Source organism: Manacus vitellinus, unplaced genomic scaffold (assembly GCF_001715985.3).
Source record: "Manacus vitellinus isolate BGI_N305 unplaced genomic scaffold, ASM171598v3 scaffold_29_pilon, whole genome shotgun sequence".
NCBI lineage: Eukaryota > Metazoa > Chordata > Aves > Passeriformes > Pipridae > Manacus > Manacus vitellinus.
The window spans coordinates 5212948-5285036 of record NW_021940207.1 but is presented as its reverse complement, the minus strand read 5'-3'; the positions used below and the strand labels follow the sequence as shown (position 1 = coordinate 5285036).

General features: G+C 44.6%; 1 protein-coding gene across 2 annotated transcripts; it reads right to left on the bottom strand.

Moving 5' to 3' along the window:
* Positions 1-32964: 32964 nt before the first annotated feature.
* CCDC50 (coiled-coil domain containing 50) lies at positions 32965-66419 on the bottom strand. Of its 2 annotated transcripts, none has more exons than XM_018074906.2 (11): positions 66401-66419; positions 57493-57555; positions 56057-56180; positions 51593-51683; positions 48870-48969; positions 43344-43450; positions 42727-42771; positions 42092-42196; positions 41139-41218; positions 40060-40157; positions 32965-38993 (listed from the first exon to the last, which is right to left on the bottom strand). In XM_018074906.2, exons 3-11 carry the CDS (start codon positions 56119-56121, stop codon positions 38974-38976), a joined length of 711 nt encoding a protein of 236 aa, XP_017930395.1. In that variant the 5' UTR covers positions 56122-56180; positions 57493-57555; positions 66401-66419; the 3' UTR covers positions 32965-38973. The 2 variants fall into 2 exon arrangements, with proteins under 2 accessions (XP_017930395.1, XP_017930394.1); XM_018074905.2 differs by lacking the exon at positions 66401-66419 and adding an exon at positions 58382-58421.
* Between the last annotated feature and the right edge of the window lie 5670 nt (positions 66420-72089).

Here is a 72089-nt window from a genome sequence, read left to right as displayed (position 1 = left end):
AGGCACCACAAGGCCTTTTAAATGATGTTGCTGGTTTGAAAATGGATTTAGAGCCTTTCAGTGCTCAATTTTAGTCTAAGAATGCTGCTCTCGCCCTCTCTGAAATAATGCATATACAAACACAAATATCTCCAGGCTGGAACCAACTCCATTCATCCCCATCCTGGAGCCCCCTATGAGCTCCAATATCCTGGCATGCAGCCTAAAGACCTTTCAAGTGATGCATTTGGGAACGATCAGTTTTTATACTATAAGAAAAATAATTCCCTGGGCTGAGGGAAACAACTCAGCAATGAAGACTGATATAATCCACCTTTGTCTGTACTTCAACTTCAGGATGTTTCCTAAATGACACACTTGCAGAGCACAGAGATGGTGAGTACTCCTGACCACTGCCTGATCTGGAGAGCACATTGTCCTCGTCAAGGCCAGCTAGACAGTCCTGTTGAGGCTCTTACTCCTCATATAAAAGCCCTTAAATCACTAGTTTCTTTCCTAAGTGTTTTGTGCTGTTAGGATGCAAATTACCTGTGTCTCACCTCAAACTTGAGAGCCAAATCCATCTTCCACTGCAACCCTTGCAATGTCACTGATTGCCCCCGGTACTGGAGGCATTCTAAGTCTCAATACGTAGGACCAGCCAAATATCAACCCTGTGACTCTCAGAGCATTCCCTGCCATTTAAAATATAAAAAAATAAAATAAAAAAGAAAGTGCTGTCCTCAGTGTAAATAGTTAACTCCTTCAGCTCTGGAAAGTATTTTAATTTAAGGCAACTGATTCAAATCAACCTTACACACTTTTGCATTTATCAGTTTAAGGCAAGATGTGGGAGGATACAGAGGTAAGGAAATTAGCATGGATCCCCTCCTAAATTCTTTTGCAAGCTGTTCCAAGCACAATTGATTCTTTCCCTTCCCAAGAGAGGTCAAGCCTTTCCCTCCAAGACCCCAGATCAACACACATCACAGTATCTGAAATCTGCATCCCAGTCAACTAACCTAGCCAGCCTGGTAACAGTAGCTCATACTCATGATTCACACCAGGGAAGTTAACAGGATGCTTTCTACAGGGAGTACTTAAAGGAAGTGAGAAAAGTGAGCAAGTCTGAGCCTGGAGATGCATTTACAACACTATGATCTCACAGTATGAAACACCAGAGACTAAGAATTTTCTTGAAGCCTCCTGCCACATCACAGTGATCACAGAGCAGCCCAGAGCTGAACCCTGATATCTCAGCTGGCCCCATTTGCAGGGAGAATGATGCAGGTCTGTGCTTAGTGCACTCAGCTCCCTGTAGACACATTTCAGGGAGCACCTGCAGAGTCAATCTTAGGTAGGATGGATCTGGTGACCCACTACTGTGATCTGCCCCACTCCAGTGAGAGACTACACGCGCACAGTTTCATTACCAGAAGACATAATGTTCTGCAGAGTTCAAAGCCAACTGCTAATGGCAAGGACTGTTCTGGTCTGCAATAGAGTTGAGTACTCCATGTGCACATCCTTTCAGCACATGTCCTACTTCCTGTGTCTTTGTCCTCATTCCTGCAAAAATCTTCTAACAGGCACAGAATATCAATATCTAAAACAGGAGAAGGTCCATAGCTGCTCAAAAATGCTTGCTCTTCTTTCCCTTCTCACATCGCCCAGTCATTTACTCCCACTTTTGCTTTGCAATAAAGAGAATAAGGACAACGTTAAGGAAATGAGATGTGACGAGTGACCTTCCCTATAAACTCCCTAGGCAGAAAATGAGACTGAGTAGTAGATTAGAAACTACCTGTCAGAGCTGCCCTCCCAGGTCACCTGGAACCACAAGGGAGGAATTGCAACTATCACCATGGCAATTCTGCAGACTCTATTTTATATTGGCCTTAAGGTACTACTGAGTGTATAGTGCTAGAAGTGAAAATGGGTATGGATGAAGTAGAACCATATGTGCTGTCACTGATTACCCTTCCTAAAGAGACTCCGAGATTCAATGTGGAAAAAAACCAAATCCTCCTTTTTTTTTAGTGGAAGTGAACTCTGAGGACAGGAGTTCTGAGTTCCTGGATCCTTCCAGTAGCTCTTATTCTCACTAAAAAGACAGAGGTTTTTGGTGTAACCTTGCAAGTAAAATCTTCTACAATACATCCATCACCAGCCAGTTTTAGCTGCCAAATTACAATATGTGCCTTGCATTTCCATGCACAGCAACTATTTTCATAAGGTAATTAGAAAACATGAACTGAAGTTTCAATACTGTTTGACTTCTGGAGGGCTTTTTTAATTTTCTACTCCTCACAAAGATCTTTAAACTTGCAAGTTGAAGTAATTTATCTTCATGATGCCACCTGCTGACCACAGGGAAAAGGTCACTGCTATTACCAATGACAGCATCCCAGCAGAACATCCTCTCTTAGCATTTTTCCTCCTTCCTTTCCTCCTTCAAGAAAAGGTCAAGCATCACCTCTCCTCTAGGGAGGAGTGACTACTAACATTTCCTCTTTGCATTAGGAGCAGTTAATGGAAATGGCAATAAATCACCCTTCGTGTTCTCATACAGTTACAGAGAGCAAAGACCCTCTGCCTGTCTGGGCTCCCATGAGGAGCCATACAATATGGGAAAGAAATCACCTTCTTCATAGAAACATCAATTTTTAATCCACAACATTACTAAAACTCCCAGTCCAAGCCTTTTTCTTTCCTATGTTGGAGGAGATGCTGTTGGAATCTTTTGTGTGGTGTTGTTAGCTATGAAACTGCATACCAGCATGTAACTGTTCTGGACAAAGTCTTTGCACTACACGCTCTCGCAGACCCTAACAGGAACGTAAAGGACTTACAATCTCAGTGTAAATGAACAAAGTGTGAGTGGGAAAACCCAAGTCAAACGGTTGACTGAGATCACAAGGTAAGGTCATGCCACAGCTGGACACAGTTGTACCACCCCACTGGCTGCATTGCTGGCTAACCCAGGACACACTGTCACCTCCCGGACCACAAAGCTCATCAACATTTCTGCACTTACACCTCTGAGAGGATGGAGGTGGGACAGAACAGTCCCTGCCTCTGCAAGAAGGTGCTGAATAGGATTGTCCTGTTGGTCTACACAAAGCTCTACAGGAGCTCAGGGCAAGAAACTGGGAAGTGATAAAAGATGAGCTATATCCGGTCCCTGCTTCCTTTTTCAGATACATTCTGAACTCAGTACATAATACAGATTACAAATTCAGGCACCTGGTGAAATGAAGGGAAGGTACAAATGTTTTAAAGTCTCTGATGAAGAGCAGTGATGGTGGTGCAGCACAGGTCCCAGCTGTGGAGCAGTGTTAACGAATTTCTTTTCCTTCAGACATTAATGGATGCCCACAAACTGGCAGTACAACGTATTTGAAATCCCATATGATTGTTCATTGTATTTTTTAAGCAAAGCCGATTGCTCTTGTATTTTATCACCTCATTTTTGTTATATAAGGCATTTCATTTACAAGCTATTTGGTGTGAAACAAGATGCACATAGACTTAGGTGAAGGCTATTTAAATAGAGTATGTTTAAACAGCATTTAAGCAGGTGACAGGTTGTACTTAACATGTTTAAATAGGCTATTTACTTTTTTTCAAGTTTAATACTTAATCAGATCGTTTGCTTGGCAGGTATAGAACGAGCGTCCCCAAGGCAATAGGAGTCAGACAGAATGTAGAAAGATTGCCTTTTCTAGTGCTTCTGTGGTGCTAAAATGACACACAGATTTTTCACACGCACTTTGGCCGTTTGAGAAAATCAGGAACCTCATCTGTCCTAACCTGAATTATTTATTTATTTATTTATTTCTATGTGGCAAACCATTTGGAAAATCTAGGCAAGGGCATCCATCCATTGGCCACTAGAGCCATCCTCCTCATGTCCCAGGCACAATGCAGCCTTTCAGAGGGTTACCTGTCACCTCAGCTTCATCACTGCTCTGTTACATCTAGGGATGCAGAGCAAAAAGTTTGTATTGCTTCTGCATTTCTAATTTACACATTTTTCTCATGCAAACCAACTTCATTCATAAAGTGAAGACTCAAATATTGAAAAGCAACAAGGCTATTAGAATCTGTATATCCCCCATCAAACAAGTTCCCCTCTCCAAATTTCGGCTCATCAGGAACTGCATCATCATGCATTAATGCAACCTACCCTTTCTTTGCCAGAAGTGTTTACAGACTTACCAGGTACCTTTATGTTTGTCTGCCAGTACACTGAAAAATGTGGGATTTTAGAAAACTGGTTTCTAAGCAACAGCAAAATCCACCTTTAAAGAGATGGTTCATTTGTAGGGTGACAACAGAAGTGATCACTGATCAGCAAAATGATACACATTTCTTTCCTTTTCCTGACCCTTCCCAAAATTCTTTGAGACTGAACTGGCATGTCCAAAATGTAAATCAGGGTGGGGGAAGACTAATATATATCTGCCTTTCAGAAATACTGGAATGAAAGATTATTGGACATCAGTTCTTGCTCAGGTTTCTGAGCTCTTTATTAGATATTTCATTACCTTTACTTGTCTAAGGTTAGATGACCTTGAGAAATTACAACTCCTCATTCTGTTTTTTTCTAATATTCTCTTTCCTTAAATAAGAGGAAGGGTGCTATGGGAAAATTTCAGTACATACCATGAAAATAAAAAGTATTGGTTCACTGATACAGCAGTTTGGTAATTCCTCCTCTTTTTCCTCTTTCTTTCTAGACTCCCTCTGTCATACTGAGAAAAGACTGTCACCTTCCTATCAGTTCCCAATCCTTTCTTTCCCTGACATCTCATGTTCAATGACACAGCTGTGACCTCTACACTAAGGAAGAGATAGGAAGCAGGATATTTTGACTTATTAACCAGAGAGGCAAATCTTCTGGGAACAACCTAATTTGTTTTCCTTTATGTCTATACGAAAAGAATTAGTAATCTGCCATATTTGCTTTCATCAAGCTTTGAGAGTTGATGTAGGTTTCCTCTTGCTTTCCTTGAGATTGCTTTGAGGGCTCATTCCGAAATAATGAGGCATTTTAAAAAACTTTCAACCTACCTGATCTCATCCATTCCAGACACTCAGCTAACTGTGCCCCTTTGATCCCCTCTCACTGGGAGGGGAGGTGGATTTGAAAGACAATATAACTTAAAAAAAAAAAAAAAGTTATTTTCTGGGGTCAACTCACTTTATGTTCCACTTTCTGGAGAAATAGCCTCTAAAATGGCAGATAAAAGCCTGAGCTTTCTGCCTCACTCAGGGAATTCTGGTTTTACAGTTGGGTTATAAATACTTTTTCTTATTTTAAAATATGTGAAAGACATCAAAGACACACAGCCAGTCCCACTCCTTGTGACAGAAATACAGTTAGTAAAATGAATCTTTCCATGGACTAAAAGAAGAGCTCCACAGTATCTTGGTCACTCAAGGTACTAGTAGGGAATCAAACTCTCTCTTGGCATTGCCATGACATGATGAGCCATTCCCTTCTTTGTACCTTGTCTTTGTCTGCTTAATCCAGATTACTGTATTTCTCCATTTCAATGAGATACCTATAAAATAAATATATAGAAAAGGCTGCCATTAACCTCTGATACCTTCAGAAATACCTTTCATAAACATTCTTCTCCACAGAGTCTGTAGCTTTTTTTTGCCTTTGGGAATCTGATCCCTGCTCTTGCTTGTAGGCTTTGCTACCATCATCTTTCCTCCTCTCCAGGCTTTACCTTCCCCCTCCCTCTCACACAGAAAGGGCTTAGAAAAAGAGACAGCAACACTCACAGAAGCCACAATTCTGCCTGAAGATCTCTCTGAAGCAAGAGACTGACTGAGAGCTGCTGAGGAACCCCCGGTCTCCCCCCTGCTCAGGACCACCACACAAGAGGGCTGTCAGAGGCCATCATCTTCCCCTTGCTCCCATCTCCAGCCCTCATTGCCTGTTACATGACCCCTGCAAGCGGTGACACACCTTCCTCCTGGGCATGGAGGCAGGTGATGCTGTGCCACAAGACTGGAGCAGTGCACTGCTTGCTTTGCTTTATTGCTCAGAGCCTACAGCAATTTGGAAGCACAGTTTGTAGAGTTGCCCTTGGAAGGTGAATCAGGCAGAGCTGCTGTTTGCCAGTACCTGTTGTGAAGCATCTCCTTTAGTCTAAATTGTTAGGCAGTTTAAGATCTATTGGACACGGGGCCAGGTTTTGGCAGGATCTCTGCTGCTCAGGCCATAATCTCTCCGCCTCTCATTTGTTTTCATTTGCTCCAGCCAGCAGCTCTCATGACAATTGTGGCAGCACATCCTTCAAAGACCAGGAGCCAGATAAACAAACTGGACTACCAAATATTTCAGCAGCAAGTCTCAGTCAAGGAAAGAAAGCCCTTGAGTCCTTATGAGGCAGCAAGGGAATGTAAAACTGCCTCCCTTCCTGCAAAGCTTTTACTCTTGAAGGCAATTCCTACCTTAAAAAGGAGTCGAGATGTTTGGGACTGCCTCGAGAGAAAGGAGTGGAGCAAGGTAAGCAAGGGTAAGCACCAGAAAAATGGAGACATTGCAGGAAAATGGAAAAAAAAAGACAGAGTTAAGTAGCAGAGGAAATTCCCTTTTCCAGCCCAGCTTTTAGGTCAGCACAAGGCAAGGAGAGAAGAAGCAGGACCACCGGAGAGTTAAGTGACAAGTACTGTGCTCCAAGCTCATCCAAATGCACCTCAGGATTCATTCTTTCTGCAAGTTCTGCAATTAAAGTGTGAGCTTCCCCATTTAAAGCTGCCACCCTCATGTGCTGTGATTTAAATTACAGAATCCTCTTCAAGTGGGTGTGATCAGTGATCGAGGAAAGTCTGTCTTTGCACAGTTATCTCACTGCACTCACACTTGCTGCTGCAGGATTCCTCTCTTCCCTGGGCTTCTCAATAATATAGTGCAAAAATGAGATGTTATGTTTTGCAATATAACCTGTGCCTGATCACAAAGCAAATTTGGTTTTGTATTAAGGTAAACAAAGGGGTATAAATTCCTTGGTAAAGCACAAGTCCTTTTAACTGAAAAGCACGGGTGCTCAAAGATATTTGTCCCAGTTTAATTAGATTTCAGAAGTGGGATTAAATGAGCTTTAAGCCTCCAAACTGCTGGGGAAGCCCAATATTTTACCTCTGTGTAATGTGACAATAAATAACCTTAATGCCTATTCTTCCACACAGTTCCCACCTCCTCAGGGCCAAGCGAGCAGTGTATTTATGTTATTGATTGAAACAACAGTTTAATTCGCCACTTGGTTTTAAAGGATCCACCTAAGAGCAATCAATCCTGTTCAGGTCCATCTCCCAGCCAGAACGTGACTGCCACCATCACTGACAGCTACACCACCCTCCAGGGAGAGGCAAGACCTTTAGGATGGCAATGCAGATTTAGGCACTTGTCCAGACCAGTCTTTTACTCTCTCCAGACCACAAGGAAGCTCTGCATGATCCTCATGATACTCCAGGGGAAAATGATGATAAAGGAGAAGCAAAGGAGTTGCTGCTGCCTTCAGAAACACCTTCAAGCAGGCAGAGAGTAGCTTAGAGGTATCTCCCAGTGGTGGGGGGGAGAGCTGCAGAGTTGCACTCTTGTATTCCCCAGCATGTCTCAGCAGTGGGATTTTGGTGGGATGGGGGATACTTCTTACCAAGCCCATTATTCTCCCCATTTCATTACCTAATGGCCCCTGGCTGTGTAGCAACAGTGTAAAGAGTTTGTGGCTGATTTAATTTGCCAGAGATTTCATCTGTGTAGCTGCAAGAACAGGGTTGTGATTTCTATTACATGACATAGCAGCAGCTGCTCAGCCCCAGCTCTGAGATGGTTCTAGCCCAAAAGAAATAGAGGTTCATTTACATCAGTTGCATTTTCACTTTGGAAAGAAAATAAATTCAGCTAACAAGCAGGACAAATCCCTCTGACATATGCACAGGAAGAGCTGCCTAGGAAAAAAGGTCAACTGTATAGTGTTGTGAAGGAATAGGAAAGATTTCCATGGATTGGTAAGGTTAGTCTGCCATCCTTTAAGAGCAAGCAAAATTAGGTCATTCTGGTATAAACCCCTTATATTCTAGGTAACCAAAGCACTTAGGCTGTATGTCACTGTTCTGACCTACAAGAGGACTCACACAGTTGCATGTGTGAACAGTGGTGCACATCCCACCCCCTTTTTGGGACTAATTCTGACCAAGTTACACCTGCTGATTTGTGCAACAAACAGTCAAAGATGAACCAGTTAATTCCTTCTCTCAAACCCAAGAGGCAGCTACCTGCCAGTCCCCGAGAGACATCTCTGAGCACAAGTATCACCCCAACAGTCTGAACTGGGCCATTCAGGTAAATTATCCTTGGTCCTCAGTCTGTAACATCCACTGAGGGCAGGGGTGCTAAATCCCTGTTTGTCCTCACCCCCAGCTTTCAAAATTCTCTACAGAAGCCTTCAGGATCATGCATCTCACTTGAAAAGAGAGAGAAACTGAGGCACAGACATGATGTAACACACCCAAGGATATGCAACAGTGAGGAGCACAGATCACAGTTAACAGCTTTCAGTGCACTAAACAACACCAGCCCATAAAGAAGAGCTCAGTGCACCAGGTGCTAATTTCACCCTGAAAAAGCTGACTTTTCTTATTTTTCTGCCCTCCCTGAATCCCTCAGCCAAGTCCTTATCACTCCTGCCCGAGCTCCCCCTGAGCCTGGAGCAGGTCAGAAGGAAAAAAATTTATTCCTTTTTTGTGCAAGGTGACAGGGAGATGGGACAGGGGGTGGCAGAAATACAAGAGGAAAAAAGAGGTCTTAGTGAGTTTGGAACGGTTCAGCCTTTCCTTATTTATTTTATGGTTTTTTCATCTGTTTCCAGTTTCTGTAAAAGTCACCCCTCATGAAAATACCCTCAAATGAATCAGCAGAGGATGAGGGGTCTTTTAAGACAAGTTGGAACTGTGGTGTCAGAAACCAGCCAGCTTTCACCAGACCACTGAAAAATTAGAGAGCGATAAGAGATGGGCAACTCTAGACTAATTTGTCAAAACTAAATCACTTAAAAGCATCTTAATTTCTTTTCAAAGGATTAACAGTGTCTTGTGGGTAAAGAAGCACAAATATCAATGAACCTGACTTTCCACAATCCCGTTGGTGTTGCCACAGCCAAGCTATGGAAACAAGAATTTGTGAAGCTGTGATGAGGCAGAAGGAGCCAGAGAAAAACAGACTCCAGGAGTCATTTTCAATGGCTTGCTGACAGACCAAAAGGCAGTATCTGCTGATGGCAGCTTTGGTCTGCTACCACTGGAGACTTCCAGTACTGAAGGGAACAAAGAAGGGACAAGCATGCCAAGGAAGCTGCAGATGCTGCTAAGCTGGGAAGAGCCAGGAGCATGTTGTGGGATAGAAACAATTCAAGACAATTGTGACAAACCATGGAAAGATTGAAACAGTGTAATAAAGGACAAACAAGCAGTGTCTGAATTTCATTTGGAATAAATCACTGACATCAAGGCAAACTGGAGAGCCACAGGCTGAGGCAGGTAGGATCACGAGATAGGGAGGGCAGACATCTGCTGTAAAGCCAAAAGAGAGAAACTTTCCAGGGCCACAAAACCCCTGTGCTTTCCCAGAAGACACTGTTAGAAAGTTTTATTCTTTAGCCAGCTCTGCCAGAGTTGTGTCCAGTCCTGGAATCATAGCTCAGGAACATATGAAGGAAAATTCAGTGAGCTAGAAGAGGGTGAAACAGGAACTATTTGGCTTAGAAAAAGGGGAGGGGAAGCACTCAATGCTCTACAAATAAAAGGTTACTACAGAAAAGAAGTTATCAGTTTTTCTGTGGTGGTCTGGGCAAGAAGGAATGGGCTTGGACTGCAGCAGGGGAAATTCCAAAAATATTCTTATTATTTAGCCCCCCAGAAATGGACAAGGACTGGAAATACTTGTGCATGAGAGATCTGGATTCTCCAGTCATAAAAATCTTCCATGAACAGTTTAGAAGAGCATCTTTCAGAGGCACAGCAAGGTGAGTCAATCCTGCCTTTAAACAAGAAGAAAGACACAGACTTATGGCCTTTCCAACCCAATTTTCTCTAACTCCTGTGACTTCTATTGTTAGCACTTGCCTTGCTAAAATGGAACAGTTTCTCATCTTCCTCGAATATACTTTACCAAAGACAGAGCAAAGAAAAAAGGCATTTTAATTGGAATCTTCTCCATTCACCTCCCATACATCTCCCACAAAACAGAAAAACAGTAAAGTCATTCCTTCTTAACCATATTTTCCCATGAGGTTTTTTGCAGAGGGGAAGAAATGCAGATCTGTTAAAAAAAGCAATATTGCTTTTTTTTTTTAATTGAAATGAAAAGAACTAAAAAAGTTCTTTTTTCCACTGCAAGATAAAGAGGTGAATGGAGAAGTAGCAGACAGGTTTCATGGAGGCATTTATCTCTGAACTCATCAAGATACCAATGATGCTAACATTGGAGAAGGACATAGTTCTGTGTGCTTAACAACCCAGAGCAACACTGCAAATTCGAGAAGGCTTTGAAGTATAGCAGACTCCTGTAACCAGTGGAAACTCTGGTGTGAATGTGGGGGTGGATTTAGGTAAGCAGAAAGTAATTTCCTTCTCAGGTAAATTCAGCTCAGGTATTTCTGCAGGTTATAAAATTGGCTTCAGAAAAATCTCATGAATAGCAGCTTTACATGGATTATTCAAACATTTTACATTTATACTACAGTTTGCAATAAACAAGGAGTTTTAATACTGTATGTCTTTTTTCCCAGAAGAAAGTTGCCAAATTCATATTAGAGACCAGATTTTCTTAAAGGTAGCCAAGAGATGAGGTTTCTCTGTGGGAATTAATTCTGAAATCTAATCATGTAAACTCTTTGCAGACATTGACTTCATGTCTCCTTTCTGCAGCTGGACAAGAAGAATGATCTTAAACTTTTACATATACACAAACCATTGAGCATTTGTTTCTAGCTGTTTCCACAAAAATCCCTTTTGCAAATATTGATTTGAGAATTCTGGCAAGAACCAAAAGCACTAAATGAGGCAAGCTGAACTATAATAGGGAAAAAAAATAGGAGTGGGACTAGAGAACCAAAACCACATGGAAGTTTGGCTGTCTTTTGTCTTTTAAACTGCTCCTAACAAAGTTCATGAGTCTGGAGGATACTGAAAACTCACATGAAGCACAGCCCACAGTCATCAATCCCATTATTTTCTGTGCTAGGCAGAGGCTTGGGCTGTAAAATTTTTCTCCTCCCACCCATGTTTTGGATGACTGGTGAAACTATCACACTTCACCTTGTCTTCTCATTGCTTGGCAAAACCCTGAAAACAGTACCAGCTACCAGGGAAGTCAATTACAAAATAGAACCTGCCTTTGTTGAGACAGTCCTGAGGAATTTGCATCACACTTCGCTCACCAAGTCCCTCTTTCAAGAGGTTTTTTGCACAAGCAGTAAAGAGGCCTCTACAGGGGTGCTTTATAGACAAATGGACATGCAGCCTTACAAACAGTCAGGATCTCACAGCGCCTCAGAGAGCAGGACCCAGGAGAACTCCAAGGACCAGAGCACACTAATTACTTCTCTTTTTTTCACCTCAGTGTTTCCTAATAAAGGCCCCAGGAAAAAAAATGCTGTCATGTAAGAAATAAGTTATTAAGAGCCAAGACTCCAAGTAATCCCTTTGCAGGTTTTCCAGGACTCTGTGCTGTTGTAGCTGCCCAGGATAAATGACATCCTGCAGAAAAAGACAAGAGCCCCCAAGGCAGCACTACAGGAGCTTTATTCAAGAGAATTGAATAATCTGTCTGATAGGGTAGGTTTTGTAATGAACTGATGAATCACAAGGAAGGAGTTCAAAATGCAATATCCAAGATTTTCTTCACTGTGGATGTAGTGAGGTCCTGGTACCAGTTGCCCAGAGAAACTATGGATGCTCCATCCCTAGAAGGGTTCAAGGTCAGGTTGGACGGGCCTTGGAGCAACCTGGTCTAATGGAAGGTGTCCTTGCCATAGGTAGAGGGGTTGGAACAAGGTGTTCTTTCAGGTTCCTTCCAATTCAAATCATACTAGGATTCTAGGATAACAGGAGAAAGGGACAGGCAGCAACTGACTTACAGCTGGCAAACAACGTGCATCCCCTCAGGCACTGATTATTCTCTTTGCAACTGTCTCAAGAGATTTTTAATTCAACTTTTTATCCTTTTCACAAGACACGTTCCCAGATGGAGAAAAATAAATTATCCCTAGCTATCCAAATGAAAATTAAAAAGCATCAGTGAGACTTGACTAACATTCTAACACATGCCACATCTCTTCCAAAACCGTAATATCATCCTGAACAGGACAGCATAATTAATCCCCTCCTACATTCTTTTCAGTGTTCTACGTAGCCTTTTCCTTCACTTATAGTTGTGTTCTTGCACACTTGCAATCCACCAGAAAGATCTTAAAATAAGGAAACTCTTCTATCTCTTTCCCACCATACTCATCTATCACAAAAACAGCACCAAAAACCCCAATCCTTCAAAGTCACCATATTCATGTGTCCTCAGACTTGTCTGAATAGTCTGACTACTTTTTACCCAAAGCTTCTTTTTCTGAGACTGGCACTGATTTCAGTAAAACTGTTCCCACAAGGTAAGGACAAGCCAGTGAATTTATTTGATTGGCAGCTCCATATACTCATATCTTCATCTTGAGATAGCAATCAAAGATAGTTAAAATGGTTCCAGTCTAAATAGATCAGGTTTCTTCAATCCTGAAAAGAGACAGCTAAGGGAAGTACAAAAATATCCATAAAATCAGGAGTGACATGGAGAAAGGGAACAGGTACAGACTGCATATTCCAAATCAGAACTAAGGGCTATCAGACAAAACCATAAGAACAGGTTCAAAACAATCTAAAGGAGGTAGTTCTTCATAAATGTGTGTTGCAGCCAAGGAACTCATTGTTCGGAATGTTGTGGATGACAGAAGTTGACATGGGCTAAAAATTGGAACATTTCACTAAAGAAAAAAGTACAAAGACAGACATTGCCTTTGGTTTATGAAAACCCTGAACTACAAACTGCCGGAAGCAAGACTGGAAAACTACCACTCTGCTTGCCTGTATGCTGCTGTAAATGAGACACCAGCCTAGATCCAGCTTGTTTATTCTTATAAGATTTTTTTGAGCAAGACAAAAGATTGCTGAGAGGAAAAACAAGGTTAGGAAATAATGTTACTGAATGCTTTTAGTGTTCTGATAAAAACGCAAGAGAAAGAAGTACCACTTTTCCAGAAACTTCAATCACAAACAGTGCTTACAATGTTTTTCCCAAAATGTAATCATGCTCCTTGTTCCAGTAGTTATCTTGTTGTCATGCCAGGTACTTCTCATTATACTTTTGAGCAAAGCTTGCTTTGAAGTGTTACTGTGCCATATGATACCTACGTGTGTCCTCAAAGAAATGTGCTGGCTTGAGCAACAGAACACTCAACTCCTGCTTGCCCTAAAAAAATGAAAAGCCTTGCCCTCTCCTGTGTGTCACCAGGAACACTGATGGCAAAGACTCAGTCAAGTACCAGAGGAAAACCTTCCTGAAGGTGTCAGGGGTTGCATGAGGAGTTAGCACTCAGCTTGCAAGAATTTCCTTGATACAGAAAAGTCACAAGAAGGAGGAAAGCCAGAAGAGCTCCCAAAGCCCCGATAACTCTTTGGGATAACAAGCTAACACATAGCTAGTATGGAAACATATTTCTAGATAAAAGATCAGGCATCACTAAGAGCTTCTTTGTGTGTGGAAGTTCTTACTGATTTGAAAGCACATCAATCAAAGGAACATACATTCAGACTTGCATGTACAAACCTTGTCAAAACTGAAGTGCTCCTGCTGCTACTGTTTCTACAACAACTGGTCTCTGCAGGATAAGCGGGAAGTCCATCTCTCACCATTCAGCACTGGGGCATTACTCACTGTCTTTTACAAAGAGTGAGTTCTTCATGAGACATTAAAAAACAAAGGGAAATAAAACACATCTGACTTTTGGTGACAAAACTTAGGAGAAAAATCTCTCAATTTCATACTGAGGAAAGGTTCAGTTACATTTGGAGATGCCTCTTGGCAACAAGTCAGGATTCTGGCCCACTATTTCTCCAAGGTATAGGAAGATAGTAAAGGTAAAGTAATCCACAAGACTTCAAACAACAATAATTTTCTATAAATATAATGGGATTTGGAGGACTTAACCCAAATCTAAGGTGTCCAAATAATGCTTAATTTCTAGCCACATTCCTGCAACATAAATGACACTCACAACCCTGTAAAAACCCTCAACTCTTCCTCTTCTGATTTACATATTTATACATAGGAGAACACTTCAGTCATCACTGAGCTGTGATTGCCTTTTGGGTGGCAGGCAGCATTTAAATTGCTCAGTGCTTGAGGATGCAACAAGAAGAGACACAGTCAAGAGAATTATACCTGGACAAAACAGCCCAAATCCTCAGGAGTACTTTGGCTCTAACTCTCACTGACACCCATGGCAGTTTGGCCCTAAATAACTGCAGGGAGTTGTGACAATGCAGTTAATCCAGGGAGAGTTTGGTCAGCATGCAGCAGTAAGTGCCCTGTCCTCACCAAGAGTGACAGTGGGTAATGGGAAGTTGAGACACATTCCATTTTACTCCCCCTTCCACCAACAGCCTCCAGACAAAGCTACTGAGACAACCATAACACTGTTACCAGTTTCATGGCTGCTTTGCCAGGGGGATGATAACAGAAGGCTACCCAGTGTCATAGTAAGTCTCAACATTACCATTTATATGTCTATGTCAGCACACTCCAGCTCTGAGTAACTCACAGCAAGCTGCCAGCCCAGCTTCTGCAAGCCTGAAAAACTAAACTAACAGAAGAAAGTGTATAGACAGCCATTATGGGAAGCAAATTATCAGGATTACTATGGTAACAGTGCAGAGTGAATGATGACTTCAAGGTCATGACAACATATGCATGTTATAGGAACAGCTAATTATCTGACTCTGCTCACTGACACCACAACATATTTTTCACTAAATACCTTAGTATCTGAATTTTGCTGCCTCCAGCTACTATTAACATATTTTGCATTCATTCTTTGTATAAATCCCCAGTAATGTTTCTAGTCAAAGTTCCCAAACATATATTCAATTTATATTTAATGAAACAGTGTGAGTTAAGTAAATGAGTGCTCATTAATTAAAGCATATGTATAGTGAGATGTGAGGATTAATTAGTTAATGTTTGCAGAGAGCTCTGAAAAATGTAAAAAAACATCCATATGTGAACTTTGCTTTGGGAGAAAGAAGGAGACAGAGGAGATGAAGAGATACGGAACATGATATGTAACCTCTAATGAACACCTGTTTAATATCATGCATGGTTTGTCATTAGTGTTAACTGCAACAAGAAAACAGCTACACATTAGTCAAAATCTGGTTTGTCAAATGTTATTTTCTGTTAAAAATAAGTGGGCCAAATTCTCCAGTTCTGTCTCTACTGGGACATTGTCATGTAACATGACTAGCAAAAGTTATCCAGAGTTATGGATAAGCACCAAGAGGGGATGACATGGCCCAAGGGGAGGAACAGTGTTTGAAGAGTACCCATTGCTGGCCTGCTGAGTCCCAGTGGTTCTCCAGCTAAACACAGAACCCAAACTTTTCTAATGACCCCACCCACTTCCCATGGCATCCAAAAATTCTCTGAGCTCAGCACTGGGACTGCCAGCCTCAGGGTAGAAATCACCAATTCTCAAATCTTCTGGCTGCAACCCATAAGAACATCTTCCCTCTCCTCCTTCCTTCTCTTAATTATTTCGATTCTTGGACACTGTCTGTATACTTGGAGACCAGCCTGGTCAGCATGAATGAAGGAAAAAAGAGTACTAAGAGGTTTCTAGCACAGTCTGCCCCTGACAAGGAGAAGCCAGCTTGGGCAGTGTTACCTCCATTGCTCCCTGGAGTGCTGCTGCGACAGCTCAGCCTCTGCAGCCTGGGAACCCACATCCACACATCCCATGGCTGAGAGCTCTGCTCTGTGGGCACCATCTCAGGGGAATGATGGACCCTTAAGCCAGACACAGCCAAAGGTGTCCCATGTGCTTTCACTAGTCCTGCTCAACACTCAAAGGATAACAAGGGAATACTTGTGGGCAGACAACCAGGAAGATTTCAGTGCGTTTCTTTGACTTTTGCCAGGGTAGTTACTTTATACAAAGCTGGAGAAGGGGCAATACAAAATAAGTCACCCAGGGAAGACTTCTTTAGACAGTGTAATTGATGTAGGGCAGTATAATTGATGTAGGTTGTATATTAGCAGAGCTTTCCAGGACAACACACTGGTAAACCTTATGCTTCTGTTAAACAGCCCTAGAAATTAACTTAGCTTTCTGCAAACATAAAGTAAGACAGACTGCCTGACCTGAAGGTGAGTCTTTCAACCAAAACAAGACAAGGAATTTGCTTCCACATTCACCTCCTGAAAACATAATAAAATATGATGAAGCAAGTGAGCCTACCTGTGGCAGGCTGTGCACCACCTTGGCTGTGCTGTGTCCTCAGCAGAGCCAAGGACTGAGTGTGCAGGAGCCCCAATTTCTTCCCACCTTCACTTGAGGTACTGAATAAGGGGGAAAACCAGCACAGTATGTGTGAGGGGTCCTGTCATTGAATGTGGCACTTTGGTACCATGGGTGGTTTTATGGATGTTCCAAGCTGTATCTTGATCCCGCCATATATCCTCAGGACCCAGTACTAGCTGCTAGGATGCTCCCATCCTCATTACCTTCTAGTGAGTAATATCACCAAGGAGTAACAACATGCCTCTGCAAAATGAGATATGAAGGGACTATCGACAGGTCAAAGTCTGGAGAAGTGCTCAGATTTTTCTCATGAAAACAGGCTCTGCTGCCCTTGTCCCCAAGGCTGAATGAAAGGACACAGATGACTGAGTGAACCCTAGTCTCATCTGAGACCCAGAATTCTCCCCTTAAAAGAGAGTTGTTCAAGAACTGTTGTTCCTGCAATTGCAGCTGAAAACCAGGACTGAGGGGAGGCACCATATTCAACAAAACATTTAGAGCTATGTTCAGGGAGCTTTCATGAGGGTTCTCTAGAGACTGATAGGTGGAGGATACCCATGCTGGCGTCATGCTGGTGTTGTGTGGTACAAGTGCTGCAGTGCCTCCAGGCAGCCCAACACCCCATCAGGTTCTGCCAACCTTCCCTCTCCTGTCTCCTGCTCAGCCAGCCTGTGCCAGTCCTTGACAGAAAGTGACTGAAACCCCACCTGATAGCCTGTGTTCTGAGGCACTAGAGCAGCCATCATCCACCCCATTTTCAGCCAGTTTTCTGACAGATGAAGGGTTATCAGTGACAGAGCCAGTGCTGGGTATGGGTGGGTTTCCAAGTCTGCCAGCAGCTCAGACACAGATATTTGTCCTAGAAGCCAGTGGCTGCAGCCTACATGTGTCCCCTTGCAGGTGAGCTCCCTAACCAGCACCCAAAGTCACACACCCTGAAGTCAGGGGGAACCACCCAGCTCTAGCTCCCACAAGATGGGACAGTCTATTCGAAAGTCTCTGGGCAGCTGCAATGTACCTTGAAAGCCCAGATACAAAGCAACACATCCCTGGAAGTATTTGGTTAGTTATATATTTCAGTTTATGGGAGCCCCGGGACTGAAGATCACTTGTGCTTAAACCTCACTTCCATAGCTGCTACCTGGCTGCTGCAGAGAAAGGCAGATTACTGCAGTCCTTCATGGAACAGATCCTTGCTGTTGCATCAGACACAGCTCCCCACAGGTTAGGAGGTTCTGCAGCTTGTCTGGATACTCTTCTGCAGCAGTACCAAGAAAGAGGAAGGCCGAAAAAGAAGAAAGCCCAGTAGCCAGATGCAAGGATGCATGGAGAACAAACCACCATAGCTTAGTTTCCAGAAGTGTCTGCCACTGGACTTCATTATCTCCCCAAATGGGCTAATGACCTGCTTGCATGATGCTTCTGCTGTCCCACCAACCACACTGTCAGCTTGAAGGCCTTTCTGGGCAGCATCCTCCAAGAAAAACCCCATTGCTTACATGCCTCCAAGCAGCTGCTGCCAACAATGCCTGATATGCTGCTTGGAGGAGAAGCACATTTCCTTTCAGAAAAATAATCCTGATTTGTTCAATATACTTAGGAGAGCCTTGTTGTTAAGGAATGCTGGATGATTTATTCAGCAGTGCCTTTCTCCTGGAAGGACATAAGCCATTCTCTTAGGAGACCTACAAAAATCACATTAACACTAACATGTTCTTTGATGATTAGAGAGTTTCCCTGGCAACACTCCATCAGTGCAGGCTGGCAAAATATATTGTCATAATTGGAGATAGACTTTTTCCCCTTTTGCATTACAAAATAATCCAGCTGAAGGACTCCAAGTGGATTCTTCCATTTATGGTGCCTATTTTCAATTAAAAATATCCCCTTTGAGACCATGGAAGAAGCAAAGTTTTCAGGAATTTCCCCACACTGGGAATTGTGTGGTCATGTGGTTTTGTTTAACACAAAGCAAGAACTGGATCCCCCATCTGTTGCTCCATAGCTTATGCAACATTTAGGGGCTGTTTTGTATTAATGATGGTCACCATTAATAAAACAGTTTGTAGATTAGGAATTTATACCACCCTTTATAATTAATAGACAGTTCTTGCTAATCTCCTCTATGGTTCTTTCTGTCCTAAATTCTCAAAGCACTTTCCCTTCCTATCTAGATCTCGCTGGCAGGCCCCAATCTACCATAGACAACTGGCTGAGTTCCTAACTGGGGAAAAATGGAGATACGGCAGAGCACCAGCTGGGCCAGCTATTGCAAGAAATCACAACTATCAGACTTAATAAGAGAGACCACAGCAACTGTTATTGCTGATGGTTGCACCAAACCAGTCAAACTTTTTTATTCTACAGTAAATAAGTGCAGGCAAAACATCTAACATTTGCTAGAAGAATTGATTAAGTTTACAAGCACCAGCACTCTCTTGGGGAAGCCAACCTGACCATAATTGCTGGTGTAACTAAGTCCCAATAAATGCTTCCCTGGGGAGAGATAAGAGGCTTTAGGAAATGATACCTGCCAAGACCTGTTCCATATTCCCTGTCTGGTTTCTGAGAAAATTTAAGCAGTTTCTAGCCTCAAAGATAACTTGAAGCAATCACTGGTAAAAAGACAAAGTCTTGATCTGTCCCCAGAACTTGGACTTGAAGTCTAATAAAGGGTCTTGAAGAAAAAGGAAGCATAAATTATTTCTGTTAAAAGTACAGAATTAAAGTTATGTTAATAGAAGTCATTTAGCCATCTGAGCAGTCTCCTAGCAATTGCATAAATTACTGACTGAAAAGGAGTTTCAACCAGAACATCATTTCATGGCCAGACCCTGACTGATTTCCCAGCAAGCAATAACAAGCACACTGAAGGGAGCTGCTCTGTCCTCAGATGAATGGAATTAATAAGTCACAAAAAGCTGTTTAATAAACAAATTTCCCTTTTTTCTCTTGTGAAATGTACAGGAACAGAGTATGTGAACACAGAAGCCTTTGCTATTTCTGTGTATTTCCCAGACCATTTCCTCTTCAAGTCCTTGCCACTCACTTTAAGCCCATCACTTCTAAGCCCCAGCTGCTTTGATGTGCAGCACAGAGCCTATGGCACTGTTGCCAGTTCCTAAGAGGGCTGCTTGTCACCTCTATAAATCCATATGCTCCACTCAAAGCAGTTAGTTTTTTGACTGGTCTCTGCCTCCAGGGACAGAATGGCAGAGTTCTGGTTCAAATCTGTTATTCCCCTCTAAGATTCAGCCATTTGTAGCTCATAAATTGCAACTTAACAAATAGATTGAGATGTTTCAAGTTTATCTTCCCACACAAGTAACAGCAAATTGTAGCGTGAGCCTTGTGTGCAATTTTGCTGAAGTGCCCTGAGGCTGGGAAGCAGCTCAGAGAAGCTGTTTTGCTGGAGATGAGCACTTTCCTGGTCACCATCTTTCCAACACAAAGCTCTCCTCCCTCAGAAGTGGCTCTGGGAAAAGTGAGGGATACACTGCAGGCAGAAGCTTTATAAATGGCCCAAGCTGAAAACCCATGCAGTGAGCTAAAACTTCTTGTTTGAGACAAACCATTGCAGAACTTTTTATTGAGTTGGGAAAAAAAGGTCATTTGACTCCTTTTAATTGTACCTAAAAAGGTTCTGTACATTCCTAGGGAACAGCAACAGTCCTGCTGAATCACGATGAGGAAAAGCCTGTGTGTAGGCAGATCTGTCTTTGCAGAAGTAAACCTTCAAATTCTTTAGGACTAGAAGGACTGGAAAGAAGAACCAGCTGTGCACAAGCACTACATTTAACGCAGGAGAGCTGGACCTTCCAGCTGCTATCTCAATGAAATTAACACCACCAGCAGAAGTAACTACAGGAAACTTCTTTTCCTGAGGCATTTCCATGTGCAGCTGTGGCTGTAATCACATTCAATTTATCTATACAGTGCCCAAAGCAATCTCGGGCACGACCACGACCATCTCTCCACAACCGAAGGCATGGAGATATCAGTCTGGCTCCAGCAAAGGCTTATCTAGATTTTCACAATGCATAAAAAAAAGACTTGTGGCAAATGCTGTCTTTAGGACTGTGATGGTGTCAGACTGGAAGGATCATCTCTGTCCCACCTGAACCCTCAGTCTGCCCAAGTGTCACAGGGTGATCAGACTCTTGGAACAGACTGGTACACCTGCAAAGCCACAGGAATACCCTGGCTTTCCTTATGACCCACCCCCACACAGAGCTGGGTTTTGTGTTTATGGCAGCACACAGCAATTCTCCCATGCAAGACCCCACCAGGCAATGGTGAGGATTTTGGCCAGATATTTACTAAGCCTCATCTTCCCCTGTATGGAGACACCAAAACAGTCTGGCATCTTAGCCCCCTTCTGCCACTGGGTTTTGACTAGAAGTGAAGCAGACAGGGCTGGGGCCTGGCCAAGACCCTTGTCCCAAATTTCTATGACATATTCCATACCTAGAGCACTGATGGGTGCATATCCTCATCAACTCCCTTCGGAAACTGGCTACCCAAATCTTCCTGTTTTTTCCAACTGGTTTGAAAATTTGAAGCTCATTAAAAGAAACAAGCAGAGAAGGGGAACTGGCACGCTGCTCTAGCAAAGGCTCATCTCCGAGGAGCAAGTTTATCACTGCTGCTGCTTCCATCCAGCTCCAGCATGACCTCTATTTATTTAGCCATGGCTCTCCACGACCCACAGGGACATCAAGTGGCCAAAGAATCTAGTTGCACATACACAGAGACCACAGGCTTGCTGAGAAACGTTTGGGAGGAGAGTAGGGCATCTGAGCTTAAGTAAATTTGGGCCGTTCACTGCCCAGCAAGAAGTTTTCTCTCCATGTCTTTACTGAACATAATTTCATTTTATTCTTCCTTTCCCTCTTTTGATTATAAGCCTAGTAAAAACATGCAAAAAAATACAAACAGAAAAGAAACCAGATGTTCCCTGAAAGACTGAATGTACCCTGTACTGAAAGTGCCCCTGCAGAGTGTGTGACAAAGCCCATCAACGTGACCCAAAGGAGACCCTGGCACTGGAGCCTGTGCTTAGGTAAGAAAGACATCATAGTAAGTTTGTGCAAGTTTTAGTTTCCAGAGTTTGCCCTTTCTCTCCTTTTCCCAGTATAAAGTAAATTAACGTTGGTTTTTTTTCTTTGTTTGGCTTTTGCTTTTTTTACCCCTGAATCCCTGCTGTGAGGTTATCAGCAACACAATGTAGAATGGAAGAGAGCCTGGAAAAGCTGAAAATCATTTACTATTGTCAGTACCATGGGGAGATGTCTTTCAGAGAGCTGAAAAAAACATTTCAAAGCTAATCCTAGCCCAAAGCTGCCATCAGTTACTCCTTTCTACACCTTCCCCTCTGATAATGAGGGATTGTGGCTTGGGAGCTCGGCAGCAAGCCCAGAAGCCCCAGAGGTGCTGGTAGGTACCATCCTCAGCTGATAATGCTGTCAAGAGCCTGCCAGTACCTTTTGGGAATCAACTTACTATATCTTGTATTAAGTAAGTTGATTCAGAAGGGGTTTCTCTCACAGCAGAGGCTAAGAGGGTGAGGAATTATGGGATAAGTGTCATGTGCAGATGTAAGAGGTGAAGGACAGTTATAGCTTTTGCAAGCCAGTCTTACAGGTTTCCTGAGCTTCAACTGTTAAACACCATGGCAGGGAGCAGTCCCAAACCTCGCTGCTCCCTGCAGTGCTTATTCCAAAAGGCACCTTCTCTTTCCCACTCCCAAGCAATTCCCATCACAGTCTGCACAATAGCTGAGAGCATGCTCTGGGGATGTTCTCATGCCTCTAGGTCTGCAGTTTCCCCAGGAATCATCTTATTTATATGCATGATCAGCCCCTCCTGCTTGGAACAGCTAACTCTGCAAGTTTTCTTTCAATTTCCTAGAAGGCACGAGAAGGAAAAGTCCCAGGACAGAGACTATAAACACTCGAATAGAGAGGCCAGGCTGAAGGCATGAAGAAATCTTGCCACAGAGCAGAGGAGAAACTGTGCACCAGGAGACACCAAGAACATGGCTAGGTCAGTTCTCAGTCTTCTTGCTGCTATGAATTTGCCACTTTAAAAGGAAGCATGTGCAATGGGATACAGAAAGGGATTGTTAAGGAAAACCTGTATTACTTCTGCCAAGAGACCAATGTTTTCACATTGAGGTTCAGGCATCCACTTGAACCAGCAGCACTTGCAGTCCTGAAATATTAAATCATGACAAATTTCCCCCTCGAGACACATCTTCTCTTTTCTTTCTCCCAGCATCCCACTGCTGCCTGTGGAGGTTCAATACCCAACTCAAATTCAGCTGCCTGAATTCTGGGCAGAATCAAATGTGGGTTTCTTCCTGAGCAGCAGAACATGCAAAGCCTATTTTCTTTCAGCAACCACAACTGTGAATTCTCTAGTTTAACACCAATACCAAGGATGCCTCTGGCCAATATCACTAAAGCTCACCTGTAGGTTCAAAGATTAGAGGAGTTTCAGCTCAAACCACAGGAAGACAGGCAAGGAGAAAGGTATATCCCAAAAGAATTTCCACACAGAAAAGTTTCCCCAGCTCAAAGCAACACCTCCACAGTAGATAAACCATAACTGTGTTAAAGAGAGCAAAGGTTGTTTTACTGCATTTCAAAAGTCCTCCCGGGGGAGATCAGAGCCAGCCAGGTTTCTAAGCGGTGCCCTTTCATACAGGTTTGAAAAATAACATCAAGATATTGATGTTATCACATGCTCTTTATTTCCAGCTGACTTTGTCCTTCCAACTCAGGTTTAAAAGCTGTGCAGTTTATACAGCACTGGTATTGTTGCAGTTAGAGCTACATGAGGAAATTCCACTTTTAAACTACAAAGTCTGTCATTACCTTTGGTCCAGCACAGGTACTGGGAGTGCAGCTAGGATAGACATCCCCCACAGGTGTTCCCCTTCCTGACAGTGGCACCTCTCTGAAAATGCCTTCTTCCTACTGTCATCATCTGTAAGCCAGGACAAAAACACATATAGCTCTAGCTCTGTGGATATCAAAGAGACAGCTCTATTAAACCCAAAGGACAATTGTCCTCTCTGTATTTCAGATCAGTCTAAAACTGTGCTACAGGGGACAATTAATCTTCAAAATCAATTTTTTTTCAGGAGGCTAAATTTCAATTGTCTCAGGAATGGTGGTGCTGGTCTGGTAATTACTGTCTGATGAGGCAACCTCCAAATTCACTGCCCAAGAGAAGACATTTTATTAATAACTTTTGTCACAAACCACAGGTCCTTTTTTGACTTTGAGAAAACGAGTTGCTTTATTTACTGTGTTAAAAACCTCAAGCTGTCGGGAGTCAAAAACCACAAGTTCTCAGGAGTCAGAAGATTTGCTTTGGGTTTTCATTGCATTGTGAGACAGGGAGTAGATATTCTCTTTTCCCCAGGAAGGCAAAGCAAAACCCCCAGTTTCTTCTAGAAGAAAAACAATCAAAATGCTATTTTCCCTTCCTTTGCATTTGTGGCCTTTTCTTTCATGCCTCACTCCACAGTAATCTTGACTCCCCTACATCTCCCTCCAACTATTTATCCCCACAGTTGTTTGTTGTCTAGCTGCTGTATTTGGCTCTCAGGCTCACTGTTTGCCATCATTCAGAGGGACACAGCTCCCAGAAGATCCCTGGAAGCCACAGAAACACCAATTCTATCCACATGCTCAAGGTGAGGCTGCCCCAGGACTATGCATCCTGCAAGTGCCAAGCTTGGCTCCATACAGTGAGGATATTTCAGGATTTTATCTAATGACGCTGTCAAACACCTAAATTACTGCAGCAGCAGGACTGATCTAGGATTGCCCTCTTTCTGAGGGACACCTAAGGCTCCCCCTTGCATCACTTCCCTTGGTCCTGGGAGCTCAGTTCATCAGAGGCAGCACAGCTTGAGCACCAGGGCCTGGAGAGCACAGTCTTATCAGACCAAATTTGTGTAGCCAGCACACTCTCCTGGCACAGTGCAGACATGGCTTTGCATCTCAGTGAGCAGACAGAATAAACCCCAGGTTTTCAGCTTGCTAACCACCTATGCTTTGGATGCAGAAAATTGCTACACTAGTGCAGTGGATGCTGCCTGGAGAGTGTCTGGGTCCCCTCGAGCCATGGAAGTTGATGTCAGCCTGAACCAGGCATATCCCACACACATTGCATTTCCTGGTGAATAGCCCAAAGTGTGTCAATATACTGATCTTTTAAATCATACTTCTGGAATCCCAGATTTCCCCAGGAGAGGTCTGGTGCTGGCAATGCATTTCACATACCTTGCTCAGCACCAGGCACTCCTGCTGGTACCCTCAACCCCAGCAACAACACTGCACTTACATTGAACTGAAAGGTGGCCCCAACTCTCCAGACCCCCAGTCTTGTATTTTCTGCTACAACTGTCCCTCACAATAGAGGGATCTCCAGGGTTTCAGGAAATTGGGCTCTGCAGGAGCTGTGTTTTACTAGCAAAGGAATACTAATGAATTCAATTGCCCTTAAGTCCCTGCATGCTCTTTATTTCCAGCTCACCCAGCTAAAGCTCATTTGATTTTAAAGATAATCCAATAAGCATCAATTAAGAAAATTAACTCCACAAGGATTGGATTTTCCTAGTGCATGAGACAGTGAGATTAAGGGACAGGACAAAAGGGAAATACAGCTGGAAGTTCTGTTATAAAAAGGCATTTCTGTTAAATCCTGGACATTTTCCTTTGTACAAATGAAGGTTTGAAGAACTTCCACCCTGCAGAAGGCCAGGCCAACACTGCCTGTGGGTGATTAGATCCCTCCCAGGCACTGAAACTGGCACTGCACAGGTCCTGAGAAGCTGGGTTTGCCCAGGCCTGCAGGACCAGCCATGAGAAGTAGGAATGATGCTGCAGGACTGTTATAAGCAAGGTAGACCTGCCAGGTCCCAACTCACTATTGCAGACTCTGCTGTCCCCAGATTCACTCTGAGTCCTGTCCAGCCCACACAGGCTGGAGAATCCCCATCATGGAGGCACAGAGAGGTTTTCCTAAGCAATGAAACAAATAGAAGGAAGACTTGAGAAGAGAAAAGAATATGCACGTCATGCTTGGAAGTGAGGACATCAGTGTCTAAAAGACCTATCACAGTGTTCCTTTGCATCCTGTAATGTTTGTTTTGCTATTTGCTTTAGCTGATCACAGTGGGGAGAATTCATTATCTGTTACTGAAGACCAAATTGAGCTTTGACAAAAGCTCTCTGCTGTCCAAATACGCTGTTGAGTGGTTAGCACCAAATTCAGCTCTTTCATTTTTAACTACAGAACCATTCTCTTACACAGCCAATGCACTCATGAGACAGCTTACCTGTACGTGTCTAAAGGCAAAACACATTGCAAGGACTCTCCTGAGCTGCAGGAGTATTTTTGGAACGGGTTGGCTTATGAGCACTGAAGTGGGAGTGATCCCTTTAGTGACCCCAAATACATTCTCAAGCACAAAACATACTTTGACACTTCAACTCATATATCATGAAAATACCATGTATGTCAAGAAAAAAAAAGGAATGATACTCTTTGTTACAAGGAAAGCCCATTAACCAACTATCTGGGGTTGCTGCAAGACTGAGTTCAGCCCATGAAAAATTAAAGGCAACAGAGACCTCTAATGCATCACGTATCAGGAGAACCATTAAGTAATCAGTCAGCATCCAGTTTTATAGGGCATTTTGGGCATAATTCAATCTCCATTCATTTTAGATCATTTCCTTAATGAAGTAATGCACTGGACATAAATATTTCAATGCAAGTCTCCAATGTCTTTAAGTGGCAAGCAGCCTTCAGTAACACAGAACCCAATTAAGCTGTAAAGGATAAAGACTGAAGGGGGAAAAAAAAATCTAGATGTAAAAATACTGATGTGCTTAGGTCCATGGGATTCAGGCATATAAATACAGCTGTGCTTCTGAAGCCTTTAAAGAAAATAAATGAGATCAGTTCAGCAGAAAAGGCTGGGGTTAGTAAGATGCTATTCTATAGCCAGGCTGCCTCTCCCTTGCATGTGCACCTGAAGCAACTTGAGGTAAGGATTGCTTAAGGATTGTACAGCACCAACGCAGTGGGATGCAGGTAACTCCTGCAAGGGAACTTTCTAATATTCTACACAGTAGTGATGCTTTTTCTGCCTTCATGCACAGCAAAAATGGAATGATTTAGCAAGAAGGTTTCCTTAAGTGCTTTTTCTTGTCTTTCACAGCACTAAGTGGCAGTTTTGCTACAGAACATCTCTCTTCCACAGGTTATGGTGGCTCAGTAAGACATTTAAAATACTTGCCAGGCAGTTACTGCAGCAGCTTGGCTGCAGGGCCTGGGGCAGTGCTCTGTATCAGCCCATACCCCACCCAGACCCTCCCGCACTGCAGAAGCCACTCACACCTCTCCCCTTTGAAAGAGAGACTGCAAGGCCAAGTTTTCAGACAGGTTGCTTGACACAGTTTTGCAGAGGTGCTACACACACAGTCACTGAAAGTTTCTTTGCAAACCACCAGCCACAGTTTTCTCTGGGATTCACACCACAGAACGACAATATTCTCCGAAACTCAAAGCACTGCAAACCTGAGAAAACCATTTACTGCATTTGAACCATAGGCTGAAGTATTTCACACAAAAGTTACAAAAAGCGTGGGGAAGGTCAATTTTTAATCCTCTAAAGGGTAAACCAAAACACTCACAACAAAAGCAGAGAAAAGTTTAAATCCATTAGAAGGATGGGAACAAGCATCTTTCTAAAGTGTGAAAAGGCCTTTTCCTAGGAGAGCAAGCTGGGAAGGGCTGGTGATAAAAGAGAGGAGTCACTTGCTTTGGGGCATTAAGAGCTTATAGGAGAAAGTGGTGGAGACTCTGGCTCCCGGCTGGAGCTGGTGTGGGTGCTTGTGTTATTTGTCAAGCAGAACTCCCTGTTCTTTGGGCAGTTTTTACTTTATGTCTTTATGTAATGCTTTAGAACTTGTCTGGTTTGTTTTTCGGTTTTGTTTTTTTTTTTTAACTAATGTCCTAGAAGCTGATGTGTTGGATTGCTAGTGAATAGCATGCCTGTGGCTGCTCTCCCCAAGTCTGAGGTTGTGGCAGCACTAGTCACAGCTCAGCATGCAATGAGCTTGTCCTCGGCCTGAGGCAAGAGTCCAGGGAAAAACACTGTCCCAATCCTCCCTGGATTACATTGTGTACTGGCAAAGTGGTTAAATTAGCACTATCTCTATTATTTAAATTCTACTATTTCCCAAGTTTTTGAGTGCCACATATTTAACATCATTAAAATCTAAGCTTTTGGTACACAATTACTATAATAAAATAAATATAAAATGTGCAATACTGTAAATAATAAAATTGCCCAAATACTACCCTTCAAGCCATCAATAGTTTAGGTGACAATGGCTATTAGCAACCACATTGCCCAGTGAAATATATAAAATTTTCTTTTAAAATGCAGGTCTCCAAAGACTGCTGGTCAGTCCAGCAGAGGGATCCTCTCTGCTGTCAGTCCCCAGCTGCAGCGTGCTGAAAGGAGCAAGGCAGAGCTCTCAAACTGAGATCTGTTTGTAACCAGTCTGATACAGCTATAGAGTGAATAAGTGACCCCATCCAGCTGTGTAAAGGGATGCTGAGCCATGGAGTGTTTCGACTTTTGAAGGGTTTCAAATGGCTTCATCCAATACAGCCCACTTGCACTTTTTTTACCCTGAAGACTTAGCAGAACTAAAGCACCATTGATACATCTGCCTCGGGTTTGATTCCTCTCTCTGTACACCTCACAGGTAGGAGTTTGGCTGCTTTTGCCTGTGCTCCTGAGGCCTGATTGGTCCATGCAGGAGACACATCTGCGAGAGGGGAGCGTACAGCTGCTCTGCTCTCTCTGCTGCGGAGTGTCAGCACCCAAAAATGCAGCCCCCTCGGTGCAGACGCAGCGCCACCAGTGAGCGGCTGTACAGTCCTTCCCTTCTGCGAACTAACCACTAGAGAGAGCCCTGGGATAGAACGTGCTGCTGGAGCACCCTGGGCCCAGGCACAGCACTCGAACGAGCATGGGAGCAATAGTAATCACTTAAAAGGAAAGGATTTTTCCGCCTTCCTGAGTTTTTCTTTCTTTATCCCCAACGTTATTCTAAATTTTCTTTATTAATCCAAGTTAATTTTCAAGCTTTTGTTTTTAATTTTCTCTTCCTTTCTCAAGGGAGAGATGGATTTTTAGGTAAACCTCCATGTATTTCTCCCATCCCTTACTAAGAATACTTGGGAGAAAAAAATTGTGACCAGAAAGGACTGGATTGCACGCTATAGCTGGCACTAAAACCGACTTCATTCACGTGAGGAACGTAAAGAAAGCTGATAATACACTCAGTAAGCATAGGATAGAGGTATCAAGACATTTCCATGGGGGTGCAGATGTATCAGTGTTAGCTATGAGTTTTATCTGAAAGCAAAAGCAGTTTAATGCCACACAATATTTGAATGTTTGCCATGCTGACAGACTGAGTGGGAAAGCTCCAGCCCTGAGCTGTGCTCACACAGCTGAACCACTTTGAGACCGAGTCAAAATCTGCACAGAGCAATGTTTCATACACCTTAAGGTCACAGAGCAATTAACACAAACTTCAACACATCCTGACTTCAAGCAGACATCTTCCCAAGACCAGCTACCAGTGTCTGTCCCACAGAGAAGAAAAGCCATCCTTTTTTGGCTTACCTGCTTCTGATGGAGGCCACCACTGTCAGCTGGGACCCACAAGTGTCTCTTCTCAGCTAGGTGTAGAAGACAGAGAACAGGAGACCAGGAGAGATCAACTGTTTCAGTGTTCTTGTGGATGAGGTAAACTGGCACCATCTTACACCTTTGCACAGCTGATTTAACTCCTTTTGTTTGCAGAGGAGCAAGCACCAGTGCAACCCGGTCTTCTACTGCTGTTGGAACAGCACAGTGTTCTCTAGCTAACAGAGACCTACCCACCTCAATTGCCTGTGCTGCTGCTACTGGTCCCTCTTATGCCCTGAAGGTGTCAACAAGACACAGCTGCAATCAGGTCTGCAGATCTGCAGTCATGGCCAAACTTGAAGCAGCTGTGGGTCCTCTCTACCCCAGGTGCTGCAACAGTGCATCCCCCTTCTCCTGTGAGATGCTCTGCACCAACTCTCACAGGTTCCTTTTTGCAACAGTGGCAGTCCTGTCTGTGCACAGGACACACTTCCTATGGCTGAGGACTTTTTGAGTAGGACAAGCTGGCTGGGTTTGCTAGCAGACCAGAAAATTCATGGAGAAACAGTTGTTCTTGATGTGTTCCTTTTTCTTTGGAGAGGGGACTGCAAGCAATGCCTTCCTCCAGACCTGCCTGCGCACTATGGGAGGGATGTTCCTGGACATTAACATGCACCTTCAGGCTGGCCTTCAGTGTTTCATCAGTTGTGAGCAATTAACAAGTAAATAAAAATACTCAAGTGAAGTGCTTAAGTGGGGTTTATGTGTGCCCTGACAGGCTGAGCAGAACTTTTTGGCACAGCGTGCAGTGTGGCAGCTGGCAGCCAGTGCCAGTGGTGGGAATAAACCCTGAGTAGCTGGACATTTCATCCTCTCCCCAAACACCACCTTCCCATGGTAAACCTCCTACTGTTGTACCAGCAACTGTTAACTACAAATCAGCTCTTTTCCAGCTTTGCTGGGACAAAGCTCACATTCCACAAGTAACCTCTGGTGTCGTGTACATGCAATGGCATCACTCTCTGGACACTGCCTGCACCTGGGGAGGATGAAGAACGGAGGAAGGCAGCAGTGTAGAGCACTCTTGGGTAAGAGCTGTGCCAGCTCCATGTTCATCCCAGGGAATGGGACGCTCATGCACTCCTGCACTGCTCTCCTGGGCATAAACCCCGCTAGTGAGACACACGTGTTCCTCTGGCTCACAATTCAGTGCTGCATATGTCAACCGTGTTTTCAGTAAAATCTGAAAATGAGACACCATCCAAGTCTAAAATAGCCAGGAAAAAAATTGTCCTGTGACGTGGCATTACGCTGTTTATACATAAATAGAAATCATGTGTAGCACGATTTCTATCCCCCAGCACCAGCCAGGGGCTCGCTGTGCCTGTGTTTGAAGCCTGGCCTCGAAAGGCCAGGAGGTGAGTCATGGAGGTGGAGCTAGAATGTCCATTTTGGGGGACAAGGGCAGGACAGGGGAGCTATTACTAAGGCAAAAGCAGTGCTAGGGGAAGGGAGACTTTGTGAACATTGAGGTGTCAGTACTCAGCTACTGCTCACCAGCAATAACATGAAACAGGAGCAGGTTTTGGAGGAGCTGCTTGGGTGCTTGTCTGGGGCTCTCTGGGGTCAGGGAAGGACATTCAACAAATAGCCAGCTGCCAGACTCAAGTTCTGTGCTTGTTTTAAACTTGTTTTGCAGCCTGATCCCAGGTCTCATTTACTAAATCTAATTTTTGCCATCAACTGTGTCAGGAATTCTGACCAGGGTGAGTCAGGGTAAAATTGATGGGCTCAGGGTTCAAGGATCACTGTCTCTGCAAGAACAAATCATGGTGATGGACACATGTACCTCTGACCTGAGACAACTGATCGGTGCCAGGAGCTGTCACTTGTTTCTGAGCAGGATAGTGCGAAGAACTGAGATACAGGGGCTAGTTTTGCTCAAAACTGAAACTGAGAAGGAACAGTTTCAGGAATAAACCAGGGTTTCACATGGCAGAGGGGATGTTCTTCACCTTCAGGTCTGCTTAACCCCCCACGCCTCTGGGAAACGAATGGGGAATGGTACATACATACCATGTGTACTACAGCAAGTAATTTGTACCTCACATACCTCACCTGGTTTAGGCTCTGGGTCACTCCGCAGCCATGATTTGCCTCCTGAACAAGAGGAGCAACAGTTCCAGGTAAGTCACTCACCAAATGCCCCCAGAGCAATGCATGAGTCAGCAAACCACAGCTCAGTGTGGCCCTGGCTGTCCACAAAAAGTTGTTTGCTGTGTGAGCACCCCCAGCCCTGCAGTTCCTTCCACTGGCAGCCTGTAGCTCAGGTTCAACCCTCCCAAAACATGAGAAACATGCAAGTCTTTGTGGGCAAGAGCCCCTGGTTACACAGCATGGACCTGCGTGGAAGATGAGGATCTGAACATGCACATGGGCAGGAGAATGCAGCTGCCACCTGCAACTCCTACCTTGAAGTGTAGGACAAAGCAGCCAAGGGGGCAGTCGGGGTGATGGGTACCCAGCAACGGTGACTTTTTACTGTCTCCACTGGCTTATCTTTTTCACAGATGGAAGATACCTGGAAAACCTTAATCCATTACCAATGGCACAATGGACCCACCTGCAATGGCCACCCACACCCATACAGTCTGAGAGCAGTGTGCAACTTGGAAACTCAGAGATCAGGAAGGTCTTCTGCTACAGAAAAAGTCCCCAGGGGCTCCTCTGTGTTCTTTCTGTGGCTCCCACATCCAGTTCCCTGTGTGCACATCGCTGCAGCAGGTGAACAATGCTGCTCAGGGCTCCAGCTGGATCCCCTCCCACCATAGCCTACTGCTTCAACAAGTGCCAAGGCTGGCATGAAAGAAGCCTTTCAGAGAAAACAGACCAGCCCAGTCACTCCAGACAAGAGGCTGCAATAGGTTGTAAGTTGGCAGAGCTCTTGGCGCTCCTCAGTGCCCTGTTTTTACAACACGGCTGCTGCATTGCCAGCCATGTCTGTTTTGCTGATTCCTACTTCTACTCACTGCTAAGACCTAAGGGAGTCTGAGATGGAGCTGCTGGGGGGTAAAGATGATGTGAAGACATTTGAAAGCACTGGGGTAGTGCTGTGACATAGACCCCAACTGAGCCCAAAACTGAACTCAGTTGGAGTCAGAGCACTCACCCCTGCACCCAAACCTCTGGGCCATGGAGGAACAGCCTGGCACAGCCCCTGCTGGGGTGCCAAAGGGCTCTCTGCCCCCTCTGCAATTCTCATACTTGGCAACCGGAGAGAAGTGAGCAATTAAATATTTAGGAAAGGTTTACAGTTTGGATCCAAGATCCAGTTTATATTCTGTAACCTCCCCTTTATTTTAGCATGTTCAGTAACAAACTGAGTTTGTGACATGACAGTGGCTTCAGATCATGTTTGAGCTGCTTGTGGCTGCATCCTCAGCTGATGCTTTTGAAGACAGCAGTCAGTCACAGGGCATTTGCCATGTTTCCTTCTTGCCTTCATTCCACCACTGTAGGTACAAGTTGTTTGTGGGAATCTTCAAGCAGGCTTTTTGCAAACTTAAAAGCTGTGTTAATTAAATAAGAAAAAGCATCCTACCCTTACAAATAATTATACTGCTTTATTTTTCAGTATCACAGTCTCAGGAAATGAAACAGTCCAGATCCTTTCCAAGATATTAGATAGCTTTTTTTTCCATCTGTCTGTCCACAAAATAATCAAATTAAGTACAAATTTGTTTGTTTGCTACATTTATTACAGTGGAAGAACGTAATCATTGGTAGAAGCAGCTGAGCTTCAGAACAAAGAGTGGAACAAAGTGTTGTTTTCTCCTGCTTTTGTGAAACCCACTTCAGTGTTTCCAGAAAAAGCACACGGAGGGACAGAAGGATGTGGTGGGTAACAAAATACAGCGGTTTATTGAACAAAATGGGGCAAGGCAATGTTCCCTTTACATTCAATGAGAATTCAGGAGCATGAAGCAAAACATGCTATACACACGCACACACACAGACATGATACTTTGGTTAAATGTCATTCAGAAGTTCTATGCCAAACCTGGTAAAATTATAGAGTGAACAGTCAAAAATGAAAACAAGAATAGGCTTGCATAGACAGATTATTGTCAGTGTGCAATTCATATTTAAGGATTAGCTGTTACAACCCAGGGTACACTTGCAGCTCTGAGGAATTAAAGCCTTCTGACTAATCTACCTCATCGCATGGCTAATATTTAGATTCAACAGACTGAAAGTTTACCCTGAAGAGCTAAATGAGACAACTGCAGCTATTTCTCTGAGGCAATTAACTATATTGCAGTGCACAGATGCAGCTGGAGACAGACCATGGAGTCTACTTAGAGTGAACACTGATACAGTGGAACTTGTTTACCACGAAGTAGAAAATACTCATTTGTGTGTGCCACTGTCCTCTCTGGAACTCTCCTGGAAGAGCCCAAACTGCACAGCTAAGCTTTGCCCTGTGCTACTGATGGGGAGGAGGTAGCTAATGTATCTCCAGCCCAGATGCTGAGGTTAGGGCAGCTTTCTCAACATGAAACACGTCCCACAGCCTGTCCTGGGCACAGTAGTCCAAGGGGCACATGTGTGCAGCACAGCCAGTGCCTCCACAGCAGTGCTGCACAACCACAACCGTGCTACAGCACATTCCAGGAGTAAACTGGGTTCTCTGTAGGTTTATGCCTGTCCTCTGCAACAAACATAAGACAAGCTGCCTGTGGTATACTTCATGTGAGGGATACCACTGTGCCTTAGCCCTGCATCCCACACCCACCTCCCAAAGCAACTGCAAAACTAAGCCCTGAACATCTTGGGAGAGTGGGGCAAAACCAACTGTCCATTGGCTGGAGATGGATATAGAGCAGAGCTAACCTCAAAGCAGCACCCTCCCTGGCATCACTGCCAGGAGCTGGATAGCACTGAGCTCAGCTGCCCCTCAGTCCATGCCATGAGCTGTGCTTCGGTTCCCATCGCATCTCACACAGTCTCGCAGTGACAGTGCTGCCGTGAGGGACAGAAGGAGCCACCTGCTCAGGGGGACAGACACCCAGGAGACTGTTCTGGGCAAGAAGAAACGAGTTTCATGGACTGGCTGTGCTAACTTACAAGAGTGTAAACTAAGTAGGGGAATCCTCACACTGTCTCCAAGTGCTCCCCTTCTTATATATAAATTAGCAATCCACAGTTAGTTCGTATACAGGATAATATGAATTAAAATAAAAACCTTGATAATAAAAACATATAATACACACATTGATCCACAGCAATAAACTGAATGAAAACACTAGAATGTAACAGTGGGTGTAATTTGGCACAAAATAAACACAAAAAGGTCTAGCACTGTAAAAATAACAATCCATTTTTTCCATAAGTAGAGAATGTAATCAATTCTGATTCAAATCCTGATAGGTGGGAATGCAGAGATATAAAAATACTGTACATACAAGATCCCTTTTACAGAGTGAAGCAGACTGCAGCATCTGTAACTTCTATGCTTCCTCCCCAAGAGGAGAAATTCAATGATGAGACTTCATTTATCCCTTAAGAGCTGATATTTTCTCACCCCACCAAGTTCAAAACCATGAAGTTCTTTAAAAAAAAGATAAAGTTAACCTGTTGGATCTATCCACGTGACAACAGCTGCTTCTTGCTGCAGGAAGCTGTACAGTCCAGATTAAGACAGTGTTTCATAGCAAGGCGACTCAGATCAGCCTGCTGAAGACATGGAGTATCCCTGCGGGTAAGGCACGATCCCTCCGGTTCACCCAACCTCTCTTCGGCAGACATTGTGCTTTGGACGGAGGCAAGGAGGTGGTGAGAGCTCTTGTGGCTGAGATGTGCCAACTATGAATATTAGGAAGTACCAGGATTTCACGGAGATGAATTTTCCACGTGGTGCCTGATGCCTTGTTAATGCACAGATTGAGAAAGGGATACAAGACCTGAACAACCCGGGCAGGGGTCCCAGCAAGGACTCCTATATCCTACTAGATCTGGAGCAAACCCATAGACAAAGCTACTAAAACTTGGCAAGAGAAAACAAGGGAAAAATAAAGATACTGAAACACTTTTCTGCCATAAGAAGGAAATATTGCTGTTTCTTTATAAAAGATCAGCTTTGTTGTGCTTCTTTCCAGGAACACATGTACAAGGTGCTGAGTTTGCATCTCGCCTACACCAACTGCACCTTCTTACTCTCAGCAGAACTGTGGCCACTGAGCCCCAAGAGGAATTGGCTCCTTGTTCATCCATGATCTTAACTCTTGTTGACTTCAGTGGGATCACGGAATTCCCTTCCAAAAGTGGTCACTAAACACACAAGTCCAGTTGCAACCTTTGCCTTGGGAAGTCTCTAACCTATCTGACTGCATCAGGACCCCAAAGTATATCAGATGAACAATTACTCTGCTTATACCCCATTTGCTATCTGCTTTCCTCAGCTACCATTCCTAGCATTTCTCTCTCTCAATAGGTGTCAGCCCCTTCTAACAAAACCTTAGGGCCCCCCTTTCCACAAGGGCTACAGAAAAATAAAACAGGAGAAACACTTAAGAGGGACAGCAAATGAATAAAGGCAGACAGTAAGAATAAAAAGATATGGATGAAGGGAGGATACAGAGCAAAACAGCCCATAAAGCATTCAGCACTTCCTGAAGGCACCCAAGGAAGCAGCAGATGCTCCTTCCCTTGGGCTCTGTCTCTTGGTGCCATGGCTGGAGAGCTTGACTGGCCCAAGGAGGCCATTAAGAAGATCCTGGAGCTCCAGAGAGCAGGTACTGAGGTGTTCTTCAGACTCTACCCAGCTTCCAAACTAAATCAGAGTTTTCTCTCATATTTCTATTCACTCCCATTGAAGTCAACATCTTGGATACCACCAAGCATCCCTTCTGAATTAACAGGTTTTTCAAATGTCAGGGGGCTCATGGTCTTCATGACTTTTCTAATTAGGGTAAGACAAGAGTTACATCAGCCAACTGCAGTGCAAGAAAGTCCATCATAGCCACCCTACAGAGAGACCTACAGCGGGCTGAATTCCTAGTTGGCAATTTCCCTTTGCCTTTTGCAGCGGGTCACCAGTTTTTCGCAAGCACAGCAAATACAAAGCTCAACCACTCCCTGATTTGGCAGGACTTTTCCCCATCCAGTTTTCACAAGTGCACCAGGTGATACAAGCAGCAGTGCCTGTTATGTAGGAAGTGTTAATTCATAAAAACATACCAGGCATTCATGTCACAACAATAATTACTCTGATGGCAGTGGAGGGAAAAAGCCCATAGGAAAAAAAAATGGCATTTTCAGCAGCAGAAATTTTGACTGTTATATGAAATACAAAAATAAATTTTTATAAAATAAAATCTCGGTAGATGAGGTTGCCACACTGGGCCAAGTTATCAAATAAACAAGAAAAAAGAAAAAACAGGATCTATGTTGTTATTTTTCTGGATCCTTTTAAACAATGTTAACACTTCTGAATAGACAGAGACAGAACGAGAAGAGTAAACAAGGCAAGGACAGTAAAATCTAGCTGCTGGCTGGGATATTTCCTGAGAAGCAGCAGCAAGCAAGCAAGACCTTGCAAGTCACTTAAGGGTTCATGCAGGTGAGTAAGCTCACAGTCTGGAAGCAAGGGTATGCAGGTAGCAGGATGCTGCTGATGCACCAAGTCCTACATTACAAGGTTTTTGGATAGTGTATACCTGGTCTATTGGGGGTCATGTGGTTCTTCATAGATACTGAACTGCTGTCAACAGGCCAGTGGGGGTAAGAGATGGAAGTTTCTCGAGCTGTTGGTCAAGGCAAGACAAGGGTTTGTGCTGTGGCATTAAACTTGCCCCTCCAACTTATGACAAAAAAAACCTGCCTAGTCTTCCCAGGGATTTGGCCCAGTAACTATCCTACCAAGGACAACAGCCAAGGTTAAAGCCTTACAGCCGCCTTAGGACTTGAATTGTGCACTAGAGAAACAGCAGACAGCCATGCTCTCTTCCAGTTTCTTATAGGTCCAGAGAGCTGTCAAGGCTCCCTTCCCAGGCAGATCAGTGGTGAGGGCAAGTATAGTCACAGCTCTGTCTCCCCTCCTCCACAAAGCCAGGCAGAACTGCAGCTGCTGGCAGACAATGAAGAGCATGGCAGGACAGACTCAGTGCTGGGCACTAAGGAAGCTGGGCTGTAGGGGCAAGGCAGCCAAACTCACTGCTGTGAACTGGACTGGCACATGAACAACCTGCCTGTACCAGATGAACAGACTCCAAGCCAGTGTCCAAATGTTCAGCTTTGTAGTTTAAAAATATACCTGAAAATAATGGCAAAAAATTATTAAAAAGACAAAAGAATCAAAATGAGTGGAGGCCAAAAGAAAAGGCTACTTGTCTGTGCAAGAGAAAAATGATTTTCAAAGAGCAGAAAGCCATCAAAGTGGAAGGGGGGAATCAATGTATGGGCAAATCTATACAGACAACAAACCTGCGGACCCTGCTAAGCCCTAGAGAGCAATGATTTTTTTTATTCCAGACTGGAGTCTGCCTGGGGTGCTGGACAGAGCACTGTAGAGGGAAGGCAGTCAGCACAGACATGGTGTGGACCATTCAGCCCTCTGTGTCTAGCTCAAGTGGCCTGTAACCGTAGATTTTTAATTCAACGCCCAAATGGCCCTCTTTCAGCCCCACGTTTCCAAGACATATGCAGGTTCAGATACAAGTTGCTGTACTCAAGTGCATCAGCAACCAAGCTAGGAGTTACAGGAGATCCTACTTGGCTTCAGTGAAATTCCTTGGCTTCTACTACACTGAAGCTCAAAGTAGGTGACCACAGAGGTCCATTCAGACGCGTGTGAGTTCCCAAACCACAACTCACAGCTTCTTGAACTCCCTGGCATGCACACAAGGTCTAATTTCAGTTGAAACTGTCTTCCTTTTAACTGTTCTATCCTATATCTGGAGCTAAATGTCTAGTTACACACTCTATCCAGATTTTTGGAAACCCTAGAAAGAAATACAGCAGTTAAATTCTGTTCCATAGGCAATTTCTTTGTCACCGGCCCCAGGGTCTGGCCTTTACTGGTGTACGTTTGAAGATGCATTCTCCTTCCTAGTATGACTGTCAGGTTGGGTCAGTTGTCTTATCCAAAACAGGAAGAAACATGTTTCCTCTTACAACTCTTTGTGCTAAGCCATCCTAATACTGAAAGGACTTGTACTTCTGATGTTTCGCTGCACTGCCATAACACAACTCATTTCTTCAATTTTCCTCCATTTTACATGCATCTCAATTTGTCCTATTTGTCAAAGCTTCAGCCAAAGATTAAAAATAAAAATAGAAGGAAAGCCTCAAAAGGATGTATGAAGGAGCTGTTAAGCCAGTTGGTTGATTTGCACAGCTCAGTGGCAGCTAGATTATACTGCACTGCTTCAGTCATCACATATGAGTAAGAAACTGAAACAAATAATTTTCCTTAATATGATGACACTTGAAGAGATGATCCTGGGAGTGGAGGGTGGGCCTCCCATTGGGTCAGGAATCAAGGAAGTTGCCCGGCAATTCCAGTAATATTTGCTACAGAAGAGTCAGTACCAAAGCAAAGGCTAGCACAGTTTACTGCTTCCTACGGGAACCTGGAAAACAAAACAAAGAGAAAAAACCTGTGAGGCTAGATCCTGGTGGAGAAACTACTACCTGCATTTGTATTTTACTTGTCCTGCCGTTCTATTTTACTTGTCCTGCCATCTTGTCCATCTGTCTGACTTCCCAGGGACTGGTAAAGTCAAAGGCCAAAATGGGAATCATGTTTCATTACCCAAGCAAAAGGAAGGATAGACAGGCAAACATTCACATTTTGTTTAGGGAGTGAATGGTGCTGCAGCCTCACTTCACAGTCTCACTAAAGAAAACTGAATGAACACTGGGTTTGCAGACTCAGATATCTAAGTGCCATCAGATATCTAAGTGCCATCAACTTTGCAGATTACTTGATGAAGACAGAAGTTTCCCAAACTTAAATTTCAGAAAGGAAAAAGTGTCCACATATAAGTCACAATAGTGGAGCTCAACAAAACCTGAGAGACTGAGTTAAACTCTGACTGCCCTCTTCCTTCCCCAGAGACTCCACAGAAAAATCTGAATGCCAACTGTGTGAGTTAAAAATCTGCAAGAGTGACCTTAATCACACTGCTCTATGCCCAGTGATTTCAGGAAACAAGTCAACAAAGCAGTGCTGAGATGCCACAGGAACAAAATAAGCCTGTCCTCAGGACAGGCTTCTGTCTGATCATCCCATCTACCTGCCAGCCAGGTGATAACGCAAGATTGTCTTGGATTCGATTGTTTGATACTAGTGAGTCACCTAAAATCCATCATGTCATTGTCTTAGTGTCATTTCTCCATCATTTGCTGCCTGGGTTTACAGTCATTCATCATTAAGAGATCATGGAGGACATGCAGACAACAGTTTGACAAACTCCAGGCAAATCAATTCAGCTTTTTAGTCTCTCAGCCTGCAACACGCTCAGCAAGTACAGCCCCAAACACTGACCAGCATCACCTGCTGCTGGTGTAATAATATGCACTCCTTGTTTCTATTAGCATTGCCTTCAAATACTCTGTCTTGCAGGCTGCTTGTTTGAGTAAAACAGCTCACAACAACCCAAGAGCTGGGGCAGCCCTGGGATTGATTGATCCTACCTTTAGGAGAGTGCTCAGGTCTGGGGATCTGGCGCAAGGGGCTGGGCTGGCTTGTGTAATATCGAGAGTGTTCAAAGTCATCGAGGAGAGGCTGTGACCTGCCAAGCACAGGGTAAAAGGAGTGATGGGAAATAGCTCAAAGGCATAACAGTGTGTCAACAGGAACATCTCAGCTGTCTGGTCTGTCGCTGTCAGTTTGATGCAAACTGTGCCTGGCCCAGACTTCCCGCCTGCAGAGCAGCTCCTCTGAGCACAGCCCATTACTGTTTCTGCATTAAGAAATGCAGAGCATTTACTGCTTCTCCTGCACCTCTTTCATTTAATAATGGTTTCAAACCTCACTCAAAAGAGCAACATTTTGAAGTGTTTAATGCTTGCCCAGCTTTAGTCCCAGAGTATTTTAATATGATCTCTCTTCAGTCTCACACCTTATCTGTTGTTTCTTTTGCAATTTCAACAAGAATTTCTAGGCTCCTTTCTGGAATGGAAATCAAAGGCAATGGGGTCACTTCCAGGGCCCAGTCTCTCATGAGGGGCCTTGAGCCAGAGTATCAAGAGATTCAGAAGCAACAATGGGCTACAGCATGTTCCCAGTTTGGGATGAGGGACCCCAAAGCACAGTGCACCTGCTTGCAGGGGGTGTCCACATGCAGCAGTGGGAGCTGTGTACAGGGCTTAACTGGGAGCAAAGACACAAGGGAGCAGCTGTGCAAATGCATGGTGATTACTCCTTCCTGCCCAGATATGACATTTGTTTTCACATCCCCAGAAGCTCTTTAACCCTCTCAATGTTTTTCTGCCATTTAACAAATGTCATTGCACAAGCTCATCAATCTCTGTCAGCACAAGGCATGGAGACCAATATGGACAAATGCCATGAGCTCAGTGAGTGACGCATGTCACCAAACACCTCACGAGCTCTGTGCCCTCCATCTCTTCTCAGTGCTAAAATCTCCACACTCCACCAATTCCCTCCTGGGTGGGTCAGGCTGGTCATCCCACAACTCCTCCCCAGGATTCAGCTTCTCAGCAGCTTCCCAGTTGCATTTCCCCATTTTTGCCAGCCAGTTCAAGCTCACCTTGAAGACCTGTCGCTTCTGTGTCGCTGAGTGTCAGGCCCTTCTCTTGACCTTGAGCGCGTGGACTCGCCTGCATCAGGCTGATGGGAAGGAGGGAAATCTGTTCATCTGTGTGCCTTGCAAGAAACCCATCAGTGCACTGAGCCTGACACAGCTCCACACAGCCCTTTCGTGCTTGGTTTGTATGATTAACTACAGCCAGACGTGCAAATGCCAGTACCAGGACTAGTTTCCAGTAAACAAAACTCAGCCTTGCTGAGCCAAACTCAATTTTTGTGCTAAATATGTGACAGCTCTCGGGGACCATCCTGAAGCTGGGGTCAAACATAGTGTGTAATGACTGTGCACATGGCTGGGCTGAGGGACCAGCTGCACGCAGCTGTGCTCCTGCAACCACCTAAACACAGTAAGGAGGCTGAAAACAAAGATACCTCCATCGGGCCCCAAGATTGACACAACGGCCCATTTAGCACCTCACCAGTGCAGACCATGAAATCTGTTTCCTATCCTCTCCCATGTTGGCTAGCCAAGCCTTTCTGTTATCACTCATGCAAAAACCTAGGCAAATAGACTCAGTACTTTCATTACACAGCCAATTTTATTATGAGGCAGAGTGACATCTGAAGCATCTGCAGTGCCCTTATACAAACAGATCCAACTACTGCTTTTATTGCTACAGTCAGGATTTCAGCAGAGGGAAGGTCCTGCACCAGAAGGACTGAAAGCGCTTCAGGAAGGCCACAAAGTGCTGTGACATCTAGTGCCAATCTCCCAGGCCAGATGCCAAAAGCATCTAACTAAGTAGGTGGCTCCAAAAGTCTTGGGAAGTACTTGAATAATAAACAGCAAGACCCTTTGGAAGCATCACCACCTTTTGCTTTCACCACACACGCACACCTCCCTCTGGAAATCAGAATAACATTATCTGTGGTGTCTCCTGAAGCTTGACATACCTTCCAATCTTGATCATGCCTCCTCTTTTCAAAGGAAGACTTTTCTCTCTCTTTCTCTTTCCTTAAAGCCTTTTTCTCCTCAGCCATCAACAGTCGAGCAATTTCCTAGAAGGGAAAACACAGACAGTGCCTCAGATACTTTTACTGCTCTTGTGAGTTTGAATAACTTTCCCATGGACAGTTGCTAATGGGAAGGGTGCAAATCCAGGACTTCACCCATCTGTGATCAGAAATCAAGTGATAGGGCAAAATTAAGACAGACATCATGCAGCATGCCCAGCAGATCCCTGATTTGCCAGAACTGCATTTGCAGAGACTTTCTGCCCCCTATTCCTTTCCCTTAATGGAGGAGGTGGTTCATCTCACAGTATCTTGGATAGTCTCCCCTGGGGCTCAGAAAAGAAATGCTCTCACAGAACCATGAACTCCCTTCCTCTGTCATGGTTGCAACAGGCAGCTGTCTGCTTGGCCAGCCTGAGCATATACATGAAACTCAGGTAGGAGCAAACCCCATTAGAGCTCTAAGCTTCCCCTACAAGGAGAGAAATGAACAACTAGAGGGTAAGAGGGAACAAGTGGTGTTTGGCAGCTTCCACAAGCAAAGGAATTCCACAAATATTTTACTTGTTGCTCACCTCATCCTGGGCTACTTGAGCTGCCTTCTGATCTGCCTCATTAGCCTGGGGAAAAGAAAAAAAGATGGTAGAAGAAAAAACAGAGACAAAAGAGTAACATCTCTGAATTATTCATACTCATTAACCTACTGGCAGGGCAAGTAGGTGCCCATACAAATACAAAACCATCCTCCCCAAATATACTTAGAACCCAACAATAAACTGTCATTTCAGCTTTTCAGCTGAAATTTGTCCTCATGTATCTGCTAAGGCACATCACAATGGATTTCCAACTCTGCTGTCCTCTCTTCTCAAAGATGGGCACTGGTCTGTCTCACTTCTGGGCTGGCCACACTGACTACAGGTCATCTTCACCTGCCTGGAAACATTAATTTAATATCACTCTGCTTCAGTAATTTAATTTTGGGGTGTTTATTTAAAAAAAATAGGTCCTTACTGGGTGGATGCCAGCTGTCACTCCATATGTGCGTGTATGGAAGACAAAGATAATTACTGGAAAGCACAGTAGCACTTTATGTCTTAAAGTCACTCTCATAGATAAAAGGTTTACAAATTAAAGTTGTCATTGCTGGCTACCTGAGTTCCTTCGAGATGACTAATGCATCCCCTCAACTTACCAGGAGCTCTTCCTCCTGCAGCTTCCGAGCAATCTCCGCATCAGACAACTCCTGTTCCATTCGGGGGGCATCATACATGGTTTGTTTCATCCCCCTCAAATTAGTGCCTACAGAATTGTGAGAGGAAAACAATCAACTCAAGCATTCTCCACACGCTTTGGTAAGGAGACACCCACATTCTCTTCAGCTCCCCCTCAGGAGAACCACGACGACATTGTACCTGCCACACAGCTGGTTTGAGAGCTTCTTTAGCTGAGGTGCAGCACACACCTTAGGAAGGTTTCTCTGTGCACACAGAAATACCTGATACACCATGCCTTACAATAAATGCAATTATATGGCAGAAGAGACCACATCCCTTGAAGTATTCGATGACAGTGATGCTAGCAAAAGAATTGTCACACTATGCCTTGATACAGATACACAGGCAAAACTGGGCAGCAGAGAGCAGCCCAACATCTGTTATGAGCACAGCACTCTGAACGCACTGCTGGAGTAGCATGGGCTGCAAAGGCTGCCTGGGACAGGCTTACATGAGATTTCAGACTATTTCTTCCTTGGGATGACCGACGAATTTTACAATTCAATGAGAAAACAGCCAAGTAAGCATATTTAAAATTCATATGATATTCAGTTCTGGCTTTGAGTAAAGAGTTTTGTTATTTTAAAGATAAACCTGATTAACACCTTCCACTTCCCCAAGGAAGGCTTTCATATTATGAGGAGGAAGAATAACTGCCCCAGTATCTCCAGAGACAGACACCCATTATCATCCTCACCTTACCCATGGGAATATTAGTTAGATGGCTTTAAGCATAAGTTTCCTCACGTTGTTACAGACACAGATCCAAGTCTCCTACTTTCACTAGATCCCCCCTACTTCCAGTGTAGCTTTAAAAGCAGAAAGATGCTTCTGGATCTCTAAAGCCCCCATTCCCCAAGTATTATTGAACAAGAACTACACAGGTACACATTTCCCAGAAAACTCCACTTGTACAGAATTTGGCTAGAACCCCATCTTACAAACAGAGTCCAGTTAGACACCCAGTGCCACTACTGAACTTTGCCCAAAATGAATTGATTAAGTTGCCAGCAGGGTTTTCAATAAGAAGTGGATGAAAATTGCTTTTTTTTAGTGCTTTAGCAAAGTGTTTTCACTTAACAGTCCTGCATCTCAAGAAAAGATAAGCATAATCCTTACATTTGGGGGTTTGTTAGTTTTTTTTTCTCTTGTGCAACGAGATCACTGCACAAAATGTATCATGAAAACAAAAGCTGGCTGTTGGTTGGTTGGTTGGGTTGGGTTTTTTTGGGGAGGAGGGCTTTTTTTTCTTAAAACACAGGATACCAAGGGCACCATTTCCAACAATACCTTCTTCCTCATCCTCTCCAATGCCATGGAACATCAGGACATAAACAGAGCAAGAACATTTATAGATAAGAAGAATCCCACTAAATCGGGGAGAAACCTGGACAGGATTAACTGTGTACACACTGCAGTGGAGACAAGCATCTTCAAAGGAAGCAACACATATTTCAGATACCAGTATGGGGCACACAAAGGTCCATCCCCACACATACATACACCTTCCCCATCACTTGGTTACCTGAGTCTCGCTGGCAGCCTCCACCCTTCCCCTGGGTCACAGCACGTGGGGATGAGGAATGTGTCCTCTGTCCTGCCCTTCTGCAGTCTCTTGCCTCACCCCTTCTACGATCATCTCTAAATTCACCATCATGGAGCTTCTCATCATGTGCCATCCTGTGTGATGAGTGACCCCGATGGCGAGATTTGTGTTTTTCAGGGCGCACTACCCGGCCGCCGCCCTGATGCCAGGTTTCCTGCTCAGCCTCCAGTTCCAACTCAAGAAGGGGAAGGTGCTTTTCTCTGTCTTGCCTTGGGGGCTTTCTCCTGTGCTGTGCCTCATCTGCAAGTCCATGCTTCGACTCCAGGTCAAGACTGAGAGGTCTCCTACCCTTCTCCCGGGCAGCTGTCCTCCTCTCCCGCAGCTCCCAGCTATGGCTGTGATCACAGGCACCGTGCTCAGCCTCTCTTTCCAGATCAAGGCTAGGATGTCTCCGGGACCTTTCCTGGCTGGCTGTTTTCCACTCCTGCTGATGGCCACTGCTGGTCTCTCTCAGGTAAGGAGACCTCCGACGATCCTCCGAGGTGGAACGCCCGTGTTTGGAGGCACCGTCGGCCAAAGGTGAGGGAGGTCCTCTGTGCTCTCTCTGGTGGTGCCTGCGCCTGTCATGACTGTGTGCCCTGTGAGGCTCAGAAAACTGCTCTCTGGGGTCACGCCAAGGGTGCTCTGAGCAACGGGGGGACAAACAACGAGTGGGTTAGTGGTGCAGGGGTTAATGGTGGTTCTGAGGCCAGACTCGCAGCAGGCAAATGAGGGTGCTTGATGCAAGAAGTTGAAAACGCAGGTAAAGCATGATGGGGTCAGAAAAAATAACAGGGACAGATAATGCTTGCAGGATACAACGGGGGGTAGAGTGAAATGGCAGCAGGGCAGAACAGGAGGCAACAAGGCTGGAGCAGAAAGCACAGGTCCAGCCTGAAAGTGTCTGAGACCTCCTAGACAAGGACAAGCCAATATAGAGACAAATGACTTTTAACAATGCAACTGGGGCTGAAAAACAGCCAAGAGAGCAGCTCATCTCCTGATGACACATCACTGCTGCAGGATCCTGAAACCACCTGAGAAAGGCTCGCAAAGAAAGGCACAAGATGCAGGTAAGGTTGGGAGGCAACAGGGGATGTAAGGCCAGGAGGGACCAAGCAGAAGGGTAAGGTTGGATCCTGGTTTATAAACATTGGTGCCTTGCCCTGCCTTCAGGCACAAGTTTTTTCATTAGTTTCACTGATGGGGGTAAGACCCACATAAAGCAGAAAAGGAGACAAGAGATAGGATTTTTGTTTCTTTAAAAGCAAGAATAGAATGATGGATAGCTGCAGCATCCAAACATCTTCCACCACAGATGTCATATCTCTTGCAGACCCAGAAGTTTCAGGTCCTGTACTTCTATACTGCCTAAATAAAAGTTTCAGCTCTGAATAAAGAGAGGGTTATGGAAACTTAAGAGCAGAATAAGAATTCACAAAACAGAAGCTCCTGACCTCAGCAATGTAGCTAGAAAAGCCACTTACTTGGCAGTTCGGTGGGGTTGTTTCCTCTGTGCTTTCCAGAAAACAGGTAGAGATTTTCTTTGCTCTTAATTTCAGTAATAAACTTGAAACAGGTAGGAGGATGCAACAGTCTGCCTCTTTACAATCTACTAATTGATTTATTTTCCAATCAACCAATTTGCTAAGAAAAATCACTGCACTGAGTGAATGATTATCTCTCTACAGCAGCTTTTCAAAACAAAAAAAGAGGCCTCAAAGCAGAGTCTGATTTGAAACAGAACTACACAGACAAACCTCCACCCAAAAAATGGAAAAAAACCCCAGCAGCAGCAGACTTTCCTCCTCAGCTGCCAAGACATTTCTTTTATAGTATCTAAATATATTTAAAATAGATTTCACTGCACATGAACTACATTCTGTTTTAATAAATAGCTCTGCCTCCCTTACAATCCATCTAGATTTCAGGGAAAAAAAAAAACAAACAAACCCCACACCAAAACTGAATGTTCCCTTCAAGACATTCTACTCAGAAAAAACTTTTCCAGAGCCAGCAAAAATACAGCCTACAGAAAATCCACCTTGAAAACAAATCTGTATGACTTTTATCCAAAACAGGTGTATTTTTAGAAGTCCAAGAACCGTAACAGGAACTGCTGTGGTTGGTTTTTAACTGGTTGGTTTTTTCCTGTGTTAGATCATTCATATGATTTACAGAAAACAAATATCCAATAAAACAATCTGACTTACTGAACAACGGAGACCAGAGCCTGAAAGCAAGAGCCAGTTTTTGAACAACACTAACAAGGGTCTAAGAATTAATTCAATTTTGTCATTAAGGAAAGCTCAATAAATACAGCAGCAGAGAGCAGAACACAAAAGAGCAAAGCATGGCTACACTGGGAAAGGACTGCTGCAGGTAACACAACCATGCCAGACAACCCAAGCAAAAGACTTGGTTTTGGGGTATCTCAGGGCGTTTAACTCATCAGCAGGTGCTGGTTCCTGAAGCACCTTCTGAAGGGGCTGTGTAAACACTCTCTGGATCCTGGTGTTACTCCCTCAAGCAGCAAGTGACTGAGTGAATACAAAAATGTTTTTCATGGCACAGACACTTCTGGGAGGAACTCTGCTTTTTTTCATGTTTATTTTTCCACTTTTAAAGAGTTCAGACTGCTTTGGAGCAACAGTCCTGATCCATGTGACTCCTGGATGCAGATAAATTTTTGTCAGCTGATTTGTCATAAAAATCCATACTGTCCTACCATCTCTGCATGGCAACAGTATTACCTACATTGTATTTTTTCAGAGACTTGTCCCATTTAATTCTAAAAACCTGAAGTGTGGGTTGGCCATAAGAACTCCAAGATGCTTTTTTTCCCAGCTCTGTACATGTAGCATGACTTGTGGTCATGAAGTTTCCACTTGGTTACTGCTTTGCACTTACTGCTTTGTATTTCTTTGTCTATCTTTGAACATCTTCCAAATTGAACCTAACTTGTGTAAGTTCAAACGCAAGACTTGAAAACTGTCAATGGCATTGATGTTAAAATGAGAAATAAGAGGTTTGATCTTCATCTTCACAATCTGTTAATCAAAAGCAACCCATCTTTCCCACCGCATTTTTGAAGGAAGAACACAGGAACCACCACCAGTGCACAGCAAAGCCATCCCCAGATTGCTCCATAATTAAACACACCCTGATTCTCTCCTCCCAGTTTAAAGAAGGTCTGTATTCAATCACAAAAGCTGACCGAGAGAAAGCAATACAGCGCTGTGGATCATATAATTTCCACAATGTACAGTCCCAGATGATAATCACAGCAGAGACACTCTGTGGAGATGACCTTGTTCTTCAGTAAGTCATTCAAAGTGGTTGTGCTAATTTTACTGCTTGGATACGTACCTGCAAGGAGCTATTTTTGAAACACAGTTCCATGAAGCAGCATTTATTCCTTTATGTAGCCGTGCCAGCATCACAAATGAGCACACAGAACTGTTTCTCTTCAAATGCAAGCACGGAATTGCATCGACATTCCTCCCCCACACACTGGGTGTTACACAGCAGTAACTGTGGATTATCAACTACTGTTTTTTTTCCACAAGCCCTTTTAAAACATGAATGCATGGCTGTACTCTTACATACACACACCACACACCCTACCCCTGTCCTCCAGGCCATTTTCTAGGACAACAAAAATTATAAAACTGTCTTTTTTTTTTTTTTAATTTAAATATTTCCTAATTAGAGAAAACAATGATTCTGACCCTTGAAATTAATGTAATGCTAAAGTGCTCAATACAGGACTGTAGTATAAGGGAAAGTTCCTAGATGGAGTCGCCAGATCACCAGGTTCACCTATCCTGCCATGACCTTTTATCTAGTAGAAACCTACCTCCATTTTCTGCATAATAGCTCTCCTCATAGACCTGGGACTCTGGGTAGTGCTTCTTGCGCTTCTTTTCTTCCTGCAGTTGGAGGAGACGGGCAATGTCCTGCAGGGATGGGAGAAAACAGACATAAAATCACCGCTGAAATTATCTCCAGATTCTTTTATTCAAATTCTTTATTCAATTATTAAAATCCCGATAGTTTAATTTTTTAGACATGGCAACAACATTACTCAAATTCAACCCGTAGGTGGGATAGGGCTTTCAACCTAGTGGATGACACAAGGGACCATCTCAGCAACCAGTATTCAACCTCACCCAAGCCCACCATGGAAATTCCAACCCCATGGTAGACTCACAGGTTCCTGTTCCCCCTGCACACATTTGGCCCAAACAGCCAAAGCAGGGCAAAAGGGAGTACCTGTGCAAGCCCAGGATTTCAACTAGGATTTAGAAGTCACAGAAGTGCACACCCACTTACAGGAGTGGGCTGGATCTGCCCCCTGCACTCTGCCAGGGAAAGAAAAACAGAGGCTAAGGCTGCCTCTAGTTGAAGGCACTTCTGACTGGAAGGAGTTCCCACAGTAAGTCACAACCTCGCTTCACACTGGCTGTAATTTGCAGGGACTGTAGGATGCCAGGCAGAGAAATGCATCAGTTTGACAGACAGAGACTGAAGGAAAAGAAAATCGAAGGGATATTAGGAAGAGCGAGCCAGGCACAAGGCAAGAACTCAGTGGGGACTGCAGCCATTTGTCTTCTGTCACAGTTTTGGTAAATACGCCAAAGAGACAAGCACTCCATTTTCCTAATTGGTTTTCCTTCGAGATGACTAATGGATCAACAAGGCCTCGGAACCACAAACAGTTCCCTGGGGTTTGCTCATCTGGGGTCCAGAAGATTGCAAATCAGTGGAGCCAGTTTGAAGCCAGGAAGCAAAGCTGGCAGATACCAGCATGGCATGCTAGCCCTTTGGATGCTATTCATTTAAGCCTTCCTAATCCTCAGAACCTTTACAGAGCCATGCATGTAAAGTGGACACTGCGGGCAGGAAAGGCATCACTGAAATGCAAACTGAGAGTCAACACCCTCCAGAGCAAAGCCTGCACTGGAAGACATTGAACGGCTGTTCAAGTACAAATTATTATTTCAGGATTCAGATAAGATCTGCTCAACAGCCAGCTTTGTGGAGGACCTGAGGATGCCACAGACTCTTCAGGAAAAAAAAAAAAAGCCAAAACAAAACCTCTTTCTCCTGACAAGGTTAACCTCTTCTAGCAAGTACAGTAAATCTATAAATATATATGCTTAAGCACATTATCTCCAGGACTGAGACAGCTCAGGACTTGCAAATCCACACAAACCACTCCTTACAAAAGGGATTCATAAGCAGGTAGGCTTAGAGCTTCATCTGAAAACCCTGCGGTCCAGACCAGATCTGCCTCAGTCCACAGCTACATTTCAGCCACACTCGGGGACTTCCCATGTACCAAGATGAAGAGAGGGAATATTTATGACTTCTCATTGCTTTAATCCACAGTCATCTGAAGACTGCTCCCAAGAGCACAAGATGGTCAGCAGGCTGACAAGTGGGAAGGACCAGTTGTCAGACCACTGACATCCCTGCAGCTCTCTACATAAAGCAGGAGGGAAAGGTGCAATTCCCCAAGCCAACATTAGTTTTGCATCTCCTTCACCTTCCTGATAAAAATAAGACAGATTTGTCACCTTTATAGCACAAATTCTTTGACCTAAGTGTTCCTCCCACCCCACTACCACAAGTTCCCCTTGGAAGCCAAGCCCTTCCACATCTGCCTGGACAGCCTTTCGATACTTGCTTGGAATTAGTGGTACAAGAATAAAATTAAGCCTTGCACAAGCAAACTGATGCATCTGTCAGGTAAGGACAGATTCTTACTTCAGGCTCTTCCAGGAAACGCAGCTTTGTGTTTCCAAGCTCTTCCTATACAGAAAATGCCACCAAGTGCCTCTTAAGCATCTTGAGACTACTCAGACTTCTCAGGAAACCATCTGTAATCAAAAATGGGGACACATGCAACGCTCACACAGGTGTTCCTCTACTCTGTGGGTTTCTTAAAACCCAATCTGACAGGCTGACCCAATAAGGTGATCAACAAGCCAAATCCTTTGAACACCATCAACAAACCACACTGCCCACTCGCAACTGCTCAGCAGCAGCAGAGTAACATTCTGAAATCACAAAAGGAATTTGCTAGCAAGAAACTACAACAGGGTGTTCAGGCTGTGAAAGACTAAACTGAAGAACTGAGAAGCCAGAAGTGGATGGCTGGGTGGAGAGTCCTCCTGAAATCTTTGCAACAAAGACAAAGAAATCATGATCCAAGATTCTCCCAAAAGTGGTACCTATCTTCTTGCATTTGAGAAAGCAAGCAGGTCTCAGAGTGCATAAACCATTACAACTTTCTACGCCAGGGCAATGAACACCTCAACAAGACCTACCTATTACTTGCCTTCTTCATTAGCAAAGCCACTGGCACCAACAATCCTTGTGACCCTTGAGTGTGAGGACTATGACTGTATCTTATTCCTGTAACAGGACTCCCTAAAAATCTCCCTGCATACAGAGATCTGCAAGGACGAGGATTGCCACCATGCAAGCCAACTCCTGTGGCTACTGGCCAAGAAATGCCTGACCTGAAAGGACTGCTACAAATAGCCCTGCCATCCCTGCAGCTTTAAAGGTTACCTCGTCTTTTTCCTCTTGCCTGCGGCGCTCCTCTGCTTCAAATGTGAGCTTCACTTGGATTTCCTGAGCGATCTCGCAGTCCTGTCGTTCCCTAGAAGGTAAGGAGACAAGGATTACAGGCAGCTGAAGCCTCAGGCATCAGTCAGCCTGAAGAAAGGGATAAAAGAGCTAAAAAAAAAAAAAAAAAATCCATCTGATTTACACAAAAGGATTATTACTCAGTGTTACTGCAGAGCCTATGAATTCTCACCAGGGACAGGGACTCTCTGTACCTACTGCTAACCAAATTTAGAAAATACTTCCCAAAACCTTCAAAGACTATAAAGCAAAAGAAAACAGATTCATCTGTAGTTTGCTAAGAAAGGAGGTAGGTACCACAAAATAGGGCAGGCCAAAGTAGCACTTAGGAGTCTGCAAACAGTTTAATTCTGCTGAGTTTCTGTATGTGTGGTATCAAAGGAGGGGTTCAGGGGTACAGTTAACACAGGTATACCTGGTAAGTGGTTATCACGTGAAAGCCAAGAAGAAGAAAGTGCAGGAATGCAGTACATAGGCCAAGTGGAGGCTGGAGGCGGCAGTTCAGTAATGATGAGAAATGCAGCTGAGGTGGGATGAGACACAAAAGTAGAACCAGTGCCAAGAGGCGAGGGAGCAACATGCGTCAGAAGGCGGGGGGAGGGAGCCATCTCCACCCTGCCAGTGCGGACGCAGGAACACAAGATTGCATTAACTGGGGAAAGAGATACCAGAGTAATTGAGACAGGAGACTTCTGGCTGTGTAGACAGACCTAGAAGGCTGTATTTCATGGGCATCACAGCAAAAGCATCTGCAAGAACAGTGCAGCATGCTCCGATGTCCAGCAAACAGGCTGGAAGAAGGGCCTATGATTCCTTAGGGCAACACAGAAAAGGGCTGGGGGATTTGAGAAAAAAGATTTAAAATTGTCTCTTTCAGCACTGTTTAAATTGAGCTAAAGACTAGCTTTAAACAGGTCTGAAAAATCAATCCCTGCAATTGCAACTACTGAAAGGCAAGGCATAGGAGGAGACAAAAATGGGAACAGCAACAGGCAGAGCCTGTTTTATTAGAATACAATGTGTTGAAGAACACAGTGGCAATGATCAGATAGGTGATGAGAAGGCTACCAAGAGCACATTAGGGAAGACAAGCAAATAATTCAAGAGAAGCAGGTTGTGCTGTGTCAAAGTTGTGCTGCATGGGATGAAGCAACTAGTTCTAGGCTTGAGCAAGGATCTGGGCAGAAACAACCTAGTGAACTTGGAGATAAAGGACTGCAGGAGAGTCTAGGACATGAGCAAAGGAAGTCAAAATAGTTTCAAGTGCAGATAAACACTTTAGGTTGCAAAATCAAGAAATGTGGCATGGCTGGAGCAGTCAGTGGCACCACAGAGCCTTCTTTTACAAAAAGTGAGGAATGAGAGAAGCAGAAGGGGTGGATATGTGGAAGAAGGACATTGCAACAAGAGGGTTTAGAGGATTAATGTCACCAAGAAACAACTCATCTGTCTTAAGGAACAAAAAGGTACATGCAGCAGGAGGGAAAAGAAGCTTCTTTATTTCTATCAACTGCTCCATGGAAGCAGACCTGCAATCGGGCTGGAGTTATTAATAGGTCAAACATCTCAGGACATCAGCTTCTTTCATCCAGGTAATGAAACCTGGTATTTTTAGCATGTGCCTGTGTGTGTTTCATTTTACTCTGGGGGGGAGATCTGTTCAAAGGCACAAGAGTTCACACAGCAGCAACTCTAGTTCTTGAACCTGCCTTATATAAAGGGACCTTGGCAAACCTGGCACCCAGCAAAGAACCACAGCCCCCAGCAAAACAATAGCTGAATAAGCAAATCCTAGGGGGCAGGCTGCCAGTAGGCCTGATAGTGGATCCCTTATGACCCCAGCCTCTGAGGACGTGAATTCAGGTAGAAAGCAAGTTAGAAAGGTCAGACACATCAAGGCATTGCACGTCTCCAGTTCCCCTGGCACCTGTGAGCAGAGATAAAGTGCCAAGTTCATCAGCACAAACTGACTTGCTAAATACTTAAAATACATCTTATTACAGACAAACAGGACACAGAAACAGCTAATCATCTGTTGTAGTTTGCTTGTAGAAGTGGTAGCCATGTTCTGAAGCCACGAGGAGCAGAGGGCAAGAGCCCTCTGTTAACTTGAGTGAGCATAAGAAAAGAGGTTAAAGAACTTTGACAGCCCTTCTCATTCTTCAGTTTCTTTAGTGTGAGTTCAAGTGCCCATCAGACCCCAGAAATCAGCCAGAGCAACATAAACATCACCCTTCCTGAACATCCCACCTACGTGTTTTTCCTTCCTGAGCTGCAGGAGTGTTAAAAGTGTTGGGAAAACTCTACATCAGTTTATAAAAAAAAGAGAAAACACCCAAAAATCTGTGTGATAAGAAACCTCCCTACCATACACACTGATTGTAGCTACTAGTTGTTGCCAGATAAGGGAAAAAAAGGAAATGTTTAAGGGAATTATTCAAAGGAACTAGCTTACATTAATACAACAGAACCATTACAGCACTGGGAGCAAAATGGGGAAAGGACATATTTTCACACTATTTTATTTTAGTCATCTTGCTACTACACTTAGCAGCGTGCAGGCTGCTCAGCTAGATGTGAGAGATGCTTTTAAAGAAGCATAAAAATAAGGTTTGATGCTTCCCTGAATTCTTAAAAAGAAAAAAGTTATTTCTATTCTCTCATTTATCTTCACAAAGTCTTTCTGAGAAAATTTAGGATTTGAAAGACAGAAGAAAGCCCACAAATTTGAAGAGCTTTTGTACGTTTCCTGTTTCTAAAGACCCCCTACTTTTACTTCCTTACTTCTCCCATCACGTTGCAGTGTCAAACTGACCTACACAATACAGAAAGCATCAACAGCGAGGATTATTTTGTTGCCAGAATATGCTACTTTTAGACAAGGAGGAGTGGGAACATACAAAGAATTGAGGAAGACAAAGATCCAATTACAAAAGGATGCTTCCAACTTCTTTTACTACTCTTGCAGAAGAGCTCATGCTTCCAGGAGCAGAACTGCTGCTGACACAACATTTTGCATCAGCAGTTCTGCCTGTGCCTTGGCTCACAAAGTTTGTAAATCCCATTTTACAGAGTCCTACAAGAAGAAAATCATTTGCAGCTCCCAGCAAGTAACAAAGAGGAATCACCTCTGCCATACAAAATTAATTTTTACGTTGTCATTTACACACTCATGACTCTAACTGGTAATAAAGACAAAGTTATTGGAAAAAAACCACAGACTTGAGAGATATATATGTATCTACCCAGAGTTGCCTCAGTGTGCTGGGAACATTGAAAACAATGGCTGATCTGTTATGCTCCAGCTTCAAAGCTTTTATGAGCCACTGCTTTGAAGCCAGTCCTGTATCTCACACATCTGCAACACAGAGCTCTTCTGCTTCATCACTGTCCCTGCCAGATGAGCCACCCAGGTTTTGTGATCCACCACCAGCTGTACCTGGTGGGTGGCATCCCAGAGCACAAGACAAGCCTGGAGGCAGCACAACTGCTGGGAGATGCATCCTGCCTCGCAGGCCCTGCATTTGCAGTGACCCCCATCCTGCCATCTCTCACCAGCAGGATCTGGCTGAGATCTGTCACAAAAATCATTTGTTACATCTCATGCATTACAAGTCCACTCTGGATTGGAAAGTACAGTTTGTTTTGCCCTGCACTGCCACGTTCCATTTCCACACCAGCTCCACAGCTGAGAGTCATGGCACACAGAAAGCCAAACCATAGGGTTCGATGTGCTGTGTGGGGACTGAGCAAACCTGCAGAGCAAACTGGATCACTCATTAAACACCTTCCCACAGCTGCTACAGAAGTCAGTGACTGCAAAAGAAGGCCTGTCCCCAACACCCATACCCACCAAGTGACCCTGGGGCAGCAGTTTCCCCTTCCAGGTCACTTCACACTGAATATCTGCAAGCACAAGCATGGGCTTTCAGCTTTCAGTGCAGCAGGACACCCAGCTCCTCAAAAGCACTCGCCAGGCACCAGTACAAACACATCAATATCTGCAATTTTCACAAGAGAGAGAATTCACTGTAACACTATATTTATGTGGCATGGTTCCTTCTTTCTCAGACTTCGGCCCGCACAAGGTCAACATAAGTGGCCAAGTTACTCCATTTTGCCAATGAGCAGTACAATGGGGAGACTCCCCCTCATGGACAGGCAACAGAATATAAGCCAGCATGGGCCCCAGGACCATCTACTTCCACCCTGTTCTCATTACTCTGTGCCTAATATTAATACTTTTATAGCAATGGACAGCCAAAGAAAAAAGGAAACAAAAGCAAAACCTGAACCCCACGTACTGTCAAATCAAAGCAGCTGATTTCAGTGCTCTGACCAAATGGAACTAGCACTCCCATTTCAACAGCTCCATCACAAACTCACAAGTCTTTTTGGTGTTTCTGAGCACGTGCTTTCTTATCCTCCTCTTCTTGCAGTTGCTTGGCCATCTGCAAGTCATGTTGCACCAGACGATTACGCTGAACATTTGTAGCCAAGTGATGCTCAACTGGAAACAAACACAGACAAGAACCCTCAAATCAGGGTGCAGAACTTCACTGCGTGAACAAGATAAACCAAGTGGGAGGGAGATTCCAGGCCAGAGAGGAAGATGGATCTTGGCAGGGGAACACCAGGCAGCATCATTAAAGGTGGGAAAGTCCTGAACTGAAATTACTAACAGCTTGAGATTGCCTTGTTTTAGCACTGCGGGGGCTGTATACGTGTCTCTGTTACCAAAACAAGATCTGCATATCTTAACACATCCAGGTTTATAGAGAATGTTTTGAGGGCTTTGAATTTCATTTTCTGACGATGGGAAATCACCCTAAGTGAATGAAGTGGGTCTGGAAGGGACCACCAGAGGCCAGTGAGGATGAGCTGAACCTAAAGCATTTCTGATGGATGCTTCCCTAATTTGTTCTCAAGAACCTCTAGAGAAGAAAACTCCTCTCACTCCCAGCATAATTGGTTCCAAAAATCTCACTACCTTTATATTTAGCAACAGAGCAACTGAGTACTACTGTGATGCCTTTACCATATATGGATATTGCCTGAAAGAAAAAATGGCTATGTGAGCTGCGGCAGAGAGTCATCTTTAATTCAGTGGTCTCAGGTTCCAGCTGCACCCTTGGTGGAACCGCTGGAATGGCATTAGCACCTAGTACTGGCAAACACCAAACTGGTGAGAAGCTGATTAGAGGCCATCACACCTGAAACTGCAATGTAAACATTCCCAAAGTAACAGACAAGCATATAAAAAAAATCATTTAAAAAAAAAAGAACCAGTCACTTTGAAGTTCCTGGTTGTACTTTTTTTTCTCCCTTTTAAACACTTCTAGGGTTTAAAAGCTGCCCTACCTCAAAATATCTGAAAAGGAAGCCTCCTTTCGAAAGGCAGACACAGGCAATTCTGAAATAAGTAAACAAACAGACCTCTTCTGGTGGTACTTCAGGTCAGCCTATAAAACTTGAAGCTTCCAAAATTGCTAGTCATTTCTAAAAACCTTGCACAGCAACAAAACCTCAAGTGCACTCCTACATACAATTTTATCACAAACGGCATAAACAAACTCAACTCTAAAGGAGAGCACAAAACTGAAACATGAAATGCAACTATCTCTAGGGTACAATGTGAGCTGGAGCAAAAGGCAGTGTAGCGTTACAGGACAGTCAAGACAGCAATAATAAACTGTATTCCACTAAAAAGAATAAAAATTGAATAAATGCAGGAAGCATTTCTCTTAGCAAAATCAAATAAAGCTGGGTTATCTGTTGGGACAAGTTTGCTTCAGTTTGTTCTCAACATTATTGCTACTTACTCTCTTGTTCCTGTAAGTTATGGGCCAAGGTATGATCTTCCAGAATAGCGAAGTCTCGACATACTGAACAGGGAAACAAAGTAAAGAGAATTAGTATCAGAAAAAAAAAAATGCAAAAACACATCAGAAGAGCTGTGGGAGTCAGGGGAATATACAGACTTTTGACACGCTCTCTGGACTTGTGTTTTTCCCCCTCCTTCGCTCATGTCTATTTTTGCATGCACGCACTTCTTTGTCCCTGTTGGCATAAAAAGCCTTCTTCACTCTCCCCTCCACTTCAAGAACAGAACTGCCCATGCCACCCTGGGATCAGATCTTGTGTACAAACCTGTATTCCATTCAAATTCATACCCTGCCCATGATGACTGTGTTCAACTGAAAACAAGTGCAAGCATTTGTGATTACAGTGACTTTCTCTGCCAGATTAAAGAGTCAGGGAACAGTATTTTCATGGCACAAAGGGTACATGCACACTGCCACCCCTCTGGAACTGAGCAGACTGAGCTCCATGGTTCTCCCTGCAAGGCATTTCTACCAGTTCAGGCATCATTTTATAGATGTTTCTTGTAAGCTTCATTGACTTTTTAAGTACAGATGCTGGATTTGTACCTAGGACCCAGATATGGGATCAAACACAGTGTTAGGGGCTGCATATAATAAGTACAGCTTCTTAAAAAGATGTTGAAAATGACCTAGAGACAAGCAAAAGAGGAAAAGGACAAACTCCCTTTGGCACCAGTCTGAAAGTAGCAGATGTTTGCCAATGCCTATCACTTTCACACTTGAACTTGCAAAAGGGAATGCTCTACCCACACTGCAGAAAAACACCAGTGTGTCTTTTTAACTTTTGATATGCAGTGGGCCAACAAAACTCAAGTCACATACTTACTGGGACAGGGACAGACACACAGCATCTGGTTCAGCCTTTTGGTGCTAGGCACACATCAGCTCCTCTGTGAACCAAAGACAACCTGTGCTCCTAAACTGCAGGATGGGACTCCATTTCACATGGGGTTTCTGCCTGCTTCAAGGGGAGTTTAAGGAAGTGGCATTGAAAAATTTATACTGGAGAAGTCTGTTACTTATTTTTCCCCTCAATATGACAAGCTAAGAAGCTTAACAGGACCCAAGAGGGGAATACCTCCCACTTGAAACACAGGTCACAAAGCAGAGGACTATGAGGTGCTTCTGAAGCCACTGTGGGAAGTACAAACCCCTGCTGCTGTGCTCCATGGGCAAACCTCTGGGGAAGACCAAGGTTTCTCTTTAGCAGAGCACAGGCACAGCCTAGAAGATAAAATGAAAATAACCCCAAAACCCCCAGAATGTACCAAAAGTACAAGGGGAATTTACGAGGATTCTGCTTAAGAAAGGTTTCAGAGACGGAAAAGATAAAATATTTCCATCATTGTAAAGGGTGGAAAAAACAAGGAAATGAGAAAGTAGCCACATTTTCCTGAGCCACAAGCCTTCCCGCTTCTCACATTCAAGTTCTGCTAGGGAAGCAACAAGACATTCCTCTGCACCCAGGTTTCTTCACAAAATATCATGAAGACTTTCGAGTTGTGTGCGCTAAGAGGTCAGATAAATGTTTTATCATATTCAATGGAATTTTTTGTTGAGTCTTTCTTTATTGAAGGGTGTTTTAGAGATGACAAGAGCTCCTAACAGCCAGAGCAGTGCTCCAGGGAAGGACAGTGACAAGCAGCAGGGTGGAGATGAGGACAAAGATTATGGTTATATGATCCCAAAGTGGCTCACTTTAAGCATGTACAATTCTGGATTGTGTAATTAAGGTTTTGGTTTTGCTAGTTTTTTTTATTGCAACTTCTTTTAAAAAGAGAAAGACTATATGAAACACTAAATAGCACTGAAATGCTTCCAAGTGGGCATTTGTGTACAAAGAAAGAAACATTGCCTTCAGCCACAGATCTGGAAAAGCCACAGATGGGTTGCAGGCAGCAACTCTATTCAGGTGACAAACCCAGGGTGCTTGGCAGTCATAAACATATTTTTATGGGATAGGGTAGGGGAATCTTGGCCACAGAGACTTGATTTCTGGGGTCCCTAATACTACTTCAGCTTCCTAGAATGATCGTGGAACAACCACCTACTGCTTACAAGAAGCATCATCTGGCCTGCTGGAAAGGGACATCCAACTTGGAGGTTTGAGCCCTACTATCAGTTTGGAGCTAAGCAGACACCTCAACACAGAGCCACAGTCTGCCCAAATCTAGGGTTGTGCTATTACCATTATGTATTCAGGAAGCAGCACTTGCTCTTGACTGTTAAAAAAAAAAAAAGGGAAAAAAAAAAAGGAAAACAACAAAAGAGAAGGGGAAGGCAGTGTTATTTTTAACTGCAATAGGTCTCTGAGCAAGTCTACTGCACAGCTGCCCAAACAGCTGTACTAGCAAGACAAGGCAGGCAGCACAGGAACAAGGATGAACATTTCAGAGCTACATTTTCTTTTGCATAAAGATCACTGCTGTAAGAAATGCTTATAAGACTGCATCCCTTCTTAACTCCTTTCTGCACAGGCTCACACATTGCCCTGATCCCTGTGGTACTCCAGAGCTCTGCCTTGTCATTCATGCTGCTGATTGTGCTTGCAGACCTTTGCTCCATCCTCCCCAGAGAGGCACACGTGCATAGGAGGAGTTCAGGGGTTTGGTTTTTTACTCCACTCTACCCACACCCAGACACACACACTGTTTGTTTGGGAAAAACCATGTTGACAGAAACATGCTTGTTGAGAAAGTGGGAGGGTTGTGGTAGGACACTGCTGCTTCCAACCACAGGAAAGTCTGATCCCCTCCAGTGAGGTTTATTCCTACAATACAGCAAGGACTGTTTAGCCCTTTTGGATTGATGGGCCACTAAAAACTTCCTAAAGAAAGCATGGACTCAAAATAAGAGGGCCAAGTCTATATACTGTTGTGTTGCATAGATGGACCTGCTTCTTCTAGCTGCTCCTCCAGAGATCTGTTGGAAGTAGTCTATGGGTCTCCAAAGAAACAATCAAAACAAACTCCTCAGATCCCCAATTCTTACAGACTACCGCTCAAAGTTGCTGGATGTTAAGAGACACAAAGCAGGGACCAAGGTTCCTGTTTAGGAGCTCAGTGCCTGGGCCAGGAAGCACACACAGCCCTGGGTACCACCTTCCCTGGTGCAATTCCCAGCTCCTAACCCAAAGCCACCGAGCTCAGATGCAGTGCCAACACAGTCACGCAGCACCCAGACCTGAGGCCATGCCCAGCCACCGCCTGTCCTGTCTCCACACAGTGTCAAAGCAAGTGGGACAACACCCTGGGATGAGCCCCCAAGTTGTAGGGCTTAGACAAAAACACAGAGGTTGGGTCTTAAAACAGTGATATTAACTCATCAAGATCCAGTACAGAGAGAGAGGGAAGTTGGACAGTTACCAGTGATATGCGTGATGGAAGGTCCCAAGTGTCGGGGCTCCCCAGTGACCCCATTTCACAGAGGACACAGCAAGGAGCAGACTGGTGGGGCAGCAGCAAGCCTTGAGTTTGCTCACACATTTTCATTTATTTATGCACTGCTGAAGAAGCCATTTGGCTGCACACACATTCCCGTTAAGCCACTCTTACAAACCCAAACAGACGGCTCCAGCACACAGCCCTCTCTTTGTGCTGCTGTAGCTGCTGGCAGGGCAGACAGCACAAGAAGACCTTTCGTCACTGTCAGAAATTTGGCTGGGCTGGCTGACTCCAGCTCATCTGAGCACATTATTCCCAAGTCCCATCAGCCTGAGAACAATGTGCAAAGGAAGATGAGAACATCCCATTATGAACACAACGAAGCACTGTCAAACAGCCAAGTGGCAAGAGATGGGGGACACCTGCAACTTCCTAGCAAATCTGGGGGTGGTGGCAGAGCAGAGCACTCCCTCAAGACTAGACCCAGCACCCATGGCACCAAGTCAAGCATGACAGCAGCTGCAAGTGAGGCCAAGGAAACCAACCCTCCTGTCCTTGAAGATGCACATCCAACAAGGAGGCAACTGTGAATAATTGGAAGTGTGGACCAGCCAGGCATGTTCTGAAATGAATTTCATCAGCACTAGTCCTCATCCCCTGCCCAGTCTCAGTGTGGCTCCAGCACACTCATTACTAGGTATTACGTGCACTGGGTTTGTGCTCAGAAATAGGATGGCCCCAATGACAACAGAGACTCATAACTGTCCTCTCCAAGAGGCTGCGTATTGAGGGAAAAGAAATCCATTTCATTACTCCCTAACTGTACGCCTAAAAAATGAAAGGTAAGATTAAAGTTACCTTCACTGCTGCAAATCAACTTGACTTCCCATCCCCAGGCCCTGGCTGGAAGCCATCAGGCAGTCAAACAAGCAGCAGGGGTGCAATCAGAGCAGCTACAATTGGCAAGTCCAGTGAAGCGTGAAACATTCACAACAGGTTTACCATAGTCTGATTAAGCCAATCAGCCTTGGCGCAGCAGGGAGCAGACCTGGAATACCCGCTTCTGGCACAGCTGTCAATAAAAGAAATGCCAACCCAGAAATCCCAGCTGCTGCTACAGCCAGCAGAGGTGCCAGCAGGGGAGGATGAGGGCAGAAGCATCATCCTTTGCAACAGTGGTGGAGTCCAAAATTCATGCAGTGGCATGGAAGAGGGAGCTCAGTTGCTTGAGGGATCCTCAAGAGCCTCTCTGCAAGCTCCAAGCAAAGGTCTTTTCCTATGGTAGTTCGCTCTGAAAACAGACCTTTCCATGCATGAGTGCATCTGCGGCTCTTGCAAGCTTGGCTGCAAGCCCTGCCTTTATCAGAAAGATAAGGAAGTCCCTAGGTACAGAACTTGGCAAAATTACATTAAATAACCTTGTCCTTTTTATATTCTGCCACCTGCCTCACTAGCTTTCTCCAGCATTACCTCAGCTCCATACCTCAGCATTTCAAACACCAAACTGCTTCAAACAGAGTAAGGTAACCACAACAGAGGAGCAAAGGCAGCCTTACATGTTGTTAGTGATATTCAAGTGTGTGACAAAGAGGTAGGTAACACCCAGGAATGGGTGGTGTGGAACATGCAATGTCTCGACAAGAGGTTAAACCCCACTGCCTTCTCAAGCAAGGCTCACAGCAAAACATCCCCCTCACTTCTGCCTGAAGTCTTAGACCATGTTTTGACATCCACTACAAGGCCCAAGGGCCCCCTTGGTTCACGTGGCCCATAAAACATGCTCTGGGACATCAGCCAGTTCAATGACCCAGGGACCACAGATGCATGTTCCAAGCATTTCCTTTTGGGTCTTAAAAACCACCTCTTGCTCCCCACCCCCTCCACTCCCAACATTTTTCTGTCAGCATCGTGTGCTAGATAATTCACAAAATAAACTAGAATGTGTGACTCATGCTTAGTTTAGAGCATCTGCATTTTTTGAATCCTGATCTGAAGGTCAGGAGGGAGAGAAAAGACAAAAGTAACAGGAAAAAAGTTTCATCACTAAAAATCAGTTTTTAGGGCCTACAGAGCTGATAAAGTATGTGGCAAGCAGCAAATGCAGCCTTTTGCAAGCCGGCAGTCTCAAGAGGATGCTGAGTTATGAAGATTTCTGCAGATTAGAAGGTAAGCTGGGACCTCCTAGAGACTTACCAGCAGGGACTGGCCAGGCCACTCCAAGCCAGGTAGCCTCCAAAATCTGCAGACTGTTTCCTTGAAATGAAGCCAATGTGACCAAGCAGCCACCCAGGTGGAGGTGAGGGGCTACCCTGAAGGAAGGTTCCAGATAAAACACGCAACTGGGACATTTCCTTCCCAGAATCAGCAAAGCTGCTCTGTCAGATACACGGCCCGACCTCAGTGTTTCCCACTTCTGCCCTGCCTCTCCCATTGCACCAGGAGACACTCGAGCTCCTGCTACCACACATGGGTGCTGACAGAGGCTGGCCAGGACACGTCTCCTCTGCTGCATTTACACAGATGACATTCCTAGGACCTTATTCACCAGGCCCCATCAGCGCCAAGGACATCAGAAAAACTCGCGCAGGGAGAAGGTGGGTCCCAGACAGAGGGCAGGTCTGGGCAGCCTGAGAAAGGGAACAATTTCTGCTTCTCAGTCACAGCACCAGAGCATCACACATAGCTGGGAGCTATGAGGCAGTACAAGGAGACTGGATGACCCCATAGGGAACCAAACTGAGGGGTCTTGGTCTAATTCTTAAATGTGTAAACACGCAAAAGAAAAAAAATAAATCACCAAACCACCATGTTTTTTTTACTAGCAGTCTTGGCCTGGAAACTAAGAACAGCTTGGGATTTGGGAAGGAGGTTATCCTCTCTGCTCTAAGCTAAATGCTTTGAGGTCAAGACCATGAGATTTTTGTGCTCCGTCTACACTCCTCTCCAACAATAAGCTCTCACCTGCCCAACAGTGCTTCAAAAAGGAAGACTCTATGCATTTTGGAAACAAACCCTCAGAATTTGATTCTTTTTGTTAACCTGCCTTGAAACAGAAATCATCAGCATACACAAAATGCCTTCTCTGAGGCCGCTAATTTGGCATTCTCACTTCTGCACACTGTACCACAGAGCAGTCCTCAAACAGAGAGCATCTGCTGGACACCTCAAAACAGAAGGTGATGTGATTGCACAGTATAACAGGAAGGTGGAAATACTCAAGATAGTGAAAAAATACCACAAGGCATCTCAAAAGGTTATCCTAGAGCCTGTCCCAGCCACAAAATTTGATAAAATTTATCATTCCACTTTTACAGAGAAGGCTGACATGCTTTTCATCACTGGATAATTCCACCCTACCTACTTTCATCTGCAATGTTTCCAAATAAGAGCAACTCTTCTTATTCTCAAAGCTTAAAACACAATCATAGAATCGTAGAATCAATCAGGTTGAAAAAGACCTCCAAGATCATCAAGTCCAACCCTTGATCCAACACTGTCATGGTTACTAGACCATGGTACTAAGTGCCACATCCAGTCTAATTTTAAAAACCTCCAGGGACAGTGAATCCACCACCTCCCTGGGCAGCCCATTCCAATGCCTGATTACTCTCTCTGTGAAAAATTTCTTCCTAATATCCAACCTAAACCTTCCCTGGCATAGTTTAAGACCATGCCCTCTTGTCCTACTGCTGGTTGCCTGGGAGAAGAGATTGACGCCCACCTGGCTACAACCTCTTTTCAGGTAGTTGTAGAGAGTAATAAAGTTCCCCATAAGCCTCCTCTTCTCCAGGTTAAATACACCCACCTCCCCCTCATAAAACTTGTGCTCCAGATCCCTCACCAGCTTTGCTGCACTTCTCTGGACACTCCAGCACCTCAATTGTCCTTCTTGTGGTGAGGGGTCCAAAGTTGAACACAGTACTCGAGGTATGGCCTCACCAGTGCCGAGTACAGAGGGACAGTCACTGCCCTGGTCCCACTGACCACACTACTAATGATACAAGCCAGGATATCATTTGCCTTCTTGGCCACCTGGGCACCCATTGGCTCATATTTAGCTAGCTGCCAACCAGCACCCCCCCAGGTCCTTTTCTGCTGGGTGGGTTTCCAGCCACTCTGCCCCAAGACTTTGTTCAAGCTTGGACATACAGACATACCTGAAAATGGCATTGAGCTTTAAGGAGTACTAGCACCCATGCTTTGAAAATTTGTCCTTTTCAGCCATGTCTTGTTGGGTTCCCAGATACAGAGTACTTTGAGTCACAAGAACTTTCCAATACCGCTAAGTCCTATAGCCAACATTCCTCCTGCAGCTGCTGCTTTCTATTCCAGGGGCCCAACACGTACAGTACTTCGCCACTTTAAAGCAAAGAGCAGACAGGTAAGACAATATATGTTAATGTCTGCATGTCATTACCTGCCAAGCTCAGAACACTCATCTCTGTAGAAATTTCTTGAGTGTCCCAGTGTCCATCACCCTGTACAGGACTACCTACACCCAAAAGATCACCAGTGAGCTCAGCCACTGCACTGTGGACCCACCAGTAACACCTAGGCGGGTAGGTACAAAAGCCTCAAGGTAGATATACTTGTCAGGGATGGTTTGGCTAGTTTGACACCACAGCCAAATAGCATACCTCAGGCAGTCAAACACTTCACTCAACATCCAAGATGAATTGGGTCTGTGTATGGAAGAAGTTAATCATCAACGAGAACTAAACTTGCTTGTGTAGTTCATTCTCTCCAGCATTTGACAGAGCTTCAGTTGACTCAGCTAATACCACATGTACAAAATGATCAACCAACAACAGAGACAGGGAGAAGCTTTCCTAGAAGTCAATTTTAACCACTGCCTCCCAACCATAGACCACAGCAAAACAAACAACACTTGCCTCCAACAGCTGTGTTTTATCCTCACTTTGCCCAAAGCCAAACTACCACACATGTCACTGGAGAGCAGGGCAGGAGTTGCCTTCACCAAGAGAGGTCAAAATCCCTGGCTCTCACAGACATCCCCATGAACACCACTGTAGCTGTAAATCATGCCTTCAGCTGTCCCCCAGGGATAGTACAACACTGTCTTTTTCTGGAAGTTTTCTTTTTGTTTCTTTTGTAGGATGACAGGACATCATGGCAGTTTTAGCTTTAAGCCCAACACTACTCATTTTTAAATTGGTGTAAGGCGGGGGGGGGGGGGAAATAGTTTTCTTTCATGCACAACTCAAAACAGCCACCCACTCAGAAAACTGCTCGGCCATGGAGCTTGACATCTCAAAAGATGTGCACTACATACACTCCCTTACCCCACACCCATCTCCAACAATGATTACTGTATTTTGCTTCAACCTGTTTAATTCAACTTTTGTTTCAGCATTTTAGGCATTTTTACACTACATAACTCTTAGAATGACACACTGAATTTCCCAGATAGGCAAAACTTCCATTCTCTGATAAATGCACACCTAAACTCCTTGTTCAGTAGTTTCTCTGCAAAGAGCTGGCAGGTCCACTTTGTGGTTCAGGGTGGCTTTCAGGAGACATGGCACTCTGGGTCACAGATCTTCCACCAGCATTTCTAAACCCTTGGTTTCGGGCTGTGATGAATAACACCACAGCAGCTCTAGAGAAGCAGGCAGGCAGATGGGAGCGAAGATAATGCAAAGTGTCAGCTCTCCCAGGCTTCTCTTCCAGCTTAATCCTAAAAGATAATATAGCAAAATACAAGGGAGACAAGATACGGAACAGGAGCTCTCAATGCCCCTCAGGTACAACTTCATGCCCTGACTCAGTTTAGTGACTGCTTACAAAAGGCTGACTGATGGAAACCTCACACCAACACAGAGAGGGCCAAAAAAGGTTCAAGTTCCTCTCAAAACCCTACAGTGTGGTTTTACACAACAGTAACCTGCATTTGTACAGAGGAACAAGAATCTCTGGAGAAAACAAGCAGAAGAAAGACTCCCCCAGAGACACCACTTTACTTTCAGCCTTTAGGTGACTAGAGCTAATCCTGACACTGTTCCGAGGCTTGTAGCTAAACCAGAGCTGCAGCTGGAAGGACAGACCACAGTATCAGTGCACAAGTGAACAAGCCAGGTTTTATTCATCCAGATGAGATAGCAAGAGAAGCAAAGCTCATGCAGGATGGGCCTCTGGGCAGCCTCCCAGCCTTGCTGGAAACCCAGCCAGCTGCTACATTGGAAGCTGAAGGTACCTGAACTGATCTTGCAATCAGCTCCGATTCTTGCAGAGATTCCTAATCAGCTTTCTGTTCCCTAGAAAGGTGGCTGCTGGGATGTAAGGAAGGACTCCAGTCTGTCACATGTTCAGCTGCTGTCAGCATTGCAAATCTACTCTGAGAGAACAACCTTCCTCTACCCAATCAACTGAGGACGCTCTACGTTGTTTCAAAACCCCTATTCTTTGCTCCACCAGCTCCTCAAGGGAACTCCCTCCTCTCTCCCACTGCTTCCTGTGTTTAAGTTCTCCAGGTTTATTAGTCAGCTCTGGGGAACACAAAGTACCAAAACTGGCCCCAGATCAGTCAGAGTTCCACATCCATGTACAAAAGACTCACAAATAGGTAAAGCTTCAGCACTAACAATACAAGTCCACTTTCCTGTCACAGCCTTGTGTTGGCACACTGCCATTAGTGCAACTGCAGATTTAAAACAGTGGAATATGAGGCAAGAATAAGTCCCTGGCATCTGAGGCTAGATGGACAGGGAGACAGAGCTCCCAATGCAAACTGCTTTGTGGCATCTGAGCCCACAGCTCACATGCACTGCAAAATGTGAGGAAGAAGCAGGCTGGCAGCCTTTTCTCCTCTCCAAGAGCACAAAATGAGCCCCAGGTCAGTGAAAGTAAAGTTTTTTGCTTTGGGAACTATATCACCCTCAGGTGATATTGCATATTCACAGCTTCTTAAAAAGAGAAAAAAAACGATAATAAATAACCCAATTAAAATCAGGACAAAACAAGTTCACCTGTTACACGGCCAGAGCTGACGCTGTGGGCAGTGCCCACCGCCTGGAGAACCAGGTACTACTGAGCTGGAGACAAACCTGCTTTTTCCACCTTGTATCAGGGATGTGCAGAACCCAGGGAGAGCTGTGCAGCCCTAGCCAAGGACGCAGTCCTTCCAGCACTGCAAATAAGGCCAGGAGAGCCCAGCCTCTTCCCAACACCGACTTCCTTCGGAAACCTGGTGCCAACCAGATTGCCTGCAGGAGAGCACAGTCCTGCGAACGGCAGTGCTCTCTGCCAGCCACAAAAACAGCCCACACCCTGGCAGCTTGGAAAATTCTCAGGCCTTTTCCCTGCTGTCCTCCACACTTCACCCCAGCCCCCAGCAGCACTACCAAAGGCTCCAGGAGGCACTGGTGAATTTAGGACATAAATCCTCCCCATCCCACCAGCTGGCACCCCAATAATAACACTAACATCAGAACAGAGGGAGAAGACACTTTTTTCCACCAGGATGCCACAAGTCACGTTTACCATATCTGGAGCAGACATAAATGATAAGCTCAGGTGCTTTTGCAGTGCAAAGCCTTTCTGCTGTGCTGAGATAGGGAAGCTTTTCATCCACACCAGGGAAGGCTGCCCCGAGCCAGTCCAGCACTACCCCGACACATGTCTCAGGTGAGGGGCAAAGAATGTTCCCAGCTAGGGCACACTCCAGCCTCTGGTCCCATCTGGATGTAAAGAGCCAGTACTACATATATCGTAACTTTTGGAGAGGTTTCTGCTGAACGAAATTAAAACCCCCACTGCCAGGAAATATCCCTGTTTGCACAAACTTCTTTCCTCCTTTATGTCCCATTACTTCTCAGGTCAGTCCTGTCAGTGTCCTTATGGTCTGTGTCTCAGTGCTTTCAGATATTTGCTCATTTACAACCTTTTCCCCTTTGTAATCACTTCTGAACAGCTCGTATTTAGCCCATATAACATTTCCTCTTAGAGCTGATACCTCCAGCCACCAAGTTCTGGTTCAGCAAAAGGGCTCGGAAATGAGTGAACGAAAATGCAGACAGGAACTCCGTTTTACTGCACACAGCTTGTTACACCTCCTTTGAAAAGAGAAGTGAAGAAGAGTGACTCACTTACAAACCCACTTTGACTTTCTATCCTGAAGAGCACTTACCGCAGGGCAGAGCTGTCAAGAGCAGACGGACAAAACCCCTACCAACCCAGGCCTGAGACAAAAGGATCTCACCATTTTTATTTGGCTGACAGAGCATTGTGGCAGTGGCACTGTGGGATGGTGAGCAATTAAAATAATCATCAGTTGAGCTTCTGGAACCTGACACAAAATCCTTGGACAAGGGCAGAAGGGCTGCGGTGGGCTCTGTGCAGGCTTTCATCTACACCTTTCTCCCCAGGAAAAGTAACACTTCTGGCAAGCTTAACTCACAGGATGCCTGGGGTTACAGGGTAAATTTTATGAGCACCCAGGCCTAAACTGATCTCCTTTGTTCAAGGCAAAGTTCACAATAGCCCTGCCTTGCATCTCATACATACAGAATGGTGCTGCACTCTCCTGCTCTCTTTCCAGCTCTGCTGGAAGTGTCTCCCAGCCATGGCCACACAGCACACACTCAGCGAGCTGTGTGATATCTTTTTAAATACTGAGAAAGAAAACAGCAGGAAGGCTCCATTTTCTGCTTTTTGAAAAGGAACTATAAATGAAGTGTCAAGGGACTTCCACAAAGTCCTATATGTGTCCCATGGAAAAGCCAGCACTGAAAGGTGAACAGAGACTGTTCCTGACACACAGGAGCCTCCAGGGAGACAACTGCTTTCCCAGTGGAAATGTCCAGCAAATATGCCCTTTACTCCATGCAGTGCAATCCACCAGCAGCAGAATGGCAATTATCTTTATCACCTTTCTGGAGAACAACAAAAGGACCAGCCAGCAGTGACTGCCATGCCAGAAAATGGACCTAAAGCTTCTCAAGGTTTAAGGCAGTTTTACCAAAAGACCAGCCTTCTTCCTCAGTCCTTCAGCCTTCAAACCAGCACAAAGCAGGAAGAGCAGCAAGCAAGTGGGAAGCCAGCCATCTGGGGACACTCTGGGAAGGGGGACAAGGAAGCAGGCAGGGAACTTGTTGCTTTGTCCTATAAATCACCACATTCATGTGAACTGGATGACTCTGAGCAAGAAAAAGAAAGCTTATTTCAGCAAAGCAGAAGTTTCACACAGCCCCAAGGCATATCCCATTGTTTCTCCAAGCAGGGTTTCCTTGTGCCCAAGTGAGCACAACTAGCCTCTCCTGCTCCTTGCAGCAGCCATCTCCAACTCCTGCCTGGCACGTACACACTCTCTGGCCTTCCATGGCCACAGGAAATTAAAGATTAAACAGAGGCCCACGGTCACCACAAACACACTGCTCAGCTGGGATCACTACTCAGAGACCAGCAGTGGGTGATGGATGATGCCTCAGTAGTATCACACATGAGAGAAAACCCTCCATCACAGCCCTATATCTCCAGGAATCGGTGCAAAACAGGCTGTGCCTTTTCTTATCCCAGTCTAAAAATTTGTCAGGAGCTAAGGAAACATCTTTGCAATAAGCATCAACAAGAGTCTGGAAGCTTTGCTCTGCCAAAGACTGCTTTTTGAGCAATCTTTTTGCCTCAGTACAACCTCCACAGAAGCTTGCAGAGGACAAGTGCTAAGGGTTTAGGGATGGGAGGAGGCAGACCTGCTTGCTCAGTTGCCTTTCAGAGCCAGGAGCATGAAATATGCTAATCCTGCCCATCCATGCCAAGCACTGCAGACCCAGAACCACTGAATGCATAATAAAATTTCCACCCAGCCTTAACCAGAAGTGAAATGAGCACCACAGCCTCAGCTACTGGATTCATGCATGCTGGAAAAACAGATCTCCTACTCCCCAGAAGAGTGGACATGAACCAGTGACCTGCATCTATATTTCATCACTCTCCGCCTCCCCATTGCCCTCAAGCCATCCAGCTTGCCTGAATTTTTCAGAGCCCTTCTACAAGGAAGTCACAAAAGCAGAAAATCATGATACTGCAAGGCAAAATCCCAGCTGGAGCCAAAGGGCATGGGGCAGGTGGCTTCACAATGACCTGGCTGACCCTCAGCTGCTCTCAAAATTGTTGCCCTGATTATACTAATCCAGTTAAAGGCCAATGCTTCCTTCACATGAATACAGCTGACAGCTCATCCCTCAAAACCATTCCCTGAAAAACCCTTAAGCAGAATCCCTCCTCATCAGACACCGTGCCAGCCATCAACACTTCCTGAACCCCCTTCCACCTTTGACAGACACCAAGTTTCTCTTCTCCACTGTGTTGCTGAGCACAGACAGACACCAAAGGCCCCAGCGTAAGCCAATAAGCTCAGTCTGTTCCATGAGAGCCTGCCACATTGCACTTGAGAGCTGATCCCCCTCCCCAGTCACTTGGAATGTCAGTGGCCAGGAGGTTTTTATTGCAGGAGTCTCAGCACAGGTCATGTTAAGCTGCAGAGGTCAGCGGGAAGGTCTGTAGTTGGGAAGAAGAGAGACTGATGCTAACAGCAAACTTTTATTCAATTTATGCTGAGGCAAAAGACACCCAGCCAGGCTGCCGGCCCCAGAGAACGCCTTGCCAAGACACAAAATATTCCAGCCCTTCCTGTTTCCCCAAGGTTGCAGTGAGAGCTGTATCTTTTACTACCACATTTGGGAAACTGGCCTCTCGGGCAGCAGACTACAACCACCAGCATTTGAATGTACAGCTCAGGAGCTCCCAAAAGTCAAATCAGATGCTTAAAACAAAGAGTAGAAACCACAGTACGAGCATTGTTGCCGTGTCTCTCCAAGCACAGGTGCCACAATCAGCCTTTGTCAAGGCTGGAGCTCCAGACAGCAGCGTGGCAGGGCCAGTTCCAATGATTGGCACAGATGTATTGCCTTTTATGTCTTTATAGCACTACTCAAAAAAAAAATTCAATAAAAACACTTTAGCCACTGAAATTTCCAGAGCAAATTTTCCAGAGCTTCACACTGCTGGGGCAGACAGAGTTCAGGGTCCTCCCCTCCACCTCTCCCTTTTCTCTCCTCACAAAGGATTCAAACTGGCAGAAAGATTAGGAGCCACCGGCAAGGATGCCCAACCCTGGGTTTTTCCTGCTGCTGC

Excerpts from the sequence above, each read along its gene's own strand:
- CCDC50 (XM_018074905.2), bottom strand. The coding sequence starts at position 58,406 with ATGCTGTGTGTCTGTCCCTGTCCCA. Across the intron at positions 56,181-57,492 it reads TAACTTACAGGAACAAGAGA|TTGAGCATCACTTGGCTACA; the intron begins GTAAGTAGCAAT and ends GTTTGTTTCCAG. Across the intron at positions 42,772-43,343 it reads TGCAGGAGGAAGAGCTCCTG|GCTAATGAGGCAGATCAGAA; the intron begins GTAAGTTGAGGG and ends TCTTTTCCCCAG.